The 58,009-nt window shown below is 43.9% G+C and overlaps 1 protein-coding gene across 4 annotated transcripts; it reads right to left on the reverse strand.

Moving 5' to 3' along the window:
- Positions 1-1,006: 1,006 nt before the first annotated feature.
- C2CD2 (C2 calcium dependent domain containing 2) lies at positions 1,007-44,558 on the reverse strand. Of its 4 annotated transcripts, XM_076354469.1 has the most exons (16): positions 44,184-44,558; positions 41,933-42,031; positions 31,276-31,395; positions 30,751-30,852; positions 26,726-26,848; positions 26,303-26,423; positions 23,118-23,226; positions 19,972-20,033; positions 17,462-17,601; positions 16,999-17,170; positions 15,555-15,668; positions 12,995-13,122; positions 11,509-11,821; positions 9,648-9,684; positions 8,912-8,949; positions 5,991-6,110 (listed from the first exon to the last, which is right to left on the reverse strand). In XM_076354469.1, exons 1-14 carry the CDS (start codon positions 44,466-44,468, stop codon positions 9,659-9,661), a joined length of 1,914 nt encoding a protein of 637 aa, XP_076210584.1. In that variant the 5' UTR covers positions 44,469-44,558; the 3' UTR covers positions 5,991-6,110; positions 8,912-8,949; positions 9,648-9,658. The 4 variants fall into 4 exon arrangements, with proteins under 4 accessions (XP_076210558.1, XP_076210584.1, XP_076210567.1 ...); XM_076354452.1 differs by lacking the exon at positions 9,648-9,684; XM_076354460.1 differs by lacking the exon at positions 8,912-8,949.
- Between the last annotated feature and the right edge of the window lie 13,451 nt (positions 44,559-58,009).

The following is a 58,009-nucleotide window of genomic DNA, read 5'->3' on the forward strand; positions in this document are numbered from 1 at the left end:
CCAACAAGTCCATGATTTCTTTTTTTTTTTTTTGTCAGTACTCCTACTTTTCTGCAGAGTTAACATCAGACTGTGAACTTGCATCTTACACCAGGCTCGCTGGGGTAGAGAGATGAAACAAAATGAAGATCCCTTCCATTCATTGTTTAAGAATGATGAACTGGAGGAAAGAGTATGGCGCCAGACTTAGTGCTACATCTATTCCTGCTCTCGCTCTGATAGGTCTTGTCACTTTTGCTAGCATACACGAATGGCATCACACAAGTTATAAAACCTCAGCCAAGATTAGAGCAGGAAGGAAAAGTGAGAAGGTTTGTTGGGAGACTATTAGGAAATTTCAGCTAAGCACCTCAAAGATATGAAATGAACAGGCATAGAAATGTGGGCAGTAATTCCCAGTAAGGTAACATACAATTTCCTTGCAAAAGAAGATACAACACTCACTTTGGGAAGGGAAATAAAACCACTATTGGGGCCATTTTCATGTGAATGCCTATTTTTGGTGGATTTTGTTGTTTTTTTTTCCCCTCAGTCTGGTAGGACTTTGTGACAGCATTAATTTAGAACATAACTTTTTCAGTAAAATGATTGCAAGAGAACCTTATTCCCAGGCTGTGCTCATTTTAGTACTGGTGTCCTCTATATAGGATCTAGGCCCTAAGACTCCTCCCCCTTTGCTCCCAAAATTACAAATGGTTTCAGGATAATACAACATAACTGAGAGAAAAAATAACGAGTAACTACAATGAGTTCCACAATTCCTTCTTTCGTTAGATTCTCACCGAGTCCATGTTTCAGGCCATTTCTCAAAGAACAAGAAGGGGCTACCTGATACGGCCGGGGTTATCAGAAACAACCCACAGTGTCAGCACAGCGTAGGTGGAGAACTCTGCTCCTGAATAAACAGGTAAATGGACTGTGTTAAGCAACAGGTCAAATTAGTGAAGGAGAGTAGAAAACCATCTGTTACACTTGGCTGACTAGGTATGTAGGACAGCACGCTACACAGAGACAATTGGCTTTTATTGTACGTACAGCAGTAGTTACTTCTTTAAAAAAATCCTCTTCTCAGGCTTTTTAGTGATACAATAAATCTGTACATCATAGACTTCTTAATTGCACCAACTTAATTTTGTGTACACACAGAAAAAAGAAAATAAACCCCACCACAGAAGAAGTGACTATCACAGTTGAATGCTAGAAAAAAAATGTTTTACCCCATCTGGAATATCAGAGCATACTACATTATTGGGAAATACAGAGTTATAGTATTGGAAAGACCTCGGACCCATCCTTATCAGCTATTTTCACACCATGCCAGCACCTTGCATAGTAACAGTTTGGATATCCTGAGTGAAATGGTATTATTCACCCCTAACTTAAAGTAATCACCCCTGTTACAACCTTGAGTTGTTTGTCAACAAGGCTGTGGCTTAGCAATGTACAGAAGCATATGCTGACTTCAAACACATGAATAAATCCACTTAGGTCCTGTGGAGGTCAAAGCATGAGGTCAGCTGCTCCCACTCACACTGGGAATGTCTTAGCCCGGAGCTACGGTATACTTAATTCTGTACCAGGATAAGCACTTATTGCAAACTTCAGCTCTACAATTCAAAAACTGCAATAAACTAAAATGAAAAAGCCATGCGGCTCCCACCTTGTATAGAGCTCTTGCTCCTTTTAACACCTAGAGCTACCAGAGCTGAAAAAGATGTTAAAACAAGAGCAAGACTCTTATTTTCCTTCTCCATACACATTTGGTAGCATTTTATGTGGTTGACTTCGCTTTTTCCTATGATACTTTGCAAATCAAGAACACCAAAACTTTACAAGAAATACACAGCAGAAAGCTTTCACTTGAAAACCACCTAGAACCAGCAAGGAGATGCAGGACCAGGAAATGCTGTAAAATTTCACTGATCCTCAAAACTGGTATCATTGCCAGGCAACAGAACACCTCGAAAAAAGCAGCGCTGGAAGCCAAGTCCTCTCAAGAGCCAGACAGTAACTACAGGTCTGTATAACCTGGAGCCCCAACCTCTCTCCCAAAGAAAGAGCAGGGGAAAAAGAAAATCTAACAGAAAGCATAAAAATAATAAAGCCCAGTATTTATGCCTACACAGTTTATGACCTGTCCATTAAGTCAAAGAAGTTTGCCAAAGGTATTTTGCTTTTTAAATGAATATGAACTTTTTTCCACTACGGCATTCCTTCTCCTTCCTGCCACCTAAGATTCACAAATTTCATATATAGTTAGGAGTGAAATGACTGTCATTTCTTCCTGGGGTGAATTGGATATGAAATACCGGTGACCTAGGGATAAAGGACCCCCTCCTCTTTAAAGTGACTTTTAAAGTGATCTTAGTCACTTTAAGAAAGTTACCTAGCTTGTATTCACACCTGAAGTATTAGGAAGTTTTATTGCTTTAATCTACAAAGAGAAATTTAACTCTTGTAGTACTTACTCGGTCAAAATTCACACTAAAGCCAAGGCAAATCTTGGTTAGGTAAGGATGCAGGTTGTCTCCATCAAGGCAAATGAAAAGCAAAAGTGCCATAAAGCAAAACAAACCACAAATACAGATTAAGAAGGTTCAGTTATGGGCAGAAAAATTCTTTAGAACGGAAAAGCAAGCCTTCATCTCTTAGTCCTCATAAAATAAATACCGTGCCTTCTTTGCTGTACAGAACATCCAGAAACACAAAAGTGTAAGAAAAGGGGCAAAAAGGAAGAAAGATTTCACAGATTGTTTCCAAGCTATTGTTCTGAAGTAATTAAATTGGAAGACAGAAAAGAAGAAGTTTTCAGTGTAATATCAAGCAGAGATTTGTTCTACTCTTCAAATGTGTAGTTATTAAAATTATGAAGATTGCAAAACATAAAAGAGCAAAATGATTCCCTCCAGCATCCTTCATACAACTGCAGAGGAGATATGCAGCACCTGACAGGATACGTCGCAGTGTTAGTTATGCCAGTGTACAAATCCAGTCTTCCCGACCCAAACCTGTAGCATAGCTCCCGCTGGTTGTCAGGACCCACCTCACACTGACCTAAACACTGGTACACAAACAACGTACATACTGAGATCTCCTGATCTTAAATGACAACCTAATCGTCTCGGAAGGTGGGAACGGGATTCAATATTATGGGCCTTTGGGGTCGTCACGACTGAGCAACTCAGTTCTCCCTTTGTGTTTAGTACTTCAGTTTGTTTTTACAACAGGATATAAATTATTTGTAGAGCAGTAGGAAGGGGTGAAGAACACACCAGCCAGCTATGGAGGTCAAACCTCAAACCAAACGATGCTTATTTTCCTGAGGAGCGAAGGCAATTAAAAAACAAGATTCCCTTTTTACCCCAAATGCCTTGCTTTCCTCATCTTAAGAATTAATTCTCTCTCAATATATGCAAGCCCAAACCTTCACACAGTTTGCAGTATAGAATGTTCTCGTTCCCGCCATCAAGACACGCATTTAGGCAATCACCAAGACCTTAAGAAAGAGGAACCAAAAAACCACTTCAGTGTGTATCTGTTCCTTGGGGTAAGCTACAAGCAAACCCTACTTCTGTATTCTGCACATTATTCAGTGTTATTTCCACCCCATTCTACAGTACATGATAAAGCTTCTGGAGATTGAAATCCCAGTTCAGTACTTTAAGCAGACTTCAAGTAGTGTTACGTGCCCCCTTTACATTCCCAATCCCACAGCTCTTTGCTTTTAGTGTAAGGGGGTGCTACCCATGGAGCTCGGTCTCACTTTGATTTCTTGAACTCAGTGACCAGTTGTGGGTTTCTCCTTCAGCAAACAAGACTGAGCATTTAAAACATGGCAGGGATTTGACCCCCCACCCTGCCCTGTCATGCAAAGAGCTCCTAGTAAAGTCAAGGGAAAAACTGTATGTTGAAAGAACATAACATCAGGTTTTTTAATGCTCATATCATGAGCCACTGTAGAACAAGAAACCTAACTTCTACTTTGTGTTAAATTAACAATAAACAAAAGTGTTCAAGCACATTCAAGCTGGACAAACCTGTATTACTGAACTGGGATTTCTAAGCACGTTACAGCTCTAGAAGACTCATTTGTAACCAATTTTCAAAATACAGAATATTAAAATGCCTTCAAGTTTTTTCATAATAAACAGCATGCTTAAATGTACAACTATTTGATAGTCTGGACTACTGTACTACCACAGTGATTTTAGGAGGTTACACATAAACAGTGTTTTTAAACAGTAGGATCAGTTAAAAGATTGTGACAGTTCATTTCTTCTAATATTTTCTTGGTAAAAAAGAAACCAAACCCCCTCTACTTTTATATTCTTTATAAAAGCATTTACCAAGGAATCTAGAGTCCATCAGAAGTTTTGAAATGTGTTTCTGTTCTTCAGTGACTTTCTATTTTTGAAGAATGGTTTAAGTTGAAAGCCCAAATATCTGCCAAAGTGTTGGATGTCTTTTAAGGGGAGGAAAGGGGGGAGGGAAATCACTGTTGGCAAAGCAGGCACAAATCTATCATTCATTCACGTCAGTAATTTAGATGGAATGGATGTTTTTCTTGGCTAAAGAGAACAGGCTTGGTCCTTTGTCCTCAGTAGGAATGTAGATGATGGAAAAGTACAGGTATGCACGAAAGATGGTACCTGTGAAATACTGACTGCCATTTTACTCTTCTTAATAGCCAAAACAAGAACTATGCCTTTACTTTCATCAGTTTTTCCTTTTAATTTAAAGGAGCCAGCTGCAATATTTAATGAGGAAAAAAGTAAAAAAACTCACCCAACCAACCACTCACCACATGACAACACTGGTAGATCTAGAAACTGAAAGATGACTATGGGAATTGTTGTTACTATTTTTTAAAAAGCTCTGTTCACAACTGTGTTTTCTAAGATCTCAGTAAGTGTTTGGCAAGTAAAACAAGCTGTCTAATGAAAAGCATTACAGGGTTAAATATGCTCTATTCATCACTTATTGCTCCTAGCTTTGCATTTGATATGATGGTTAATATACTTGTCTAACAAGTACTTGGGAGAAGGAATTAGAGCCCCTAAGATAGGTTTTTGCATCAGCAACGCAGCTTCTCACACAGGGAAGAAAAGCTACATGTAAGAATTTGTAAATGTTTTGTTTGCGAGTAGACTCAAGTAGACTTTAAAAAACGTTCTGTTTTTTTAAGCATAACTTATGCACAGAACATCAAACAATATGCTAGTATAAGTATTTGCATAATTTATTGATTTATGGCTAATATCAAAGGCATCTCTCCACCTACATGGACTGAGCAGTTATTACAGCAGGCTACAGTTACTACAGTAGGCTATCTTAATCAGCATTTTAGTTCTGCTTCTGAAAACTTACCCGTTTCCAAATTACGATATAAACTGGATCTGGGTGTCTCTTTTCCCTTTCAGGCTGACTAGAAAAAGAAGTTGAGACTTGCGTTGCTACTATTCCAGGCTGCAGTAAGGAAGCACAGTGGTATCTTCTCTCTTTATAGTGGTTCAGTCATATAAGCAGGTATGATGTTTCAGTCCTTAGCTCCCCATTAATGTAAACTAGGTGCTTACATGCAGGTCCTCCCCACCTGCATCATTCCCCATCCTCCCTCATCTTTTACAATAAACCACATGGTCCTCCAAAAGCTGTCATGATACAATTAGCGCTGCTTGTATTTGGAGGAGCAACTTTATAATCAGAGAGAAAAAGCGTTCTGGAAAAATAAACAAAAAAGACAAGCTTTCTGTTTATTCCTGGACCACTGTATTAGTGAACATCATTTTATGCAAGTCATCAGCCATATTTGTATTCTCTAGTGCTGCTCTGTAAACAAATGGTCAACTGATGTGCAAGTATCCCATCAGACAGTGTTCAGTCTTACACGTATGGTTCTGCCGAAGCACCATTCAGTTTGTTCTTGCTTTTGTTTTTTGAAAGGAGCTTTCTGTTCAGAATACGTGAAAGCGTGCCTCCCTTCTTGCGCGTTTCCTCTGACAGTGGCTGCTGCAGGTAGACAAGATCGTTGTGCGATTGACTCATTCCTGGATCCTTCTGATGATGTCGCCGGCGGAAAAAGAGCTTCGCACTTTTTTTCAAAATCCCACCTGCGGAAGCAAACAGCAGAGGTGCAGGACACTTTAGACAGAACAGGCTGCTTTCCTCTTGGAGCTCAGCTTTAACCGTAACTGCAGCCCGACTGAAAAAAGCCTTGCTCTTAACATTTCCAGTTTAAGCATCACCCTGGTAACTATTCAAACAATGTTAGAAAGCTAAGAGCGTGGTGAATCTAAAGCAAGAATATTGATGGTTTGTATGTAGAGGCCACAATAGTATGAGTTCCACCTTGGAACAAGTCATTTCCGATACTGGCAAATGCGAGCAATCGTCGTGCTTTCAGCCAGAGGCACACATACATACACTACATGCTACTGAATCCTCCTTGCCCCGCTGTTGATCCAGCTCTCTCCCAGCTGAACACTGCTGAGAAATTCAGACTCCATGGAAGTGTGTATTTCTCCACTTCTCCTCATTCCATGCAAGTATCATGCAAACTGAATCATGACAAACTCTGGCAGTTCTAGATCTATGCATATACACACACTTGTACAGTTAGTACAAACGTTCAGGAGGGAAGAGCTCACATATATTGCTAGAGGAGCACTAAAGAAAAAAGGAATTTTCCTTCAGTTCTTTCAGAAATGATGCTGTTGAAAAGGAAGGAAAGCTACTGTGAAACATGCCTATGAGCAATCAAATATTAATCCTCCGATTTCAGCTTCTAAAGTCAATCCACACATCTTGTGGAAGTCTCCTTCCTTAACACTTCATTAGTTTCAAATGCTCTTCTGAAAGCTACGGTAGTGTTCAAACATACACATGCACAGCGTTTGGTGTGGGTTGTATGCTGGGTTCTCACATGTCAAACTGGCGTATCTGATCTTTCCAATACAATAAAAGTAGAGAGTATTTTATAAAAGGAATGAAATAGAAGAAATAATGTTACTGTTTCTTGTTTCAGAGACCAAAGGAGCTGAAAAGAAAAGATTAGCCCATGATGCACAACATGAAGGTGGCATTTTAATTTGAGGTGAAGGACACTGTTGGTGCTGAAGAACGGTACCTGGCTGTCAACCTGCATGCAGTAGGCCCATACAAGCCAGACAGCACGTTTTCTATACGAATTTGGTAGCACCACCTACAACAACAATCATGAAGCATTTGCTATTTTAAAATCCTGTTAGGAATAGCAATTCACTTGAAGCAGATTAAAAATAATATTACATCTGCTTCCAATAGGTTCAGAAATTTGCTCAAATCCCTTCTGCGGTAAATTAGGTTGCTTTATGTTGTTGTAATTCCTTCCCTTGATCCCATGTCAAACCTATTATGCAGCCAAGGCAATTGCAGCTGTCATCTCACCAGGGACTCAGGACTCATGTTGCCAACACCAGCCACCAGTACTCTTCTCTCTTTGCAAGCTCGAGTTGTTTTTGCAGCCACCGTTCTGCCGAATTCCACCTTCCCTTTCCATGTGCATGTGTGCCTGATGTGTAAGGCAGCTCGGTGGCAGCTGGCAGGGACACCGCTCCGAGCTACCAGCAACACTCAGCCTGGTGTCAGTACATCAGCCCAATGTTAAAATTGCAACAGTTTTGTGCAGAATTGGGTAGCGGTGTTGTCCAAGAGGCACGAGCCAATTTGAACGAAGGAGGACCCAGGTAGCAAGCCAACACAGGAGCCTTCTGGCAGTCAGACTAGTACGTGAAGACAGTCACCTCCCTGGCAAAGCTTCCACACCTTGTTCCCGCACCACCATCAGGTTTCCCGATTCTTTCTCAGTTCAGCTATTAATTCCTGTCGCTGCATGATCTTGATTCTGCTTTTCCTCCCATTGCAAATGGATACAAAAAGCAACACACAGACCAATTCTTTCATGTGATACTGTGCAATAGCTAGAATTAGATATTTGTCCCCCAAGGACTTTAGACAGGCTGCGTGTCATTTTGCACAGCGACAGCTGCAGAATAGGTATTTCACGGCAGCTCTGCTGCACGCAGCCAGATGCTTCTTTGTTCAGACCAGAGCAGTTACAAACATGTGCTTGGGATTATTACTTTGTATTTTAAGGACTAAGCACTCAGCACCTGGGATGATATTCTAGCATGTTTTGTCTTGCTGCTGCTGAGACTTTTCTCACAGGGCATGATGGGATGGAAGCAGAAGTCAGCTGAAAGCAACTGGAACTCATGGATTTGAATCTTGACTGCTCTCCCATCACCCTCTGATTGATCTTTTCAGCAAGGCAGTACCACTTCAAGCTGTTGTCAACAGCATAAAAGAAACAGTGTTCAACCCCATGATCCTGACAGTTGTTAATATGCCAAGGCTGGCAGGGATTGATGAGGCCTTGCTGCTGTGCAGCTTTTGTTTTAGCAGTCAGCTGTTCTGCCCAGCGGTCTTGTTAGCTGCAGCTGAAGCTGTGCCAACAGAAGGAGTAGGACAGAAGGGTTTATCCATAAGCAGCTATTTAGTCCTATCCCTTCAGACTGATTTCCCATAATGGGAAATAGAACCGAACCAAGAATGCTGCAAAAATTGTGCCGGTGGCCTGGGACAACTCGCTGCAGGTGAAAAACTGCAGGCAGCGCTTCCCTGAGAGCAGCACAGACTCAGCACAAGAAGCAGCAGCCCCCCGACATGAAAGCTCCCTGTGTTTTCAGAGGTACTGAGGTCATTGCTACCTGGAAGCTTGCCACATCCCTGCTGCCACCCATCAGTCTCTAGCCAGTTTGGTACGTGCTGCCTGACAGTGGCTCCAGCTGTTGTGGAGGCATGCACCCCTGCTAAGAAAGCAGGGTAGGGCAAATCACAAGCTTGGCGATGCTCGTGCTATTTGCATGCTTACTTCTCGAGTTCAACAGGATCCACATGCCAACTCTGCCCCTAACACCAGGAGATAAGCAGAGAGCATGTCAAGAGTGCTGTACAGACTGACTGGTCTTCATAGGCTCCTCTGCACTAGTTTAGGGTGTTCTGAAAATGCTTTGTGGGGCTAGGATCACTTCTGAATGTCATTTTTGTTAATGAAGGAAGATTTCCTTCCACATCTACAGGGATACGACTAGAAATCACTTTTTCCATTCCTTCCCAACTTCCAAAACAGTTTTTATCCAGGTGGTTTTGTAAATACCTGCTAAGGTCCTCGTAGCTCTACGAGTTAGGCTAGAAAAGAGATCTAGAAAACTGTAAGCAGCAGGTTTTAAAATAAGCATTCTGCATATGCATATAAGTTATGGGGTCACACATGGTTTGCACGAGCAGATGTTTGGTTGATAACCAGATACTACAGGAATGGGCATGATGGAGAGAGATCAGGAATGTAGAGCACCCCTCCAAGCCTTCCTTGCTGTCCATTCTGCATGACCCACCAGGACAGAACAACCACCGGAAGAATGATCTGTTGGAGCAGACTTGTCTGCTAAGACACCTGAGCACTGGAAGGTAATTTTGGAGGGAGGAAAGAAATGGATGGGGGAAGAAGAAAACGGGTGCCAAACTATGTTTTGCTTCAGTTTTTACAATGAGTGTACCATTGTAAAGCTACATTTTCTTAAAAAAAAAAAAAGACAAAAATAACTTACTGTGTAGGTAATTAATTCTGGTTGGCATAGTAGTCCTCTTAAGTTTATAAAAGGGAATGGGTGAGAAAGAGGAAGTCAGAAAGGTAAAAACAAAAATATGCAAGAGTAGAAAAAAAAAAGAGAGTGCTAACTTTAAGACATTAATACCATACACAAGGCTTTTTAAAGCAGAGGGGGTTTGGTTTGGTTTTGTTTGGGGTTTTTGGAGGGTTTTTTTGTTGTGTTTGGTTTTGTGTGGGTTTTTTAAAAAGGGAAAGTGTTTGACAAAACAGAAACCTTGAACTATTCAAAGCTAACTGAAGGCAGGGGGGTGGAAATGTGGAAATGTTTTCCTATCTCATTCCATAAAATGCTACTCAGCTATGACAAAGCAGAGACACAAGACTTCCATGACGAGATCTGTGTATAAAGAAAGGGATTTGAGTGTGGGTTTTTTAATATTTTTTCAAGATGAGACAACTCTCAAATATAAGAGGTACTTTGCACTTTTAGCAGTTCTATACTACACCGTGTAAACAGGATCTTTAGAAGCCTGATCTCTTTGCAACATACTGCACAGAGAAAAACAAAACTAGACAACAGTTCACATACAAACTTCCACTTGCTTGTTTTAGAATAACATGTTAGAGTCTAGAGGTTTTGCAAAATCTCATGCAGCTTCCCAAACTTTTCCAGGCTCCAAATGAGACATCTCTTCACAATTAACCTTCTACCCCTTCCCCAAACACACCCAAAACTTTAAATGCCTGACCATCTATGTCAAATTGATTGTTGCTGTACCATCCTGATCTATCAGGTGGAGCAATACAGCTGCGAGAAGGCCAGAAAACCTCAATGCTCTAAGCGAGAGCCTTCGCAAAGAGGTCCAGTGTATGCCTTATGTGGGGGGGATTACAAAAACCTAGTAATATACTGAGGTTTTGTAATAAGCCATTTTACAGTATCTCTGGGTAAGAAAAGAATAGAAAATAATAAAGCGAAAGAGGGATGGATATGGGTGAGAAAGACAACAATTTTTGCAACGTCAGTGTGCAGCCCCTGAGACTGGTGTGCTGCCTGTTCAGGACATAGTCCACTGCACTGGCTCTTGTGTCAGACTTCCTAACAGCCCCTGTGTTTATCACTCAGCCACAAACCAGTGCTACAGCCTCAGAGGTTAATGGATGTAGAAAGGAAACACAAAGAATCCTAAGACATTTTCAAACTGCAGCTATCCAGGTATGTAACTACATAAGCAAAATGATCTGACCCTTTATTTACTTACTAAATTACCCTTTATTCCATTTTCTTTAGCAAACTACGTATTAATGAAATCAGTGAAAAGGGAGAAACTGTTCACAAGGCAGTTAAGAGTGAGTGTACTTCTGGTTTAGCCATGGTGCTTCCTGAACACACACTTTAGTGAGGGCAGGGGAGTCTTGTGCTCAGAGATGTGAAGGAGGAGAAGAAACATATCAGAAAGCAACCGTGGAACCCTGCCATTTTCATGTTAGTAATGGGGCTGCTAATATAGCACAAGTCCTTGTTTACAAGAACACGGTTTTCATCAAGGAATTGACAATGTGGCTAGTTATTTCTCTCCCAGATAACTGAGTTGGGCTTAGTGAGCTGCCCTTCAACATCTAAGGGTGAGCCGTTCTGTTTCCTGATGGAGGGGAGTGTAAGAGAGCCTGTCATGTCTTGCAGAGCCAGAGGACTGCAGTCTTCATGGCTGCCAGTAAGACAGCTTCAACCAATACAATCACAAGGAGTTTAACAACAAAAATCAGTAAGAAAGGATGAACTACTACAGTGTTGCATGACACTGCCAATTACATAGAGAAAGCAGTCATTCACTAAAGCAGAGGTAAGGATCACATACCTTTAGATTTTTTCATGCTCCCAGTTTCTGAAACGCTTAATGAGCTCCCAGATATTTCTTCACAGGTCTGGTCTAAGAGCATGTTGGTGTCCCACTGTTGGCTGCCGTTCTCCAAACCCCAAGCCTTATGGGCACTTTGCTGTGGGTCAGCATCAGGTACTATTTCTGAAGCTGCTAACGATAGCTTTTCATCAGAGGTGACTTTTGCAACAGCTTCCTCCGCAGTGGGTGGATCTACTTCTTTGCAGGAGCTGTCCATGGCTGCAGCATAGTCCATCATCAGTGCAGCTTCACTGTCCTGAGATAAAGAGGTCTGCCCAGTGAAAATAAAAGACGACACTGACACAAGCCGCTCTGCTGGAAAAAAAACAAGCCTCCCTGCAAAAGTTCTGTTCTCTTCTTTACACTTTTATTTGCATTACTCAGGGCTATCAGAAAGCCACTGTGAGGCTTCCTTAGCTCCACTAAAGGAGAGGAGCATATAGCCAAGTTTTGATAACGTTGTTAATGCCAAATGACTGGAAAAAAAATATTTAAGCACATGCCTCCCACCTATCCCCAGCCCCACTGCTAGTAATGGGACTCTTTCCTACATGTGCTGCTGTAATGAACTATCAGCACGCATAGACAATAATCTTTTGGTCTTTTTAAGAAAATAAACATCAAAGTATTTAATCTTGTAGAAGGACTTCTTGGCATCTATATCAGCTAAATACAAATCCACACAGTCCCAGTGCCCCCATTTCCCAAGCAGATACATCCATCACTGTGGCAGCTGATCCTCATTCCCCCCCTCAGCACAGCACAGCGATCTTGAGGGGATCCATGCCCGCTGACTCGGCTTCACTCAGCTCTTTAGGGGTCCTGTGCGTAACAGGAAGACTTGACAGCAAATGCCCATACAGCAGCCTGCAGGGAAAGGACTACAGGCAGGCACCAAGCATCAGATGGGAAACTGAGGCTGTGGATGAAGAAAGTCTGGAGGAATGCTATATACCATGTGAGAAACAATCTTCTGTTTGCCCTCCCTCTGGAACAGAGCCCAGAGGACTAGGATGTTTTTCAGAGGGTTTTAACAACTTCGAAAAAACCCGAAAAAGTCTTTCATACTTTTTCTGTGCATCTTCCCTCCACGAGCGAAACACAGAGAAGGACTAATTATCCTCTGTTCTCACCTAAATTGGTTTTCCCAAATCCCTAATCATCCCACTCCCATCCAAGGATACCATGCATTTTTCGTCAGGCTGTCAAATCTAACAATCAAAAACCAACACCCTCCCCAACAAACACATCCTGATTTGGCTTAACCTGAAACAGTTACTGAAGCAAACTGGCACACAGACCTAGATCCTGCAGAGACTGCTGAATGGGAGACAGCAGAACGCATGTTAAGTTAATGTTGCACTCAGTGGAGCAAAGATGCGCTCAGTGGAGCAAAGACTTTACAGTACTAAGCATTAAATATAAGTGTTGTTTTCTGCTCTACCTTGGACACCCCTGATATGATAATGGTGCTCTTCTTTCTAGGAGACTTCAGCTTCTGCTTTGCAGACTCACTTAGCTGCCGAATGGCTGCTTCTGCAACAGGATCGGTGCCATTCAGTACCAGCAGTTCTGAAAAGAAAGCATTATTTCAGAGGGAAGAAAGAAAAACAGGAAAAAACAGAGCAAAGTGAGGCAGAGTTTGTTCTTGACTTAAAATTCAAACAAATCAGCAGAAACAGTATAAACACCAGGCATACCAAAACATCTTCCAATTCACCACCCAGCTATTGGGTCTTGTCTTGCCCTTCTGTTACCCATTTTTTTGAGAAAAGGTACCTAAGTTGCACTTACAAACCCTTGCCCTGAGCACACAGGAGGTTTTGGAAGCCTAGACAAAACATCCAATTATTTCAATGCGTTGCTACACTGCGGTGACTACAGTCCAGAAGCGGTGGGTAGAGCAGCAGGTATCACAGTCGTGAAGAGCCATAGTTCTAACATGGTACAAAGCTGGCATGTGCTACTACTGCTTCAGGTAGCTATTTTGCTCTTTTTCCAGACATCCTCACTCGGCATTTCCAGATTTGCTATGGCACTATGATAGAATGGGGAAGGCAAAGTGGCAGTCACTCTGGTCTTTATCAGCTGCCTCCAAAGCCTGTAAAGTGCACCTCCTTTCCCCCTCCAAACATTGCACAGGAGTACAAAACCTTCTTTATAAAATGCTCTTTAGTGACAAACACAAGTTTATTTTTAAGCATGGCCTTTTCTGGCATCTAGTATGCAAGTACTTTGGGCACAGCAAATACACACTGATCAAATTCATCAAGCTTAGGAACAAACAAGGCTAAGAAAGTTAACATGACAAAAACCCCCATATTTAATTGTCTGAGGTGGGCTTTTCTGTTAAGAGTTTTAACAACAAAAGAATATAGGCAGGAATAGCACCAGTGTTAATTAAACTGAGCAGTCTCTTTTGTTACTGTGACATTAATGCAACAAAAGACGAGGCCTGAATAATTATGCTGCACCAAGTGTCTCAAATACTTTTGGAACTTAAGAGTATGTATGCACAAGGGGTATGCATGTCCACACATGTCTGCACAGTCATTATAAACCTCTACTTTTCCACCTCCCTAGCCACTGCAAAGCCCTCAGGAACAGCTGAGAGCATCCAGGACAGCATCAGTGGCACTTGCTAATTCTTATTGTTGTCATCACTTAGAACTACGGCACGGCCACGGCATCTTTTCCATAGTGCTTGTTGCTATTTTGGCACGATGTCTGTAATAACTACCACCTAAATTACTGCCATACCAAATGCTCCTTTGTATTTCTTTCATTTGGCTTAAACTTTCATTCTACTGAGTAATTCTTCCTGCTGTATTGTATAAACATTTCACAGAAATTCCCCTGCGCTCCCATAAAAACACTGTCCATATCAATGTGCTTTAAGTTGTCTTCAGATGAGTTTTCCAGTAAGTGCTCTGTATCTTTAATATCATAAACAGTTATGAGAGTCAACTCAGAAGTCTAGCACTACCTTAACATTTCCCAAATTGGCTTAGTAATACCATGCTGCTTCATGGTATCAGAGTACTTCTTAGACTAGAGGTAGGGAAAGATTCAAGTGCTATTACAGCTATTTACAGTTACTGGTTCGTGCTCTTCCTCAGATTTCTGTCTTTTGGCCAATACATTTCTACCTCTCAGCAAGCCACCTGACTGTTCCAGGAGCAGTCTAGATCATCTTCAGATTGTCCCATCTCCACTCAAAGCTGTACAAAGAAAACTGGACTCCACATCATGTGCCATTTGCAGCTACACTGGGTCACATCTTTCATTACTGTTCCTACAGAGCTACTGAAAGATCAAATGGTGACCACACAAAGGACTGAAAAATATGCTGAAGATTCAGAGTTGCAACTTGAAAAGGCAAAATGCCCCAGAATCAAAATCAGGTTTAATACAGTCGAAGTGAATTTATAATTAAAGTTATTATCAATGCCACCTGACACTCTGAAGGCACTTCAGCTGTATGCCAGGTGACTTAGGAAGGTGGACAAAGAGGCACAGCAAGATCGTGTATTTGCATTAGCACAAAAAAGCCCAGTGGCAGGGCTAGGAAGAGAATTCAGTCTTCCTTACCTCAGTCCAGCCTCCTGCCTTCTGTTCAGACAGGGGGGACTTCACAATGGCCTTAGAGGTAGGTTTCACAGGGTTTTCATTTTGTACAGTGTTCCCCATGCCTTTATAAAAGAGGAAGCTTTCATTCAAAAGTAAAAGAAAAGACACCCTAGCTTTTCTGCAGTCACCTCCCCTCTCCAAACCACAGCTCATTGTTATTTATTGAAAATTAGTGATTTAAATCACCAATTAAAACCAGACTTCTATTGCAAGACTGCTATATCCCTAACCACAGTACTTGCTAACATAAACATCTCAGTGCCTGTTGAAGGGCTTTAGCCATATGGGTTTGCTGTTATTTTAACAGAATTACATTAATCCCATGTGCAGCAGAGAGATGTATTCTCATTAGAAGCTTTGAACATTTCGATTACCTGTATCTGAAGATGATAAAGTTTTGCTGACTGGAGCACCATGAGAATGGATAGCTTGAATAGAGAAATCCTTTTCAATCACCTTTACTTTAACTGGAGTTTTCACAGGAGAATCTGAGAACCAAGTTTTTTTGTTATTTAAACTATTCAAGACATTTATTATTATGAAAATAACAAGAATTTATTATACCAATGTTAAAGCCTGTTCAAATCATAAGTGTTTGAGAAAGTCGTTTAATACAAATTCTCAATGCATGCTCTATGGTAACCTGACGCAAAAAGACCTGTGAAGTGTAGGAATTTATTGTTTTTAAACATTTTACTGTAATACACTAGACAACATCCACTTAAGTAAAAGGTCTGCTTTAACAACTTAAAAGAATGCAGCTCTTTGTGAGACTTCACACAAAGACTGCTTAGAGGTTTTACTTTCACACTTATCCCAAAAAGAATCAGAGAACCTACTCCTGAAAGACATGCTGAAAAAAAAAACCCTTTGTCACAAGATGATACCAATCCTCATTACAGATTATAATACGGATCAAGGTTAGAAGGCACAGGATGGTCTGTCATCAGCAAACACTGCAAGAGTCTGATACTTTTGTCATGTGGAAAACTATCCACCAAAACCAAGCTTTTCTGCATTATCACTCTACCATGAAGCTTTACAGTGTGTATTAAAAGGAGCATTAACCACTCCTCTTGCAAGAACAAGGTTTCATGAAAATTTCTCCTGGTTTTGGCTGGGATAGAGTTAATTTTCTTCCTAGTAGCTGGTACAGCGCTGTGTTTTGGATTTAGGATGAGAACAATGTTGATAATGCACCGATGTTTTAGTTGTTGCTGAGCAGTGCTTACACTAGTCAAAGACTTTTCAGCTTCCCATGCCCTGACAGCGAGAAGCTGGGAGGGGGCACAGCCAGGACAGCTGACCCAAACTGCCCAAAGGGATATTCCATACCATATTCCAGACCAGATAAACTGGGGAAGTTGGCTCGGGCAGGGTGACTGCTGCTCGGGAACTGGCTGGGCATCGGTCGGTGGGTGGTGAGCGATTGCATTGTGCATCACTTGTTTTGTATATTCTTTTATCATTGTTGTTGTTGTTGTTATTATTATTATTTTGCCTTCCTTTTCTGTCCTATTAAACTGTCTTTATCTCAACCCATGAATTTTACTTTTTTTTTTTTTCCCCCGATTCTCTCCCCCATCCCACTGGCGGGGGGGGGGAGTGAGCGAACGGCTGTGTGGCGTTTAGCTGCCTGCTGGGTTAAACCACAACAAAATTAAAAACCTGATTCTGAAGAATACAAACAATGCCCCCCCCAACACATCAGAGAAGTATGGACAACAGCGCCTTTCCTTACATCCCACTCCCCTCCACCCTTCTCCTGGTCCCCACGGATAACCCTAAGAGTGAACCCAAAGAAGTGGACTTCCTTACCTGTGCTCAGTGGAGATGATCTCCCTTCTAGACGAGGTTTGGTTTTCACAGCAGTTACAGTAGTGACCACAGTCCCACAGGGCATCACAGTGCGATCCTTTTCTATCTTAGTGGCTGGCACTGGAGAAGAGACTTGCCACGTCTTTAATTCATTGGGTTCTATAAAAAAGAACTAGGAAGACAAAAAAAAGTCACCTTAGAAGCACAGTCAGGTAAGAAGGACACTAACATTTCCAGCTAGTACTTCTTTAACGTTTTTACTACCGTTCAAGAGCCAAACAGCTAATTCTTTTGATAGACACAAATACCATGTGAAGTGTTACCATGCAATCTGAATGCGCTACTCTAACTCGGCCACAAATGGCACTGTGCTGCGAGCGATAGTCCAAAGCACAAGATGAGCAGTCGCAAGTACTTCCCGAAGTAAAAAGTCCACTGTCAAACCATCCAAACGCAGTAGTACCTCTGCACTAATGGATCCCAGCCCGGGCCCCGGCTCTGAGCTGCTCTCACTGGCCCTGCTGTTCAGTGCAAAGCTTTGCTGTCCAGAAGGTTGTTTCCTGAACAAGTCTAGAGGTACAGTCACCTTTGCAGACAAAGGTCCTAGAAGACATAAAATCAACAAAATCAGCGCACATCCGAGCTGTCAGTACATTTAAGGGTGAGAAGATGGGAAAGGCGGAGGAAGAACACAGGCAGCTAATTGCAAGAACTGGTTCTACACCATGAGGCAGAAACATGGCAGTTTTCACAGCTTGCTTTCCATTTTATGACTATTCCTCAGCCTGGCCTAATACTGTGCAGCATAGAAGAATGGAGACATGAAACATTACTTATTTACCACTCTTTCTGGCCATTATTTTTCCCTGTATATGCAGAACGTTTAGGGGAAAAGGAAACACCTAATGTTTCATTTCAGAGAATACTCTGGATTCCTGGTAAACTGGTGCATCATTAATGATATTTTTTCTTAATTTGATCTTTAGTGCAAGTTCAGCAGTTCTCTTGTTCGTCCCCTTACTTTATTAGCTACACCAGACTGGAGCAAACTATCAGTAAAATTACTGCACAATTTCAGGGATGAAATCCTAGCTTTCTGCGGAATTCAAAGACAAATAGAGATATAAATTATATTCACATTACTCATCTCTCTCCTTACTAATATGAGTTTTCTATTCAAATTTCTCAAGAAGAACAGCTAAGACAGTATGGGGGGAAGAAAGATGATTGCCAGTGCAATCAACTGGGACTTTTTTCTTCAAGAAACCAGGTTGGTAGTTACAGTCTCAGTAGGACGTGGAAAGTTACTGGTATTGTTTGAAAAACCCACTACTAAAAATGCACAGGTACAGGCAAGACTAAACTTTATGCAAGAAACAATATACATTTGCTGACTGTATACAGATCCCATTTTTTTGTTAAAAATAATAACCAGCATCCACGTCAGAGAAATTTTTTAAAGCATTTGCCTAAATTTGACTTCCTAATCCCCCAAATAATCACAGAGTGCAAGGTACTGCACGACTTTGTATATCTAGATTATTAAAAATAAATACAGTAACCCAAAACCAAAAATCAAACATAGTCCACTTGTCTATATTACTTATTAACCGTGACTTAGATAAAATTTTATTACCTAATAAATTATGGGCCAAGCCTTCATCCACTATCACAAGAAACCATGAGTAAAAGCACTTTTTTTTATCACTGGGTATGAAAAGCTTTGGCCAATACTTATAACTTTTTCCTGAACTAAGTTGAATATAACTGACAGTACTAAAACACAGAGAAATAGCTGAGTGTCAAAAAGTAATGCTGCTTTTTTGTTTGTTTTACACCTGAAACCTGACATAAGAAGGAAAAAGCACATGGATCCCAGAGGTGAAATACAGTTACTATTTCTAGCTACAAGAAAACTCTGTATCAGCAAAAGAACATGCAACATATCGGAGAAGAATTTATGATGTTGTGTCGTCACTTCAGTAAAGCCCAAGTAATGAAGTACTTGGAGCAAGTTTACAAAGCTCACACAAACACCTCAACATGCTCTCTGGTCTCAGCACCCACCCACCCCTTACCCCCACTAGGAAGGTAATGCTTCTCCAAATAAACCAAATGCAATAGTTCAGTGGAGGGGTTTTCTTGCCATTGAAGGCTACTTGCAGACTGCAACAACAGAATCAAGTAGTAAAAAAGTTTCAGCCCCCATGCTTTATATTTAATCCAACATAATCAGAATTAGTGTGTTTTATACCTGAAAATTGCTAGGCAGCCTCTGGGGCTTGAAAAGGAAGGATTTAGGATTAACACCCATGATTCCCCTTCAGCCACAGAAAGACCTGGAAAGCTTAACTTGAAACCAAAAATTGCTCACAGTGGATCTGTTAAAAGTTTAGAAGGCTGAAAAATTAGGCTATCAGCAGATGGAGACTCAGGATGTTGACAGTCTAGAAAAAAACTCAAGGCTTCTCTGTAACCGTAACTCTGAGGAGGACAGAGACACATGAACAGTGTATTCTCTCTTCTGTCCGTGATTACTGATGGAAGTAACGGTGTACATAGACAGCACTTAACCCAGGTCAATCAGTGTTGCTCAGGAACTCCGTGATTTTCCACGGATTTCAACTCTAGGACATGAATTTAAGGACAGGATTATGGAGTTTAAAAACACAAACTTAAGTTATAAATTTTCCCCAAGCTGTCTGTTTTGTACAAGTTTGGCTGGCTATTTTCAGCTGATCTCCCTTCCACAGCTGTTCTTCTCCCCAGGGCTGCCTAGAGCCATGCTTAAGGCATACCCGATTTCAAAATCAGGACAAGTCAGCATAAGACATCTACGCTTTAATGCAGGTTCAGAAATCTGAGAGTTTCTTATATGGCTATACAGCCGGGTAGAACTAAAAGAGGACTTATGTCAACATTTAGCAATGCTTACAAGCTGATCATGCAAAATAATTCAGTTTTAATACTTACTATCCAACTTTCCATCTTCTACTATTTGCAGTTGCAATGCTTTTGATTTGGCACTTAGTTCACTGTGAAGTAAATGAAACTATGTTAGGTCTTCGCAGGCAAGCAGATTTTCCTTCCCACTTAGGTTTTCCCCTTTCCTGTTCTGGTTGCCAACACCCTAACTTTTCTTGGCCCGCACTAAGCCAAGCAGTACAACTTGCTAACCGAGGCAGGCAGCACTACGTGGCAGCACTGCCAGGCTGCTGGGTACGCCACGTGCGTGGCGTCTTTTTGACCTCAGGTAAGACTGACTAAAGGGATCATAGTCAGAAAAACTTGGCTTGCTTCTCTCCAGCACTGTTGCAGAAGTTTGGTTGCCTAAAATTTCAGAGGCTTTTCTTCTCCCCAGTAGTTGACAAACACTGCCCTTCAAGCTGATGTTGGTCCCTAATCCAACTGCTACACCACAGCACTAAGAAGCTATTTTTTCCTGCAGGATCAAACTTGTAAGTCAAGGTGCTGGAACAGGTCCAATCAACAACCCATTCAAAGCTGTGGGGTATCCTGTCAAAGCAGGAAAGTGTCCTGCAAAAGCAGGATAGATGCAAGTAAATAAAAGTAGTTACAGTCTTATGTGAGAAGAGTCAGTATTACTTTTCCAAAATAAGACTCAAGGATGTTGCAAGATAACAAGAACTAGTTTCTGTGTGACAGAACCAACGTGAAGTAGTAGCAGAATTACTGGCATGTGCAGTACTTCATAAGATGGACTAGACAATAGATACAAAACCTCTCCTCTAATTGAAACAGTGAAGCAAACTGGGTACCTGTTGAGGAACCTTCCAGCAAAACTTGATTTTATAACCTTCTCAGCAGGTGTTCTGCCAAAAACCTTAGGGGCACATATGTATGTATTTTATTTTTATGCCTCCATTTCAGAACAGTGTGATCTTGGTTGCAGGCATCCCACCTCCATTAGATGCTCTGGGACATCATCTATGCAGCCGATTTTAAGCTTTTCCCTGCCACTCCCATCCCTTTCTGCACCTCCAACACTTGAAAGGAAGCACCTTGATGGTACTATTGCTGCTTTTCCCACGAAGCTAAAGCAGAGCCTGACATGGTGGTCAGTACACTGGTCTTCAGACTGGTGGCTATTTTTGGTTTTGAAGAAAGAAAGGGGGGGGGAGATGTGAACTTGAAAGAAGGTATGCAGCCAAATCCTGATCACTCATCTGTAAAAGTCCCCAAGCTTACCTCAGGCACTTCTGAAAAGCAGCCAACGCCATGGAAAACCCAGCATTATCCCTAGCATCAAGGCAAAATTCCAGTCAACTTAATCACATCCTGACTGCCCTCTCTCTGCACTTTCAGTTGGAAAGGGTATTATTCTGACAAATTTCCTGTCCGAAATCACTGGGAACATGTCTGCTCTGCAACACCGAGCATGGATGCTGTTCTACCTAAGGATGGCTGAAGTGATTCACAGACCTAGTGGCTGAAGCACTCTGAGATACTCTAGAATAGAAAGCTGCTACAGAAGTGCATTTTTCCCCCTTCTTATTGTGGAGAAGAAATCGCATCACGTTAATCCTTAAGTCTTGACGGCAACGCAGCACACTGTCACAGAAGAATGTTGTCTGATCTGTGGCTTTCCACAAAAACTGTAGGTCCTCATAACTAAAATCAGACTTCAAAAGTCGTTGGACTGTGCGTGTCTGAAGGAAGAGAGTTTCCTGTCTGGTTTTCCACTTGACAGCGGGATGAGAAGCAGTTGCGCACACCTCCATCAGACCACATAAAAAGGTGAGGCCTTTCAGTGTTATTCTACAACATCAATTTTTCTTTGCTGACTATAGTGACTTCTAATCACTCCCATCCCCTACACACTCTCAGAGGGGTCTGGTGTTCTCCAAGTCCTGTACAACTTGTGATGACCAATCCTGGCGCCTTCCTCCAAATCAAGCAGCCCCTGTCTCTTTTCCCCTCAGTTCTCCTGTTTCTGCAGTGCACGCTCCCATAACATTCACAGGCGCAGTTCAGCAGACTGCGATGAGGAGGCAGGAAAAGATCTGTGCATTGCACGCTCACTCCCCCTTCAAGTTGAGGACAAGCACGCAGAAGTGCACACAGCTCCTTGAGGAAGAGAGCACTCGGCATGGACAGGCACAGGTCTGAATATACGCTCAGTTCCTTGTAAGCTAAGCCTCTGCTTTGCAAGAGAAGGAAGAGATACAGTGGATGCCAGGCTGTGACTAGACAGTGAAGAAAAACATCACACAAAACCAACTGAAATACTACTCTCTGAAATATGTATTTTTATAGAGAGAGAGAAATGGAACTGAGATGGGAGACGAAAGCTACAGAAAGAACCAGAGAGACTCCACTGTGCATGAAGTGCCTCTCACATTAATAATCTGGTAGAAAAAAAAGAAAGCAGTATCTGCAGTATGTTGCATGGCAGCATTTCTACCCCATTCCCCTGGGAAGCTGCTTCTGCCTGCGAGTGTGTTTAAAGCCACTAGAGAAACATCCCTCTGACCCAGTCCGCCATCAGTGACTCCCCCTTCCTCAACTCGTACAATACAGAAGCTACCAGATATTTCTGCTCTGCTGCTAGAAAGTGGAAATGAAAATAGTTTTAGAACTGCTCACTTTTGACCTTATTTACAGAAGCTGTGTGAATCACAGAATACCGTGCAGGCTGCCCAAAAGTCCTATTTTTGTTCTACAGAAAAAAAAATGGTTAGTTTTACACTCCATTTTTAATCATAGCCACCATTGTTTTAGATGGTCAATTTTTTTGTACATTTACATTTCCCACTCAGGGGAGGGAAGGGAGAGACATCAGATTTCCTCAAATGCAGTTTTCAAAGTAAAGTAACTTCAAAACCTTGCTAACACTTTTTTTGGCACCATATGAAAGAACAGGGTGATTTATTATGCCTGTTACTCCTGTCATTTACTAGAATCAGATATCTACCAGGGAAGATCTAGAGACCTATTTGATCTCATATCCATGCAGAGTGTAATTAGATACCCTGAATTTCTGAGGCCACCCGACTGGACGTATTTCAAAATGCCGTTCTTCCCTCAAAAACCTCACACAGTTTAAGTCAAAAAAGATGCTTTACTATAAAAGTATTCTCATTAGGTAAGTTACTTACAAGATAAACTCTTCCGTCCAAAAGGGATTTGCAGCATTTTTGGCTACAGAGCTGGAAAACTTCTGCATAGGGTCATTCAACTGAACTATACACACAAGGTTTGCGCTGCCTGTAAGGGCAAGAAAAATCAATATCCAGTTATTAATATTCCATCCCCAGGAGGCACACTTACTCAAAAGAAAGCGAAGAACCCCCTTCCTTACATACTGTGCTTTTGAATAGACTATTGGAAAGACTTCCTCACCCACCCGCAGAATAAATTCCTTCCCGGTTTGTATACCACCTACATTAATGGCGATGATCAAGATTGGGTCACCATTGTCCTATGCACAGTTCTACAGAGTGTGAAACACGATGACCCAATTTAAATTCTGGCATGAAGCAAAAAAATGCAGGCATAAAAAGATCAAAAAGGATGGGGAGACAGAATGAACAGCACGGAGATGGCGGTGTGGGTGCGAGGGGAGGAGTGAGTAAAGTTGTTTTCAGCTGCTTTAAAAAAAACCAGAAGTTTTCAATGTTCCTACTGGCCACAGTCACAGTGGTTTCTTTGGACATCAAAGCAAGCTGCTTCTGCTAGCAAGTGAATGATGACAGTAGTGTTAATTAACAATGGCTTTGTGGACTGCGGTTTGTAACAAGTCCACGGCATTTTAGAGTACTGGTGCAGAATTATCTCTACCTTGATCTTGGAATTTGATAGCGTGGCAAATTGGCATATTAGAGTAGTTACATTGCTGCTCCAAGGGGAAATAGTTTGCACAATGTGTTACTCTTAAAACAATTTCTTTTGTATGGCTTTCACAGCATCAGAAATCATTTCAGTCCCAGGGTTCTAAAATATCAAGGAAAGCGGCAAAAAGCTCAGTATGGACTGTGTGCAAAGCAAACAAAAGATATGCCGCCTCCAGTTCTCCAGCAGAATCTAGGTTTATATTTACTATCATCAACCCTCAGTAGTCCTCTGGTGGTGCATCGGAGCTGTGGATGAGCCCTATCTGAGGCACAGAAGCAGTGTGGGCCTGGCAAGGTTATTAGAGGAGGCAAAGCACTATGTACACGCAGCTTATTTGGGTTCCAAGCTAACCCTGGAGTAAGTAGTTTAGCTGCTTTCACAGCACGCTGAGGCTGAGTTAATGAACCTGGGGCGGTTTTCTGTTAACCCAGCCATATGTCTCTGCAGCCTGCTCTTGCTGCCAGCGGAGCTCAGCAGCCTGGGACAGAAACACCTGTATAGCTCTGCCAGAAATTACACTGGAGCCACTGACCGACTGATACGGAACAGGGTATTTCCACATTTCTGCCTCACACAACCTGGTGTACACAACTAACAATTTTTTCCTTAACAGCAGAAATCAACTTTTGCCCTAGATGATACACTGTGCACCATATAGTACTAAATCTAGGATAATCTTTGTTTACATACACAAACTAAGGAGATAAAAATGGGCACAGACCATAAGCAGAGGCCAGTTCTGCTACTGGTTACTCAGCAGTTGAACTAACTTATCTACAGGAAAGCCACAAGCTCCTGGTAAACCATGTTAGCACCCATGGTTGATGATGATAATCATCAAGACAGACAAACCGCCCCTCCCTCTATGTATCGATGCAAGTTAGCCTGCAATATTGCACACTCTTATTGAGTTTCAGAGTTGCAACAGGATAATTAATTATTGCTGCAAGACAAGGCCAGGAAAAGCGAAGGGAACAATAATTAAAAGGCAGCAAGCTACGTTCAGAAGCTAGCGTCTTCCCAGCTGTGCAGTACTTCCACTGGATTTCGAGTGTACCAGCTAAACCCCACTAAGAAGCTTTATTTCTCATACTCGGTTCCAAAGCGTTTACACTCCCAGAGTTGCTAGGGAACCAGCAAAATTCCCTCCATCTCCTTTTAGAAGAGCAAATGGTGATTTTGCCTCTCAATATCTGGGTTCCCAAAGTAGAGCACATTAATTGTCCCCTCTTCCTCGCATTTTCAGGGAGGGGGCAGAGAGGCTTCCCGTAAGATGAATCCTCTGTTGCATGCACTGTATGCACGTAAAGGTATCTCATCTCATGAGTTTTAAAGGCGGCCAAAAATCTGCTCTTTTGAAAAGCTTAGTTTGCACTACAAAATTGTAGAGTAATAACAAATTCTGAATGAGGTTTTCCTGCAATTTACAGTTTCCAGCACAGTTTTATTTATATAGGACATTTCGCTGCGAAAAGTTCCAGAACTGCTATAAAAATAATTTGTTTTTAAAAAAGTCTGAAGAAAGTTACAGGGGAATCACTTCCAACCAGGATGAGCAAAGTAGCATTAGCATATTAGCAAACCTATTACCTCTAACTGAGAAAAGGAGTATAGCAAGTAGGATGTATCTATCCAAAACTAGTGCCTTGCCCAATTTAGCAGCCACAAGCTTCCATTAAAAAGACAGTGACGGAATTGTTAGTGACCATAAACAACAGAGCCTCAAATTTGTATTTCCACTGACAAAATCTGAAATATGCTTGCTTTGCCTCAATCAGTGATGCAGGTGCACTTGAAGAAGTCTTAATACTTGCTAGATGGGCTTGGTGCTTCTTTCCAAAACCAACAGTGCAACTTCACTAGGCAGTGACCTCCTTTTTGGCTTCATTCTCCGCTTGCAAGAGGTACTCCCTCCCCTACCCGCAGAGGTACTTTATTAGGGGGAAAAAATCCCCAATAACAAAACACCACTTTTGAGGAGAGTTTACATAGAAGAGAAGAGTTTTAGATAAATCAGCAAATTGCTCAAAAGTAAAGAAAAGCAGCTGTAAAAATAAGGTAATACTGAACCAAACCAGTGTCATTGCTAGCAGTTAATGGAGAGTTGGATTGAGCCCCTCATCCTGGGTACACTCAAAGTGATAACTTTTAGAAATTAAAACTAAAATCCAGAAAATAATCAACCAACTTTATAAATATGCTCATTTCAATTTGTTTTCAACAATGATGGATTTGTGTACAAGAAGATCAAGATGTTTAAATACTTAAATAAACCAAAACATACACAGTTTTCTACAAGCATGACTAAGTCTGTTTCTCAGAGTACAGCAATTTCTTACATCTTCTTTTGAGAGAAGGTTGTAACCCAGAACTTCCAAATGATTTCAGCCGAAAGGAAAAAAATCCCAACCCTGTTTGAAAATGAGCAGCATCGCATGGGATACGTTACCTGCAGCACTGTGATCAGTTAGGTTTACTGCGATGTTCTTTACCAGCAGTTTGAGTTCATGAGCCCTTGGAGGTTTAGGCGGACTAGTGCCCTGAGGGAGAAGGCTTATGTTCTGTACATTCTGTGAAAAGCAAGCAGAACAAGAGGGATCGCACACATGCAAATACAAAATACCTTTAACTTCTGTCACATCGACATAGGGAAGCAGACATGCAACAGGGTATAACATCAACAGGTAGCCACACAGGAGTTATGATCACAAAGCCTTCACTGCCAAAGGCTATGTTGTTTTAAAGAATGCGTTCCAGTTGTTTCTGATCACCGAACGGTGTTAAACTTACTCATTTGTGAGTCATGAATGTATAATAAAAACACTAAGCAGAAGGACACTTCTCAAAAGATTTAGGTAGGAATAAGACTTACCTGAACCTCCTTTATATCTGTAGGCCTCGTACTCAACACTACAGATGGAGAAACTGAGCTAAAGAGGTTCTTCAAAACATCTCTGAGCGTTTCAGATATTGCACATGTCCCTGCTGTCTGTCCCTAAGAGGAAACAAACAATCATGCTTCTCAAAACGCAGAAGAAAGAAGTCAAAGCAAAAATTAATTTGGTATATCTAAACCACCGAAGCTATTGAACATTAACTTTGACAGAGAGAGACATGGTTTCTGTTGCCAACAACAAAATGTAACAAGAGATCATGCAAATAATTGCTTAAATTTCTATATTATGCATTAAAGGAAAACTAGAAATAGACACTGAAAAAGTCACATGCTGTTCTGAGAGTTAGGAAGGCACAGCTATTAGCCACAAAAACAGAAGTTTCATTAACAGTTTATATCTTATGATGGTGTTTTAAAGTTTTTTTACTGCTTTGCACCCCATTGAGAGCACAGATCAGGTTATCAGATAAGCAGATTGGCACTGTTCCACTGATTCAATGGGAGTTACGCTGGCTTGCAACAGCTGAGAAGCAGCTAATCCTGTGCTGCACTGAAAAAAATATTATAGTATCTCTTGGAGGTCTTCAACCTTGCTGAAAAGTGCACTGTATGGACAGTCATGCTGCTCTGGGGGACTGACTCGTACATTTGTCCATTCAAAAATCTCATGGCAATCTGCACTTAGCACCACTATCTCCGAGGGATCAGAACAGACCACAGATTTTGCTTACACACGTAGCTTCACACAATTAATCGTAAGGTGTATGAAGACGGTGAGCCGCCCCTGCCCTCCCTGTTCTCCTGGAGAAGCCTGCTTCCCATGTCACACTCCTCAGAAAGTCTCTTCTGCTCAGTTGCCTACAGGGAGTGGATTTTTACATTAAGCTATCACAGAAAGGGCAGTCTGATACCCAACTGCTCTGAAGGTAGCACAGGAGAAATCTCAGTGAGGTTTCTTTTCTAAAGAAAAGATTGAAGTAGGAGACAAAGATCTGACCTAAACAACAGAGGACTCATCCATCCTTTCTCACCTGATACCACACCTGAGAGACTTTAATATTACAGAACAAGACTTTAAAAGAAAGGGAACTGATTTACAGATGCAGATACAGAATAGCTGGAGAATGCAATAATCACACAAAGCAGAAAAAAGGTACCCTTCTGCATGCTGCTGGCTGACAGGAGCATGCCTACAACCGGCGTGCCACGGCCAACAAACAAGGCCCTGCTGCAAAGACAAGGCGCACTGATGACAAGGACACCCAATTTGCACCAGCAGGGAGATCAAGTGGGGGACTGAAGGCCTAATCCTGGTAGATTGCTTTGATAACACTGTGGCTGCGCACCACCAGCTTTCAGCGCTACCTGACCCACGCTGGTGCAGCCAAGCAGCACAACAAAGCCGCAAGGCAGTAACAGCTCAAGCCTCAAACAACCGCATCTCTGCGAATGCGGCAGAGCACAGGCTTTGCTCTGCCACCCTGGACACCCTGCACCATGCTCCTCTGTTACGGAGAGCTCTCGGAAGGAGAGGCGATCTGTTGTTTCAAAAGCCTCGATCCTTTCTTAGGTGTAGGAGAATGATCGTGCAATGACTTCTGCACTCCTAAAGGTATGCTTGCAGCTTGCACAACAGGTCAAACAGATTTGGAGTAACAGCCCTTTCCCAATTACCCAAGTGTTACAGAAACATTTAGGGTGTTTCGAAAAAAATCCCAGGAATGTTGTGTACAGAAATCCTGTTTCACTGCCTTCTTACCTAACTGCCCTTTGATGACAGATCGCTACGGTTCAAAATGTACAACAGCATCGACCAGTCCCACAGAAACTCTGCTTTGTTCACACCGTGCTCCCTCAAACAACTGCCAAGGAAAGAGGCAGTGGCACATTTCTGCAACTTGCAGATAATACTCTTCTACTTTAAAAAAGTATTAAAGTAAATTAGGCTGTCTAAAGCCTCAGTTTCAGTAATTTCATTACTTATGTTATTTAAATAAGCAGACAAATTGTGGTTAGTTTTCACTGTTTTGGAGGTAATTTCCTCCCCTGCCCTTACCCAATCACTGTTTGATGAAGAACACCGTCAAATTGTAAAATCCCAGCTGCCCCTCGTTTTGCCATCAACCTAATCTGACATTTGTTATTTAATGGTAACAACAGCAACAATAGTCATTGGACTTCTACCATAGGTATTTTCTGATGTTTCCACAGTTATTTGGAAAGTGGTTTGGTTGAGGAGCCTCCTGTCAGCCCAACCTCATTTTTAGCCATCCTTACTTGGGAAGTAACGCTCCATCACGACACCCTCCACAAGGCAAGGCGTAATGGCTTAACTGCCAACCAAAAAGGCTTAAGACAACACGTTTTACTGGGGGTTTGACATGGGCTAGGGACGTACAGCCAGCTACCGTGGCCAGCTTGGGGCACACCACCACATGAAGTCACAGTAGCACAACCGTGTGCAAACCCAAGCCCTGCCAGTCAGCCAGGTTGCCAAACACAACTCGGGTTCACCCAGCTATTATAAACAGAAAATAGGTTGTTATTATATCCACCTTGTCTGACTGATGACAAAACCACTGTGTAGATAATCACAAGCACTTAAAGGTATTTATTTGCACATACAATATTGCTTCCAAAAGAGGAAAAAAACAAGACACAAAAGCTGACATTTAAGTTTAGGAGCTGAAGCAATTTCCGAGGTGTAGGTTGCTCACAGCTTTTAGCTCTTTGTTTATTGCCTCCCCTCTTCCCTAAGTGCTAATAGAAACTTCAAAGTGGAAATAAAGCCCTTAGCTATTAAGAACTTAACAGGCTCATTTCAAAAATGCAGGCAAAGCACAGCAAGTTACAACTCCTTTTCAACTCTGGACTCGGGCATCTCTCAAAAAGCAGGTTGTGAAGTCCAGTGACTGTACCAGAGTCATCTGCATTTGCCAGTAAGCACTTAATGACTGTTCAATATGTGGATAATCAGCATGCCACCCCAACACGTGAAGGTCATTTACACTGCTATGCACGCACAGTAAAATCTACATTAAAAAACACTTCAAAAGACTTGTCTGTCTTTAGTTATGAGTTTCACATTTTTGTGTACAAAAACTGTGGCAATAAATTATTATGATTCTAGGTCACTCAGTACAGGTCTTTAGAAGCAGCTCTAGTATACAATAAACCTATTTTTTAACGAGGCCTTCAGTCACAAAACCAACTTCACAAAACACAAGCAAGTGTTCACCCACTGTTGTAAGAAAGGCTTAAGTCACCACGTTTGTGCCAAGAAAAATATAATTGTGAAGGGTCAAAGGCAGAAGAAAGCCTCAGCCATGAAGAAACTCTTTCAGGGGATGTCCCAATAAAAAAACCCCAATGAATCAGTGTTTATACACTAAGATAAGGTGCAATTTCAAAAGCATCAAGATATTTTTAGATGACCCATAGTTTCCTTAAATAATTGTATTTTTTTCAGAGCTGTTTCTGAACTATTGTTGCCAGATTTCAAAATTTATTTAAGTTAAAGAAGGGGCAACTTTGTAATTACTTTGATGGGTATATCATTACAATTGGGGTTTTTTTGTTATTTTAGAAGTGCTCTGAGAGAAGGTATTTAGGAACAGACATTTTTCACACCTTTGAATTTGGATGAAAAATGTTTGCCAAGTCATTTGTCTGTCAAGTACAGACTTGATTTATCTTAATGCTTCAGTAATCTTGAGAAATGCTCCTAGATTTCAGAGATGTAGGGTTTTGATGGATGAGCCATGGCAGATGTCACTTAAGCAGTTCAAGACAGCACTGCTGACAGGTAACTGCTCCACGCTTCCACCGAAGGCAGCCAGCAGAAAGGAACGGGCATTTTTGTTTCAGCTCTTCCAGCCCCACCTGATACCTTAGCTCTAGACACTTCTACTGCTAACCTAAAGCATTACACTGGGTTTTACACTGAAGGGATGGAGACCCATCTTCTCTACCATTACAACAAATAAAACTTACTGACTGACCTCCTGTACTGTTGGCTGGATTTCAAAGTTGGTTTCATTGGCGTTAATGAGGAACCACTCAACTTTGACATCTTCTCCTTTGTCTTTCACATAGAGCTGAATCTGTGGATAGGAAAGCAGTTACTGGAGGGTGTTCTGGTGTCTTGTAAAGAAATTGTAGGTCAAGCTCCACACTAAGGCTTGCCAAAAGAAGAATGATACCAGTTTCTGAGTAAATAAATTCAAAGTGACAGTCTAAGAAGGCAGAAGTTACTTAAGCTTTGAGAGTGCATGCCAGTCAAAAAAGGGTATTGTTGTTCTATACATCTGAGTAGTCTACCCAACGTGTTATTTATCCACAGTCTCCTAAACAGGTGGCTTAATTTATGAATTTATCACTTGCCCCAGACGGAAACTGTAATATTATCAAATGTTTTACCGGAATTAACATGAGTTTGTATGCATTTTGCAAACAGGAGGTTCAGCTCAGCTGCAAAATGAGAGGTAACAAAAGGAAAAAGAGAGAGAAAACACTTAACACTTTACCTGCAGGTGAAGTGGAGACAACTTCACGCTGTACGACTGACCTTCTCCAGCCACGGGCGAAGTATGTGAGACAGTGACAACAAATTTAACGGAATCCCCCACAACGTTACAAGAAACCACCTAAAGAAATGAAAGGGGGTGGCGGGGAGACAAAGGAAGGGAAAAACAAATTAGTCTTCAGACGAAGGTTTGGTGAAGGCAAGAAAGGAACTAAGAAAAGGAAGTACTTTAAGCTACCAGAATTATGCTAAATTCCGTAGGTGGGAGATTTCTAAGCAATTTCATTAACATCCCTACCTCCTTCTGTACATTCGCTTCTAAAAACCATAGTTCAAGTGTTCGCTTCTGGACATAGAATTTAGTACCCGGAAATTCTGGTATTTTCCAAAATTTCTTTTGTATTGTTATCCAATACAAAAGTAACTCCTCACCTGACAAAGACTCCTTTGTGTTTCACATATCTATATACGAAAAGCTCAAAGATCATAATTTTGCATGAGGGAGACAAAGATGTTTGTTCTTCTTCCTCTTCTGCTCCGAACTAAGTAGCCTACCATAGGGCAGCTGGTTTTACCAAACAATATTTGGTTTAGTGGTATCCTACAAACATGAAACTTTGGCATAACCCTGCTACTGCAGAAGAGGATTTTGTCTGAGTAATTCCAGTTCCCAGTGGGGTGGGAAGGGGCAGGAGCCTTTCAAAGTTTTTTCAAGTCCTTGACCAAACCAAGAAAGGCCCTGAAATTTGGTGACAAAGCTAAATGTCTGGGAAAAGTTTGTATGCCACTTGACTGCAGTAGACTTCATTGAGTACACTCCCTCACTTTTATGAGCAGTAATTTAACTTGTTATCACACTGAGTTTACAAACACTGAATGTTTTTTCCTCCCTCTCCTCTGCAAACTGACTGAGGTGCTGGAGCTGCCATGCAAAATTCCCAGAGCGTGCAGAAAGTGCCTGGCGGCACAGGAAAACCCGAGGGACAGAAGTCAGAAATCACTCATTACGCCAGAGAGAGAAGCCCACTTTGCAAACAGCTCTGCTGGTTAAAGACAGCTGCTTGTCACTGTCCCTCTGTGGTTACTGTCCCCACAGCTCCACTGCTGGAAAGGAGAGCCGAACCCTCCTTAGATTGACTCAGGCAAAGTTAACCAGGTTAATGCAATGCGCAGACAAATAATTCGCTGCAAGATTTGTTTGATGGAAACTCTGCACATATGCTATTAAATTATGTTTGTGCATTTATTGCTTCATTTATGGGCACTGGATTGAAGCTGAAGGCTTTAAAATTAATCATGTACCTTCTGGAAGACCCTTATCAGTCTCTCCTTAAATATATTTCATCTCCCTGGGCTCTATAGCATACATTTTAAGAAGCACCAGAGCATTATCAAGGGCTTCGGAGCACATCCATTAAGATAGAGACTTAATTACAAAGGAGTGGGGGGAGGGGGTGGACTTGACAAATAAAAATCCCAACCACACCCACAAGCAACAAGATTTGCCTTTTCAGGTTTGTCTTCTGCAAATTATAGTTTATAAGTGAACAAATCAGTTTCCCTCACCTCTCCCCTTCCCTAAAGTCTAAACCCCTTCAAAAGTGATTTCTGACCCTTAATCCCATATAATCAACAAGAACACCCACTATTATGATAAAACATAAAGGATTTTAAAGCATTTTTAATAGCTAACAAGACCAAAGAGCCTAACTGCTTATTTTACTTGTAGTTGAGTTGAAACACAGAAACAGAATCACTCCTTTCATTCACGACGATGGATTGGCATGGTCGCTCTTTAAAGACTTCAAAAATGAATAGGTTCTTCCCTCTTTTTCGAGGGCAGAGGAGGGAAAAGGACAGGTCTGATGCAAAAGCTGCTGACACTTGCATGTCCTAAATGCTGGGCTTTATCATCCATGCACACTTCATCCACACATGCATAGGAATTTCAGTGCATTCAAACAGGTTGGACTTGCTGCACGTGTGATGCAGAGCCATTCATCTGGAATTTCTGAATGTCTAAGAGCCAAGGTTGCCAGGTACGCAGTTGATTACTGCTTAAAAAAAAAAAGTGTGGCAGGAGAGCTGACAGATGACTTCATGTGCCACTTTTTTCTTAACCGTGTTTACTTCTAAGTAAAGGATGGAAACAGATATTGCAGGTGGTGGAACTTTCACTCTTCTTTCCACACCTTGTCAAGAGATGCTAAATCCACTTTTTTTATATTTGTACCTTTAGTTTAGGAGTTTAGTCTCCTTGATTAATTTATTTTCTGCCAAAGACATCTACCAAGTCCTACTCCCCTTCTCCCCTCACTTTTAATGAAATAACTGTGGTCTTCAGGTACAGAGGTCTGTTAGTTTTTAATCCATTCAGAAAATGGAGTAGTTCCATGTTTGTTAATGGAAAATAATATGTCTTTATATCAGGTGAATCCCTTTGTTCTGGGAGCAGGATGGATTTTGGAGTCAGAATACTGAAAGAAGTAGAATTCTGGGATAGAATTTGAAGAGAAAGCGATTCTGTTTTCATCTAAGATGCTGCCGTAAGTGGTGAGAAGTTGATTAAAGACACCGCAACTGCCGCTTCCCTTTTTAAGTGACATTCCTTTAGAAGTGTAGCGGATGATTTTGATAGACCAGAGCAGAAATATGTAGGCCGTTTTCCCCAGAACAGTCACATGAAGAAAAATACTGAAGCTTCCTGTGCAACGCTCCTCTTCCTCCATGCCCCCATCCAACCTGCTTCCTCAAATTCATTTTCTCTGCACAGATGAAGAGCAGGAGAAGGGAGGGTCAGGCAAAGCACCCCTTTCTGGTCAACAGGGAAGAGAAAGAGGAAGGATAGATGTTCACAAGAAAACAGTAGCACCTGGACTGATGGGAAGGGAGTTGCTCTTCAACTTCATTTATCTTCATCTCTCTCTCCCACCCCTCCTTACCAGGGACATCCCCAGTCATCAACACTTTGTGGTTTAGAGTCTAGAAAACCTGACATTTTTATAACAAACTGCTCTTTAAAAATTAAGCCCTTGCACCACTGCACAGCAGCTGTGGCTGGCTAATTCTGGACTCCCAGAGAGGTCACACTCCAAATCTCTTTTGTTATCTTACATCTGGACAAGCAAGACCACCTAAATTATCAGAAATAGGGTGAGGTGAAGTAGCAGCACAAAGAAACCAGGACCCTTCTACCAGAAGGACCAAGGTATTTTCTCCCTCCAGCACCTCTGTAGCTCTAGCCTCCCCCAGCACAAACACCCCGTCACCAGCCAAGGTCTCTCCATACACTTTGGGGGTTTCCCATGGAACGGGTTCCCAGCCCTTCCTCAGGTGCCTTCACCGGCAAGGCTGTGCCCCCACTCCTCCTCAGCCCTCTGACATCCCTCCCCACACTCAGCTGACTCCTAGCGCTTGATCACCCCCATGCCTGGGTTATTCTTCCTATCTCCTCAACACCCTCCAGCCTTGCCCCTCACCTGCCTCCATCCCTGACCACACTAGCCCACGATGTGGGTGACCTGCCGTGGCAAGACGCCCCGACCCGGCTGGGCTCCGTTCCCTGTCTGCCTGACACTGGCACCCAGCTCCAGTGAGCTGCAGATGCTGTAACACACCTTGCTTATACGTATCTAAAATTGTTAGTACAATTATCCCCAAAAAAATTCTCTTTCAGATAAACAACTGCAAGAACGAAGGAGACTGAAAAAGCACTACAGCTGGAATAAGACAAATATTTTTCTGAGAAACTCAAGTGTCCAAACTTGTGTACCCACAGCTATTAAAGCCCTTCCCCCTGCTTTGCCCTCCCTCTCTATATCTTGACTTTTTCCCTTTGCGGTTCTTCTGGACAGAGCTGCAAAATTTCAGTTTCTTTCCTTCCTGAAGCAGCAGAAGAAGATGCTTCATCTCAAGGAGAACCGGAGCGCCTCTGCTCCTCACACGTGGTGTCCTCTCACCTTGAGAAGTTTCAGTTTTGGCACCGGCACCACAGCAATTTGTGTGTTACACGTGGCCTTTTCATTACTCCTCCGGGACAGTTGTCCTCCCTCCCCTCTCCACATGAGGCAGCATGTCCCCTCCCATGGCCAAGCAGAGGGTGAAGGGCTGTGACTTCAGGGGGAAGTTCTGACAGCCCTGCGGGGGAAGGTATTCTTCACCTTCCCAGGCCCCGACTGCATCATGTGCGCGCAACTGCATCACGTGCGCGCGTAGAACTCTCAGCATTACGGGCCTCGATTGCTTTTTCTCTGGAAGGAAATCAGTTTTACAGTACTTGATATTTATTTCCAGAAATAGCAGGTTACTCAAGGTTACTCAGTAGCAAGCAAGCAATAAAAACCTTTAACAGTTTGCACAAGAAAATGAGTATATACCATGAGGCAACCACACAGTGAAAACTGCCTTGATCTCAACTGTAGGGACCAGTACACCATTAGATTCAGGACACCCACAATTTGTTTGTTTTGGAGTACTACTCTGAGAAGGAGAAGGTTCTTTTTTTGGCATGGAAAACTTATCTTGTCAATGGCCACACAGTTCGTGTGCTCAGCTTAAAACCTCACCATAAAAAAATTTCCCGTTCAGAAACTTCTGCCTTTTGATAGTCGTAACACTCAGCTGTTTAGAAGAAGAATTACACGATCTTCCTTGGTTACCAGAGCCTATGCATTAACTTCTCGAGGGGGTTTCTGTAGCTTCTTCACCATTTCCTCTTTACCCAAGCAGTTTACCAAGTGACACAGACAAACTGAAGAAAAGAAGACAAATGCAACGTCTAACCTAAGCACAGCTAGGGACGGATTTTTAGAAGCCAGTATCAAAGCAAATTTGCCTGCAAATATAATGAGACAACCCCGGAACAGTTTTCCAAAACGATGATAAACACCAGAGTGAAGGCAGGGTGAGTGACAGAATAAGTGTAGGAGAGAGAGAGTTACCACATCAGCAACAGAAACAAAGCAGAAACTGATAAAACATGAATTTATCCACTCCTTTGAGACCGACATACAAATTCAAAAAGTGGAAAAAAGGGGAGCGGGGATAAAACAAACAAGCAGGGAGTACAAGGAGACAGGACAGGAAGAATTTTCAACCCGCCTATCAAGTGAGTATCAAATGGCGTGAGGACAGGAAGCAGTAGTTATAGTTAAGAAGGGGGAAAATAAATAAATACCAGAAATAGACTTGCTAGTTTGGCCTCACCAACACACAAGTCTTTACAAACCAAGTGAGAGACAGCATAGCTGAAGACATGGAGACCAACAGAAGACTATAAACTGCAGGAGAGGTTTGCCAGTTTGCGCTACAGTAGCTTGGAAAGAGATTCAGTTGCGGAGACACAGGCACATCGTGCCGTTGGGGTGCCAAGGCATCCCTGACCCCTGCACCGAGCTGGCAGATGTGACACAAGCCTATAGGAGGCCTACACACATCTGCAGTAGCAGCTGGAAGACAGGCAGGTGTCCTGACAGTGCCAAAACCAGTATTATCTCCACTGAAGCAAACAAATCCCCACCCTGATGTCTTCCTTCAACAAGACACTCAGTTCTTAAGTAGGTTAGATCTATTATTTTGTCTGGCCTATTTTAGTAGGGTCACCCCACTGGTAATTAAGCATGTACTCCATCATTCCCATGTTAAGGTGAACGGGGATGTGTCTGAAAGGGAGAGGACAGTACAGTGAGCAGGGAAGTGAAAGCTGGAAGCAAGTTACAACAGAGCCTGTCAGGCACTGACCCTATTGCATAGTTAACGTCCAAAATTCCTCAGGAGAAATCTGAAAGAAAGCATGATGCTCAGGAAAGCAAGCTGGGAAGCAGCAATATAAAGAAAGATCAGGACATCACACAGAAAAGCTGAAAAACCTTGAAGACTAGAAGGGAAATGCAGTTAAAAATACAGAGCATGCGTGTATGAGAATTAACAAATACTACTCCTACAAAGGGCAGCTTATCACTGGGAGAACACCAAAGGAAGAGAGAACTGGATGCATCAAGTCAGTCACAGTGTGAAGCAGCCATGGGAAAGGCAGATTGGAAGCCTAAAATGCATCAAGAAAGTACTTTCAGAGACGCAAAGCAGTAATCTCCTTGCATGCTAAGACCTCACCTGTAGTGCTGTGTGTCACTTCACCCATCAAGTTTAAGAAAATGGATTTAACTGGAGCTGCTGCAGAGAATGAGTGCACAGGAGTGACTTATGAGGCAGGACAACATCATGAGAGGAGACTTAAGTAACAACTTATTTAGCCAAGGTAAACAAAGGCTGGAAGGAAATATAATTCCTTCACGATATATTTATTGACAGCAAGCACCATGGAAGAAAAGTAAATACATTAAGGATAATGGCCTCAAGTTGTGCCAGGGGAGGTTTAGATTGGACATGAGGAAAAATTTCTTTACTGAAAGAGTGGTTAAACATTGGAACAGGCTGCCCAGGGGAGTGGTTGAGTCCCCACCCCTGGAGGTATTTAGAAGACGTGTAGATGAGGCGCTTAGGGACATGGTTTAGTGGGCATGGTGGTGTTGGGTTGACGGTTGGACTCGATGATCTTAGAGGTCTTTTCCAACCTTAATGATTCTATGATTCTATAAAGGATTATATTAATACAGAAACTAAAAAAAAAAAAGCAAAAAAGCTGCATGGGCCATGATTCCACTTAGGCTTGTAAAAAAACCCCAGTCATTAAAGCAGCAAAGCTCTGGGACAGTTTTTCAAGCAAAACAGGGAGTTAAAAGACAATAGGAACTGCACATGATGGTCAGGGCAGTTCACCCCACCAAAAATAATCAGAAATAAACACATGTATGTAACTAGGAATGATTCCAGGTTAGTACTGTAGCGGTGACGATGAGAAACCAGTCTTTCCTGGAGCAGAAAACAGCCTTTGCTACACAATGTCTCTACCTGCTTCAAAGCAAGTGGAACTGGAAGCCCCAACGCCCCAGTGCGGCACAAATGCAGGCTGCCAGCTCATAGCAGGGTGGCTGCAAATGAAGCGATACCAAGATGAAGCTACGACAGGCGTGTGGGAGAGTAAGACCTTTTTGGGCATGCTGCACAGCTCATGGGAAAACAGGACCTCTCACAAGCCAGCAAAACAGTCCTCCTTTCTCTTCACCATTTCCCCCAGCAAGATTCATCACACAAAAATTAACATGAAGCTTTCATATTTGCTGTTGCCTGCTGTGATCCCAGTCATTCCCTGTATAGCAACTTATTATCACTCATTAAAGGAATGGCACTCTGAGGGCATTTTATTTCTATTTAAGCATGAAGCAGGAAAAGAAGGGAGACTTCTGTTTTAGTCTGCTCCGTCTAAACCCTCTGTGCCAAGTCCCCATCAAGAGAATCATCTTTTTTGTTGCCTTTTTTGTTGTTGTTGTGAAGTTCAAAGCCTCTGGAAATAGACTGCAGTAATGGAAAGGCTGGCAGAACTAGCTAAGAATATTGCTAATGTTTACTTTATTAAGACAAAACAACCAACACCACACAATGGAAACAGGCCACTTCATTCTATATATTTAGGCTCTGATCCGAAACTAGAGTGAAGGCAACGTATAAATAGAAGCATTGTCAAGAAGTAGTGTGGTGTAACCTTCAGCCACAGAGCAGCTCTGTCCCTATCACAATAGTTTTGGCCAAGCTCACAACCAGCAGCTTCCCCAACCGTGTCGGCAGCACTGTACTGTGGAGCATGTACCAGTTTTACAACTTTCAGCTTCTTCAAGGCAAGGACAGTATGTATATACCTATGGACTGCACATGTCAGCATGTGTCCTGGTCATAAACAGAGCTGTCAGCAGTAATATAATAATTACAGTCTGACTGTCAAACCCGTATTGTTTCAGAGCAAGACTGCATGCGAGCCTTCCCAGGCAGGAGGCTCGCTGCCAGCACCAGGAATGCTCATCACCTGGCTGTGCTTCATGGCCCAGCATTCAAGAGGACAGAGGACCACCCACCACAAAAGACATACCGCAGGGCTCTATCAGCATACAGCTGCATTAAGATATTACACATCCCATGTTTACTGCTATTTTGATCTCTCACCCTCAATCCTCCGCTTCCTTTGATGACCACAACCTCTCTGATGCAAGGTCAAATACATATTTAAAATGACATGCAATAAATCAAGACCTGGCCACTGAACCAAGGCACCTATATGCTCTTGCCATACAGATCACAGGTAAAGCAGCATGTTGAACCAGTTGCAGGAGAACAGTCTTGTGCCAGCTGATGCCTCAGGCAAGTGCAGAGCTCTGCAAGGTGCTACAACATTGATAAACATGTAGCATATGGTCACAAACTACATTCAGAGCCAGTCACACCAGTAGTGAGTTACAAACACGTATCAGAAGTTTGAGTCTGGACAAGCCACAGAGAGGTATTTCAATGTCATATGCACAGATTAAGAGTTTGAAGAGCAGGGCGGGGAAGAAAACACCACAAAAAACCCCCTTTGGACCCTTGTTATTACCTGAGGAATATGTAAGAGAGACAATTACTGTATGAGAGAACTCCTGAGGTGTTTAGAGAAAGGTATTCATTTAAGGAAGGAGGGAAAGTAGCTACCAGAGTGCCATTCTAAGGTTATTATACACTGAAATCCAAATAAATACTCAGGTTGTACCTTAACTCAAGGAGTAAGAATAATTCAGAGAAGTTTTTCCAGCAGCTGTGCACAAGATTATGGAAATGGGTTTTGGGACAGTTGAGAACAACCCAGTTTACGTAAGCAAACCTGTTTTAATCCAATGCATTTTAAAATGTGTTTATATTGGTTTAAGCTGCTGCGAAACCACATTAGATTGCTGGCTGCAGTGTAACAGCTTGATTAACATATTGAAATGGCTCAACCCAAGGTCAGACAAGGACCAGAGACTGCACAAGGGAGGGTGCCGGATTGCAAAGCCACAGGTAGAAGAGAGCAAGAGAACAGCCCTACAGCAGCCAGCAGTTCCCCGGGCTTAGGCTGTCATGGAGCCAGCACTCGCCACCTTCTGCTGCCCAAGGTTAACCACAGCAGGTTAAGGTGCCCACAGGGCACCGCAGGCCCTAACTTACCTCGCTGCTACGGCAGTCAGAATCTACAGTTAAACAACACAGAAGTTAACTGAGGACTGCAGCAGAGATGTTCCCAGTGGTACAACATGACTTCAGGGAAATCTAGGACTGCAGCGTTGTGCCTTGGTTCTGGCACACAGGCAAGATGAAAGTGGGTTTTAGCCTTGAGACGCTGCTCTCATCGTGGTCCAGCCATGGGCACAGTGCTCTGAGCACAAAGCTGGTCCCATGCACCCCTGCTGAACTTTGACGCTGGCCAAGGGCAGCCAGCAGACCCAAACCTCCTGGCCACCTCCCATGCAAACACATTTGCAGCCCTGCCCACCTTCCAGCAGCGTTTTAGACACTGCACTGCAAGACACCTGGTTTTTGTGCTGTTAGTCGCGAGCTTTTATTTGTAGCAGCTCTCCCTCGGTTGCTGGCTTCACACATTATACAGCATGCCACTTTTAGACCTAGCAGTCCCCTCTACCTTCCAATTTCCCATTGTGGTATCTTCCAGTGGCACAGAGTAACGCCAGTGCCAACTCTACAGCCCTACCAACTCCAGTCTCTCTAGTCCCACTGCTGGCACAGGGATCCCTGATAGGGGGAAAGGAAAAAAAATTTAAAAAAAGAAAAAAAAAGGGAAAAAAAAAAGAGAGAGAACAAGTGCACAGACAACTTTACACGTTGGCAATCCCCAGCTGCCACCAGTCAGGGTGTGCCTATAAGTTGTGTATCAGGCAGATAAGCATGCATAGTTTTCAAAGGAATCACAGTAGAGCTGCTTAACATCTAAATCAGATAAGCAAACCAAAATAACAAAGCAAAACAAGAACAGCATTAGGCTAATTTGATGCAGGTGCCTAAAGCTGAGCACCAGTTCAGATGTGAATAGTAGTTACAGTCACTAGGATGAAAATGCAGAAGCTATCATTGCTAATAAGCATACATACATTTTCACCCTAAGAGCCACATTCTGCCTTATTTTAATTTTGTATGCACTAAGCACCGGGAAAATCACTTCTCAGGATGTGGGGTGGGGGTGGGAGAGGAAGAAAGAGACCATTCCCTCCTCACTGAATACAGAATTCAGTAGAGTCAAGACTTCACCCTCAGGACTTTGCAGCTGTTCCACTGATCCCTACCCGGCTCTGACTTACGAAGCAAACCTGTAATCAGCCACGCAAACAGCAAGAGGCAGACAAAGATGTTTTCCTGTCCCAGAGGAGAAGCGTCCCTTTCCTTCTTCATGAATTCCCCACCCCACGCTTCAGCAATAGGATGGGGAACCATCGTACCGATGGTGGGGGGAAGAGGGCTGCTGTACAAGTTCATTGAAGGCACATCTGTAAACTTGGCATAACCCTGGTTATTGTTCATTCGGTAGAAGCCCTGGAGCACATTCTGCTCATGACTTGCAAAAGAAGTGAATCAATGGGAAGAGTTTGCACAGGTTCATTAGAGAAGCAGCCTCTTACCAGCCTTGACAAACTTAGGTCAAAGGTACAGAAGTATTGACAACTAAAACTCCCACTGATGCTAATAAGAAAAGTTAGCATTTCCTGCCCAGAAGTACACTGAAATAAAACAAAACTGAAGTTTACCTTCTCTTGAGCTGACTTTACAACACTAACAACTTGTTTAACTGCTAGCTCAAGTGGTTCTGGTGGGTCATCTTCCTCAAACGTAAGCAACTGTGAATCCTAAGAAAGAAAAAAGAAGCAGCATTGTTAGGTGACAAACCCATCGCTTGAAAACAAGTGATAAAAATACACTGTCGGTGAAGTTCCTGGAAGAACCGGAGACAGAATTGCAAATGTATGTCAAAACTTGTACGTATTAATTGCACGACACCTCACTACGTAATACAGGGTAGAGCCTGAAAACCTATACTTAGGACAAAACTATGGGCCTAATCATAACTCATCTTTCTCTGTAGCAGAATATCAAGGTACGCAGCACAGTGCAGAACAGAGCCCATGAGCAGGAGCAGAGTTCAGTTAAACTGTTCTTCTTGAGTAAGGATTAATCAGTGCTGTAGTTTCAAAGGGCGTTTTTAGTTTTGCCTAATAATACGGCTGCACGAGGCTATGCCAAAACTAAGAAAACCCAAATATCATCTTGCAGAGGTGAGGAAAGAAGCCTTCCCCTCCCCAGTCCTTCCTCGTGTGTGACGGCAGGCGGTGATGACAGCTACTCAGTCTTCACATAGACAGCAAGGAGAAGACAGTGTATACCTGGTTTGGCAGTGAGGTCATACTTTCAGAGACATCAGCACTTGCATTCTCCACCTGCTACCCACACTGAGCAGTCAGCGCCGCTTCCCTCGTCACCCGAGGTTGTTTTGCATGCAGGAATTTCATTAGCAGTGCGCCGCTGACATTGTTTTGGGAGGCTGACAGCGGGAGCCACGCCACGCTGCAGTGCCAGGCAGTGAACTCATCGCAAGAGATGGCTCCAGCTGCTCTCCCGGGTAGGAGGGTGTGCGTGCCCCTGTCAAAGTGGCTTTAGTCTCTGGCCAGGGACAGGAAGCTGCCTCTTGTTTCTAGTTACTTTCAGTTTCTAGCACCTATGCCCAAGCTGTCTGGGCTCTCCTCTTCCACAAGTGCAAGGCAAACCTTCGTTTCTTAGCACAACCCATGCTCTTCTGAACTACACCGTGCAATTTGAGAGGGCAGACAAAGTATTTTCTTTCCACTGCCCTAACTTAGGGTGATGTCTGGAAAGTGTTAAACTGCTGTCCTTATCTTTCACACACACGCGTTGCCCCACTTTTCCTTCTCCCCCAGCCTGCTCTCTGGCAAGTAAGAAGAAAGCATGCTGCAGCCACCGGGAAATGAACCTCCTAGACCTAGGGAGAGGGCTTCACACAAATTCGGAGACCTGGGTACACGCCGCTTCCTAGACAGTTTAGCCTCAGCATTTTCCACTGACACGGCAAGGGTTCAGTCCACAGGACCAGGGAATTAGGTTGCCAGGGCCTCACCTAAGCTCCTCACCTTTTAGACCCAGGCATACCATTACAAACCACCGAGCGGGATGACACGCTGCGCCCTTCGCAAGAAAGGTAGGATAGGATGAGAAGGGATGCCACATTTTGTGCATTTATCTGACCCGGCTTAAAAGCAAAGTAATGAAAAACTGAGAAGCCCACCATCCCGTGGCGGTCTGGAGGAAGCTAGCCCTCAGCATTACACTGACACACACAGGGGTTCAGCACAGCCTAAGACAACACGAAGGAAGCCCGGCTCCGGGAATTATTTGCCGAAGGACTGGCCGCAGGCCCCAAGCCGGCGCCCAAGGCAGGAAGTTTCCATTGTTGCCTCCTCCCCACGCCCGAACAATGTTATCGGCAGCGCAAGCCCCTGCCAGGAGCCGCGGGGGTCACGGCTCTCCTCCCCATCCTTCCCTGCTCCCACACTGCGCCTCTGGCCGGCCCCTTACTACAAATTCCTGCCAAGCAGCAACCAAACATACGTATATACATACACACGCATATCTACACACACATATATATATATACGCATACATATATACACACACAGAGAGGCACATGGAGGGGCAGTAACACACCGGCAGGTGCTGTCAGCACCGTGCTCACGGCACCCCCATATATCTTTGGAGCAAGTGCCAGTGTCCCTACAGCCGCTCCTCGCCCCGGGCAGGGAGAGCCCTCGCCCGCCCCGGCACGGCCTGGCGGGACGCCCCACGGCCGGGAGGCCCACGGCCCCAGCCCGGCGGGCGCGGGGCAGCTGCCGGCGGCGCCGCCCGGAGCTCCCCGGCCGGGCCCTGCGGCGGGGCGGCCCCCGTTTCCCCGCCTGCCCGCCGCCCCTCACCTGCGACCCCGGCACTCACCTCCCGCGCCGCCGCCTCGGCGTTGAGCGCCGCCACCCAGGCCCGCCGCCACTGCCGCCGCCAGCTGCCCAGCGACAGCGCCCAGGCCAGCACCGAGCCGCCCTCCTCCAGCAGCTCGTCCCGCCGCGGCGGTGGCTGCTGCGGCGGAGGCGGCGGCCGGCCCCGCCGCAGGGCCAGCAGCGCGTACTGCACCAGGTAGACGGCCAGGGTGGCCAGCGCCGCCACGAAGAGGGCGACCAGCACGCACCAGCGCAGCTCGGCCAGCCCGCCCGCCAGCCACGCCATGGCTGACCATAATGGGAGCCGCGCTACCGGCCCCCACCAAGGCGCGCGCGGCGGCGGCGGAGCCGGGCGGGGGCAGCCCGCGCAGGGCCCGAGCCGGGAGCGGCGGCACGGCGTCCGGCCGGCTGCCCGGGGACGCGCCGCGCCGCGCCGCACCGCCCGCCCACGGCGCAGTCACCGCCCGGCCCGCCCCTGCCGGCGGGGCGGCGAGGAGAGGCCCAGCCCCGGCCCCAACCACGGCCCCAGCCCCAGCCCCGGCCCCTGCCCAGCGCTGCCGGCGTGGGCGGCGGCGGGGCGGCCCACGAACGCCGAGGGGGGCTGGCGCGCTGCTGGCGTGGCCGGGCCGCCCATCGCCCGGCGGCGGGGGGGCGCTCGGCCCGGGGCTCCCCCGGCGTCCCGCAGCAGAGCGGGTGAGGGGGCGCCTGGTCCCCCGGGCGGCGGCGGGGGGCGGCTGCAGCGGGAGGGAGCGGGGCTCGGAGTGGGTGTCTGGGGCGCAGGCTGCGGCCGGGACAGCTGCTGCCGGGCGGGTTCGTGTGCGCCCTGAGCCGGCGCTTCTCGGAGAAACCATGGAAAGAATGGGGCGAGAAGAGCGCTTCCAAGGATGGGCAAAAAGGGGGAGTTTCAGCAGAGACAGTGGGGCAGGAGAGGCGTTCAGAGGCCAGGGAAAGACACAGGTGTCAAGCTAATAATTTTCGTTGTTTTTCATATAACAAAATGTTTCCCCTTCAGTGGTATTTAGTGATGTCGTTTGCACACTAAGAAACAACTGCAAATGAACGATCAAGTGAACAGACCCTCCCATCTTTGCACGCAATAGATAAACGTGTTAATGCCTGCTTGTGGGCAGAACAGGAGTCGGTTACAAAACAGGCCTGGCTTTTTCGCCAAAAAAGAAAGATCATATAACCTTTGTCTTCCAGAGGCTGAACCTAGTTTATGGCAGAATTACAAAGTCCAGTGGATAAAATTGCCACGCTGCCCCTCAGTAGCAAATGGGCGTTTTTATGAAGGCACCCCTTTACATAACAAGGTAACACTTGCGGGTCTGTGATCGGTCTCCCCGCTCACCACTTAACAGCGCTGTGGGAACAACTAAGGAGATTACGAGGCTTTTTATTTTTCCCTCTGCTTCCTATCAAAGGGCAAATGCAAGCTTCCCTTTTCTTCCTGGTGCCGCAGCATCTCCTCTGCCGAGGACATCAAACTCACTGGTAGGAGAAAAAAACATTTCTGTGTTTCATTGTGATCTATGGCCTGGAGCGTAAATTAAGGACTAAGTACTTTCTACAAACCGTGGTGAATGACTCTTGTTATCAGTAGGAGGTTTGCGATACAGAGGGAGGAAATTGTCTTTTGATAGTAAATAAAAGTTTCATAATTATTTCTGTCACATTCATTTTTAGTAAGTTCCTGTTTGGCTTTCAGAGTGCTACCTTACCAGCTCAATGCTATTTGTGTCCTCATTTTTCTGCTTTTCTTTGCCTGCTCTGTTTCTTCCGTAGTGGCTTTCCTTACGCATGGCAGCTCCCAACCGATGAACCTTGCTTGTATTTTTTGCCCAGTTCACATGCTAAAACAACCAGCAATTAAGTCATTGAGGTTGGTGGTAAAATGTCATTGTAAGTTCTTGCTTAGGCTATTGCCACTTAAAGGGCAGAAACATCTTCTTCTTGCTGGAAACTGGAATTCCAGACCATTGGAGCGCATGCCATGGATCACAGAGGGGAATTACCGTGGGTCCCACGGTGCCTGGCTCTGGCGTGCCTCCCGAGGGAGTGGTGCAGATGGCAGGTGCCGAGGCACAGAAGCCGTGTGGGCTCACAGACCAGGCAGCAAATGCTTGTTTGCTGGACATTTTCAAGCAAATTCACAGCTAGAAGCAGAGGTAAAAAGAAAAGGGAAGTGAGTGCATTACAGAATCACAGAATGGTTGAGGTTGGAAGGTCTCTGGAGGTCATCTGGTCCAACCCCCCTACTCAGGCAGGGCCACCCAGAGCTGGTTGCCCAGGACCATGTCCAGATAGATGGCTTTTGAATATCTCCAAGGACTCCACAACTTCTCTGGGCAACCTGTTCTGGTGCTTGGTCGCCCTCACAGTGAAAAAGTGGTTTTCCTTATGTTCAGTGGGAACCTCCTGTGTTTCAGTCTGTGCCCATTGCCTCTTGTTCTGTCACTTGGGCACCACTGAAAAAAGCCTGGCTCCATCTTCTTTGCACCCTCCCTTCAGATATTTATATACACTGATAAGATCCCCCCTGAGCCTTCTCTGGCCTTCCCTCCCCTCAGTTCTCTCAGCCTTTCCTCATAGGAGAGATGCTGCAGCCCCTTAATCATCTTAGTGGCCTTTCACTGGGCTCTCTCCAGTGAGGACCCAGCACTCCAGGTGTGGCCTCACCAGTGCTGAGTAGAGGGGAAGGATCACTTCCCTCAGCCTGCTGGCAACACTCCTCCTAATGCAGTCCAGGATGCCATTAGCCTTCTTTGCTGTAAGGGCACGTTGTTGGCTCATATTCAATTTGCTGTCCACCAGGACCCCCAGGTCCTTTCTGCAAAGCCGCTTTCCAGTTGGTCAGCCACCAGCATGTACTGGTGCCTGGAGCCGTTCCTCCCCGGGTGCAGGACTTTGCACTTCCCCTTGTAGAACTGCATGAGGTTCCTGTCAGCCCAATTCTCCAGCCTGTCAAGGTCCCTCTGGATGGCAGCACGACCCTCTGGTGTATCAATGACTCCTCCCAGTCTTGTGTCATCTGCAGGCTTGCAGAGGGTACGCTCTGCCCCATCATCCAGATCATTAACAAAGCTGTTGAACAGGACTGTACCCAGTATTGACCCCTGGGGTACACCACTAGTTACAGGCCTCCAACTAGACTTTGTTCCACTGATCACCACCCTCTGGGTGCAGTTGTTCAGCCAGTTTTCAATCCACCTCACTGCTCATCCAGCCCATACTTCATCAGCTTCTCTATGAGGATCTTATGGGAGACAGTGTCAGAAGTCTAGGTAGACGATGTCCACTGCTCTCCCCTCGTCTACCAAGCCAGTAGTTTCATCGTAGAAGTTTATCAAGTTGGTCAAGCATGACTTCCCCTTGGTGAATCCATGCTGACTACTCCTGATGTCTTTCTTGTTCTTCATGTGTCTGGAAATGGTGTCCAGGATTAGCTGCTCCATAATCTTCCCAGGGATCAAGGTGAGTCTGACTGGCCTGTAGGTCCCAGGGTCCTCCGTCCTACCTTTCTTGAAGTTAGGAGTGGCATTTGCTTTCTTCCAGTCCTCAGACACTTCTCCCAACCACCATGATCATTCAAAGATGATCAAAAGTGACCTTGCAATGACATCTATCAGCTCCCTCAGAACTTGTGGGTGCATCCCATCAGGGCCCATGGACTTACATATGTCCAGATTGCTTAAGTATTCCCTGACCTGATCCTCTTCCACCAAGGGTATGTCTTCTTTGCTCTGGACTTTCACCTTGGTCTCTGGGGCCTGGGATTCCTGAAGGGCTGTTACATCAACATTTAATACAGTATTTATGAATATGGGGGCTAGGCCTCTGGGAGGAGGAACAGGTTGTTGACCGAGAAGCGATTTGATCATTTTGTGTTGTAAATACATTGTCCACATTTGTACCTTTAAGCTGCAAACTTGACAGGGCCAGAACATGGTTTTATCTATCTGCTATAGTTAGTTTACTGTATGGGCATACAAAGAGTGGGCTACTCAGAGGTCAAAGCACTTGCCTGGGACACAGGGAAATCCCATGCTCCATTCACTTACCGGCTGCCTTCTGCCTGCCTGAATCCAGGTACGTGATTCAGAGTACACCTACATGATACCAAGGAGCAAGCTGCTGAGATCTCCAGAGATCCACAACAAGAGCCATATTGCTATGTTAGCACAGCACCATACATAGGTTAATTCACCCCACTGAGAGACCAGATTTATTAGCTGGGCACATTCATTTTAAGATCCAAACCAGTATCTATTCCACCCGAGAGTGCTGAGGGAGCTGGCGGAGGAGCTTGCCAAGCCACTCTCCATCATTTATCAGCAGTCCTGGTTAACGGGGGAGGTCCCGGACGACTGGAGGTTTGCCAGTGTGACGCCCATCTACAAGAAGGGCCGGAAGGAGGATCGAGGGAACTACAGGCCTGTCAGCCTGACCTCGGTGCCGGGGAAGATTATGGAGCGGTTCATCTTGAGGGTGCTCACAAGGCATGAGCAGGACAACCAGGGGATCAGGCCCAGCCAGCACGGATTCGTGAGAGGCAGGTCCTGCTTGACCAACCTGATCTCCTGCTATGACCAGCTGACCCGCCTAGTGGATGAGGGAAAGGCTGTGGATGTGGTCTACCTGGACTTCAGTAAGGCCTTTGACACCGTCTCCCACAGCATTCTCCTAGAGAAGCTGGCGGCTCACGGCTTAGACAGGTGTACTCTTCGCTGGGTAAAAAACTGGCTGGACGGCCGGGCCCAGGGAGTGGTGGTGAATGGAGTTAAATCCAGTTGGCGGCCGGTCACAAGCGGTGTTCCCCAGGGCTCAGTTTTGGGGCCGGTCTTGTTCAATATCTTTATCAATGATCTGGATGAGGGGATTGAGTGCACCCTCAGTAAATTTGCAGACGACACCAAGTTGGGCGGGAGTGTTGATCTGCTCGAGGGTAGGAAGGCTCTGCAGAGGGACCTGGACAGGCTGGATCAATGGGCCGAGGCCAATTGTATGAGGTTCAACAAGGCCAAGTGCCGGGTCCTGCACTTGGGTCACAACAACCCCATGCAGCGCTACAGGCTTGGAGTGGCTGGAAAGCTGCCTGTCGGAAAAGGACCTAGGGGTGCTGGTTGACAGCCGGCTGAACATGAGCTGGCAGTGTGCCCAGGCGGCCAAGAAGGCCAATGGCATCCTGGCCTGTATCAGAAATAGTGTGGCCAGCAGGACTAGGGAAGTGATCGTCCCCCTGTACTCGGCACTGGTGAGGCCGCACCTTGAATACTGTGTTCAGTTTTGGGCCCCTCACTACAAGAAGGATGTTGAGGTGCTGGAGCGTGTCCAGAGAAGGGCAACGGCGCTGGTGAAGGGTCTGGAGAACGTGTCTTATGAGGAGCGGCTGAGAGAACTGGGGTTGTTTAGCCTGGAGAGAAGGAGGCTGAGGGGAGACCTCATCGCTCTCTACAACTACCTGAAAGGAGGTTGTAGCGAGGTGGGTGTCGGCCTCTTCTCCCAAGAAACTAGCGATAGGACGAGAGGAAATGGCCTCAAGTTGCGCCAGGGGAGGTTTAGATTGGACATAAGGAAAAATTTCTTTACTGAAAGAGTGGTGAAACATTGGAACAGGCTGCCCAGGGAAGTGGTTGAGTCCCCATCCCTGGAGGTATTTAAAAGACGAGTAGATGAGGCGCTTAGGGACATGGTTTAGTGGGCATGGTGGTGTTGGGTCGACGGTTGGACTCGATGATCTTAGAGGTCTTTTCCAACCTCAATGATTCTATGATTCTATCTTTGCCCAGTATTGCACAGTGCTATACCAGATTGTCTGCAAATAGCTCAGGGATTTCTAATACAGCACTGCACTGTGGCAGACAAAACTGCCCTTAGCTTGTCCCATGTTCCAGTTCCCTACATATGCCACGTGGACAATTTTTTTTTAACTGGCAGGAATTTTGTGAGTCTAATTAATGAATATGAAATGACAAGAATGAGTAAAGGATTACATTGAGATATTAAAAGCAGTTTTCCTTTACAGAACTTTATCAACTATCTTGTTACTAGAAATATTTTACTTTTTTTTTTTTTTACATAGCAAAAATATGTGGCAGCTAATATTTAATTATTTTCCCTTTTTGTGCACCTGTGAACTTGGAATAGCCCTCTCTGAACATTCAGGATCTTACCCATCAAAGCCTAGCTCTGGGGATGCAATTAGTAGAGTAATTAGTTTTTCATAATTTTGTGTACTTTGAAGCTGGGAACTGTGATTCTAACTTGCTCCTAGGCTCTGCTATATGTGCTGTATTTCTATTAAGTAACTTCTGTATTTCCCCAATCTCAGCTTTTCTTTTAATTAGCAAATGTATATCTCTGTCAGTGATGGCTGCAAAGCAAGTTTAAAAAATGCAAAGTGAGATTGATACAGAGTTGATTTTACAAGGGTTCTGGAACAAGAGAGTTATAAATGCATCACTCATCGCAGCTACCTCACATGTCCTGTTTTGGTCCTTTGAAGTATGAATTTTGTTAACCATTTCACTCTGTACTGCAAAGGCAAGAAGAAAACTGCAGACCTGTAGCTTACTGTGACCTAGTCTGTGCTAGAATGTTTTGCTGGTAGAGCTACCCTAGGCACATGAACAACAAAGAAATATCTCACCCGTTAACTAGTGCTGCCAGGTTCATCATACATCTGAGTTTCCAGAGATGGTCTTTTTCACCCCCCAGACAGAATGTGGGCAGAATTTTAGGACCTTGGCTATTTGTTTGAAATTTCCAGATTTGTTGGAGGTAGGTGGTGCTAGATCTGAGACTACCCTGAGTCCCATGGTATAGATACAAGCAAAGGGAGCAGGATGAGATCATAGTTATTTAATCAATTTCATTTTTAAAGCTACAAGCAGAACAATGACCAAAAAAAAAAAAAAGCCACAGGTTCAATCACTGCAATTAAATGATCACTTATACAATTACAATGCACAGAGATAAAATCAATCCAAACCTTTCCCACTAATTCTCTGCCTCTGAGCCCCACTGTAGTTCTTTACACACATGAAAGAAAGAGAAGGTTCATAAGGGGCCATACCTGCAGTCTAACATGAAATCTGAAACAAGTGCTTTGTCAGGACAGTATAAAAGTGTAAGAGGTGCTTATTTTGGCCAAACTGCACTTTGCCCAGCAGAGCTTTTTCCAGTGTCCCAGGAAATCACTGTGTGATGCCACCTTTACCTGTGAGGTGGCTATAACCATGTCTTCATTATGAGATTTTGCTAGCGTAACAGTCAGCCTGAGGTGATACCACTGCACACTTTTCATTGACAGCTCTGCTGGCAGAAGTAGACCTGTTAATCTTCACACCTGAAGTGTGACCCCTCGGCATGTTACTTCCCATGGAAGAGGGGACCATTTCCCCTTTCACATGTAGCATTTCAGCCTCTCTCCCACTCTTTTACCTGCTGTGCCAGAGGCAGGTAACAGGCATGTCCTTCTACCTGCTGACTGTGGCAAGTTTGCTCAGGAGTTATGGGACAAGGAGAGGCACAGTGCTAAAGCCAGAAGATGAGTTCCTCCATTTGGTCCTGCCTTTACATGTACTCTCTGGTCTGTTTTCTGTAGCCCCTTCCTAGGTGAGATTCAGCATGTGTGACCTGTCTTGTCTCGCTTGACTCGACATACCAGAAATGTTGTCCCCTGCTTTGCGACAGCTGTCTGAGAAAGAGAGTGATGGGTGTGCAAAGGGCTGGAACAAGGGCCAGGTGGGATGCCCAGAGAAGCCTTGTTGGAAGACGGTCAGCAGTCTAGAACCGAAGGAGGTGCTGCTAAGCAAGCTTTCATAGCTAGGAGCTAGCATGGGGGCAAGGAGGCTAGCACTGGGCTGGCTCTTGATCTGGAATAACTCCCCCCACTTCATGTCTTCCAGAGAACATCCTCTTCTTAATGAAGGAGTCTTGCTCCATACAAAAAAGGCTCCGAGATTATGATACCATTACACCTTCACTTTGACCAATTACTGTTATTTTTGGTTCTTTTGCAATATCAGGAGATATCTGATCTATCCAAGCACCAATCTCTATTGAAAAAAGTAATATATCTACCATGGCCTCATAGTAGAAAAAGTTCAATTCATTTAGGTCCCTTAGTTGTTCTTTGCCCAAATGCCTAAATCTCTTAAGTGCTTAAGAAGGCATACTGCCAGGAGCTGAGTTTTTCATTAGATCAGAAAATTGCTCTTATAGCTTTGTTACTATATGTTATTAACATACAGGCATGGTCCTAAAAAAAAAAATCTTGAAAAAACAACCGTGCCCCACAAATATAAATGTTGACAAATTGGCTAAGTTTCAAAACAAATGGGTCACAATGTTTTATTTTGACCAAACATAATTTCAAGTTATGTATTTAGATATAAAGCAAAACTGCGAAGCCATGTTTCAATCCTATTAGAGCAATCATGGACCCAACTTGGTGTACCTTGGATACTTGTACTTTCTTTTGAAGCCATTCACGCACCAAAAATACAGCCTATCAAGGGAAAAAAAACCCCAACATGAGAAAGCACACACGTAACGGCACCATGGTGTTTGTATTCATTGTTGCACATCAATATTTCACCCATTAATTTTAGAAGTCTCTTGTCATTTTGTCATATTGTAACTATTTTGCTTTTCTCTGTAGGACCACACTTTCCCAACTCTCCACTATCTGGTAAATAATCTGTTCCTAAGTGGTCACAACTTTGCGAAAGGAACAAAGGCTAACAACAGACATTTTGTCTGGAATTGCTGATTGTTTCTTTTACTATTTGTATCTGGCACTGCAATGGAAGAAGGAAAGATATTTTTGAGAGTATTATTTTTTCTATGATGATGACTCTTCAAAAATATATTTACTAGACTTCAGTAAAATACCATGAGTTTTCAGAAACTAAAACATGACAGACAAGCTTTTTTTATTTTCTTCTCTATTTTCACCTGCTGGAGCCAGTTATATTCTCTCCACCAGAGAGTGCAACTATCACCAGAGGTGATGGTGCTGGGATGGAGAGATTGCTGTACTCTAAGCAGTATTGTGAGCTGCCTTCCTCAAGGACGGCAGTCTAGAGATGGTGGGTGATTCCAGCTACATGAAGTTTCATGCCTACAGGTTAATTTAGGCTCAGAGTTAACATTGTGCCCAAATGGTTAAGGCTTTGCATGTCCAAGATAGAGCTGAAGAATCTCCTGACAAGGAACCACTGGAGAGATTCCTGCCTCTCCTTCTGAATCTTGGCCTCCAGCCCAGGAGATGCTGAATTCCCAGGGACGTGTGCTTCTCCCATGCAGTACAAACACTCATACACTCCTCAGACACATGCTTGAGGACACTAAGACCAACTGGCTTTGGGAATGTTGGGCATCAGAAAGAAGAAAGGACCTGGTAAGTAGTAAAAGAGATCTTCAACTTTTAGACTGAGAGCAAAGGCATTTCAAGCAATGTTGTAGGAAATTTATAGCAAGAGTATGAAATAAAGGCTTGTGAAAAATCTCAGAACCCACACCTTCATCTAGAAGAACAGTGAAAATGCTCCAACTCAGCTAGACAGCTAAGAAAATCCAAGGGCATGTACCAGTTTTGTGTTGCATGTCATCCCAAGGCACACCCCCATGGGTACTGCACTAAGGCTAAAACACTTAAGAGTCTGGAGCGCGTGGGTACAGGCTCACTCACGATACGGTTATGCAAATGAAGGAGAATGCAATGCGTTATGGCACAGGTGAAGGGTAAAAAGCTTTTCACTCCTCAGTCATGAGTTCACATTATGTTCAAGTGTGTTGACTATATGTTATCATAATAGGTGTTAAGCTACAACTACTAATCCTCTTGCATTTTCTTAGACGACTGTCTGCACTGCAGAAACCATTGGGATAGACCGGCCTCCTCCTTGGCAGTCTCAATAGGGAGCCAAGGATTGAAGAGTCCAGAGATGCACATCATCTCTCCACTCCCAGCTGTCAGTCAGGCAGAAACCATGCTGCTTAGCGAAGGAAATACTGGAAAAGACAGCTTGTAGACAAAAGTGTATTATAACATGCCTTTGATGTAACAGGGAATTTTCTCCAAACTCAGCAATTGCTGTGCGACAGAGCCATATTTAAACACAGTCACATGCATTTTTATATACATACATATGTATTTATATAGAGAGAGGGGTTCACCTTGTGTGGTGCTTTCAAGTGTGGCTCTTCAGGTGGGTGTGACGTTGCAGTCTTTTGTTTCTGGCTCCTCCTAGTGCCTGTACACCGTGTTAGAGGCACATATAGATTGTAAGATCATTTCCATAAAATGAAGGTTCTATGTGGTTCTTCTTCTCTTGAGCCTTGTAGTAATACTTGCTAAAAACTACCTGATTTCAAATCACATTTTTAATATCAGTGGTTCACCTCCAGACTTATTCAGAGTGACAGTTTGGTATTTTTAGAGGATTTTTTCTCATGCTCTTAAAAAATGCATTTACATGCCTCAGTCAAATTTCTCCTGAAACAAGTAATCTGAATGCAAGCTAACAAAGCTAAGTTTCCTCCTTGTGGCATTTGGCTGCTCAGTTGATTGATGAGTGAAGAAGAGGCAGCAGCAAATAGCAGCTTCCTTGTTAATCACAGCCCTGGGCTGCCATGCAGAGAGGAAGCCTTTACCTTTCCCCCTATGGGTGGGAACAGCTGTGCCTGTTCTGACATTAACTGGACTTCACGCAGGGTGCCCTGCAGAGCAAGAGATGTGCATGAAGCCAAGGAGTAGCCAGCTGAGGAAGAAGTAAGTAGGACGGTGGTCAACAGAGCTGTATTTACTGTTCTATAGGTTTTCCTCTGGTTTTAGATCCCCCTTCTTAGGACCCACAGGTGCAGGTGGTGAGGTGGAGAAACTGCGAATGTATCTCCGCAGGTATAGTTGCCACACCTTGTGAAGCCCTCAGGACATGCAGTTTTCAAAGCCTGTTCCAAGAGGACCCAAACTTCCCCCACTGCAATGTTGTAGGGGAAATATTATTAAACAATCTTTTGGGAAGTTTTTCTTCCCTTAAACTCTTCCATAGACTTTATAGCATAGAGGAATGGATGCAGTTTCTTGCCAGCCAAAAAGGCTTACATGGTGTCAAACCCTAGGAACTCCTAGCTGTCCATTAGGGAAGAAAGGAAAAAGCGAGAACCAAAGAGCCATATTCATCACAAATGACACCTTAAAACAGAGGCTGATTTTTCTTCTTGTTTTGGCAGGGCCACAGCATGCTCTCTTCTGTATCTTATGTTGTTCTGCTGTTGTCATCCTACTCTCTCCCACCTCTTCTTCTGGCTTGTTGCCCTTTGTTCCTCCAGACACCTGCCTGTGGAGCCTGCAAATTTCAGTATGGTCTCTTCCTTCTAGCAGAAGCATCCCTGGATGCTAGTAATCCCAGCAGGTCATGCTGCTTGATCACTGCCCTCATTTTTAACACCAGTGCACTTCGTTGGAGAGATACATGTTGCTGGATGAGAACCTGTGCCCTAAAATATCAGCTTAAGCTAATGATTACAACCAGGGCTCCATGACATCAAAGAACTGTATCCATCTTAGGTCCTGGACTGACAAGACATTAAGAAATTGTTAAGGGTGGTATCAAAACTGCAGAGGCAATTTAAAGCCAATTCTTTGTTAACAGAAACTGGCTTTGCATTTGCTGTACTTTTTCTACACATGTAAAATGAAGGGGAAATAAAAGTTGTCTATGCTGCTTCATTGCAGCCAACGCCTTGAAAATTTCTATTGCCAGGGTATTTCAGGACTGGAAATAGAAATATTGTCCATGTAGGTCTCATAGTAAAAATTATCCTGTTAGTGTTTGCGTATTAAAAAAGTGGTAACTGGATACATCCTATGAATGGAAGTAAAAGTTACTGGCTTTGTTTGCAGAGCAACTGTCTTAGAAGTGGATGGCTGGAATTTGAACAAAAAATAACCATGAAAACAGGCACAATGCTCATGGCGTTATGAGTAACTTCTTATAATTTTGGTTTGCTTCTTGACTTTTATGTCAAATATAGGTTGTATGGTCTCTAGAGCAAACATTTTCTGTGAAGCATTTAAGCAATGTTAGACTGCTCTGAAACAGTAAGAGAGAGAGGACTGTATGCAGATCTTAACTGGATGCAGAAAGAGCCAGAGTTCCTAATGCTGAAAGGAGAAAGAGGGAGCCAAACCTTTGGTGATTTACCGCTCTGCGAATGAGTCAGAGAGCAGCTCTCCCTGCTCTCTTTACCTTTTCCACAGCTCACCTAACTTCTGATGTGCAGGGATGCTCCACGGAGGGACAGGCCAAGAGCCCTTTGTCCCGGTTTTCAGAGAGATTTAAGGAGCATCAAAGGCCCAAATCCTCTTGACGTTGGAGTGCCCTTTCAACCCTAGATTCTGACCATTTGGCAGACCTGGTACTTCAGCTCTGCCGTAAGTTTTACCTGACCTATTGCCCCACTTACTCTGACAAGACAGTACACATGCACACGGTGACAAGCACTGGGGTAAAAAGCACAGATAACTGTTCAGCATGTGCTCTTGCTGCAAATCTTATCCTTCTCACTGACCATTCTTTGCTACCCAGCCAGTGATTTTTATGAAACTTGGAGATTAACTCTTGAGACCTTGTCTCCTCTATTAAATGTGAGTGAAATCGGTCAACAGGTTCAACCAAATTGCACAAATTAAAAATGGCAAAGGACAGCAAATGTGGACTCCAAGAAGTTGAGAAAACTGGCCTAAGAGTTTTCAGAGAGGTCTCATCTACTTTGAAGAGAGGAGCCTAGTAAACCCTGTTCCCAAAAGATACAGAGGTCATTTTCTGCTTCATGGGAATCCACACACTACATTCCCACACAGGGGTTTTTGAAGAGGGAAATACATGCAGCAAAACTGCTTTCGATAAGAGTGCTGCAAAATACCATAAACATTCCTAACAGCGTATTTTCAAACATCTGGTTCAATCCAATTTTAGATGAGAGAGATACTCAGTTGATGTAACCTTGCTTCCACAAAGTCCCATTTTAATCACTGATTGCATAGGAAGCAGAATTTGGGCTGTGCTCAAGTTTTAAGAGATTGTCTAAAGCAGTTGGTTTTCTTGTATTTTCCAGTAAAAGATTCAGTGGGGACTTACTAAAACAAACAAAAAGCCATTATTTTAGTAATGTAAAAACTATCATTTACATCCAACAAATAGATCAAAAGATGCTCTTTTATAAACAAAATTTCCATCCCACAGACACAATGGTATGTACAATAATATCACACTTTGCCAAGAGATTCCAGTATAAGACACAGCAATTCAAAAGAAACAAAGTGTAAGTTTATTGGACGCCAACTTTTCTTAGTCAAGATCTAAGTAAAGAAAACACACAGTAGAAAAAGTTGTACAAAGCAGCAATGGATTTACATTACATTAAAGAAAAAGTTACCCTAAGCTATTAGGTCTCAGTCCTAAAAAAAGTAAAACCCCATCCTTAATTAAAATTCAACACTGGTGTATTGAACTGATATACAATGACTATAAGGTATACAGGATTATAAAACCAGCTTCTTTTGTCTTACCTCTATAATCCTTTAAAATGACAAGTGATTTTGTCTAACTAATTGGAAAGTTCTATAGTAAATATATTGGATAATTCCAGTTTCTATAAACTGTAGGAAACTATTCCCCTCTACCCAAGCACTAAAAGTGATCCCCTTTTCCTGCTTTTTAAAAAGGGACACTGTCAAGAACAAGCCTTAAAATGTGTACTTTATATGTATTTTGCATGTTACGTTGCAAAAGATAGTTTGTTCTGGTTTTATGT

The sequence above is a fragment of the Aptenodytes patagonicus genome, chromosome 1 (genome assembly GCF_965638725.1).
Source record: "Aptenodytes patagonicus chromosome 1, bAptPat1.pri.cur, whole genome shotgun sequence".
Taxonomy (NCBI): Eukaryota; Metazoa; Chordata; class Aves; order Sphenisciformes; family Spheniscidae; genus Aptenodytes; species Aptenodytes patagonicus.

Bases quoted from the DNA above. Each gene is read 5' to 3' on its own strand.
- C2CD2 (XM_076354443.1), bottom strand. From the start codon at position 44,468: ATGGCGTGGCTGGCGGGCGGGCTGGCCGAGCTGCGCTGGTGCGTGCTG. The intron at 15,669-16,998 runs GTAAGGAAGTCC...CTTGGTTCTCAG, and splicing joins ATCATCTCCACTGAGCACAG to ATTCTCCTGTGAAAACTCCA. The intron at 13,123-15,554 runs GTAATCGAAATG...CTTTCTTTTCAG, and splicing joins TTTATCATCTTCAGATACAG to AACTGCTGGTACTGAATGGC.